The following is a 64,226-nucleotide window of genomic DNA, read 5'->3' as shown; positions in this document are numbered from 1 at the left end:
AAAATAAAACCAATATCAATTGAAACAATGAGCACGATCTAGAATAAGTGTTGAATGTGCTTGCTTTACTTTGTTTGTGGACAACGAATTAAAATGAGACCAAAGAAGGAAATAAGGTAGTGAAAATGACACCCCAAGTCCCACATCCACCATGTAATTGCTTAGCCTCTAATTAATGGATCATCAAACTTGAAAGTCTCGGCCAATTTGTTGCTGCTAATCAACACCAAAGCAGCAACAAACCCGCATATTATAGCAGCTAGCCCATGGTTCAACCATGCACAGAACACCAAGCAGTGAGGGCAACGAACCCACCAAGCAAACCATTACAAACATCAGTAACATTCGAGTGACCAGACTAGACATTGGCATGACTCTTGAGAACTGATGACTATGGCCTTGATCATCTAGTGTTATCTGGCTGTTGCTTTAATTTTATATGAGGCCCTTTTTGTATTTTGAGATGGAAGTGCTCGACCTCTACAGCCATCCTTTTTTGCTCATTAATGCATACAAATGAAAGAATTTGGAAAGAACTACATAGTAGTAGTTGCTTTCCTCATTAATTAGCATCAATACAAGATAAAAATGGAACATCAAAGACATTTATTTCATCCTCAATTCAAAAGAAGACCAGAAGAGAACATATTTTGTTGGGGGAAATGTGGATCTTTCATGCAATAAATTGCTATATTTCCATCTACTGTAGAATTATTTAAGAGAGATACATAAATATTGAGAATTAATTCAATAAAGTTCTTTGTGGGAAACTCCTTATCTACCTCAAAAAAAAAAAATAAAATTTAACAGTAATCTTTTCATGTTCAATAATGTTTTGACCATGTAAAAAAAAAAAAAAATTCGAAATTTATAAGATTTTTTTTTAAAAAAAGGAAGAATTTTTAACTTTGCACTCTTGAAATATGTATAACGTTTAGTACATCACGCTATCAAACAAATATTTCTTAGCACCTCTCCTAATTAGTAATTAATTACAATATTGGACATAAATAGTCTCTAGTACCTCTCCTAAATCCTAATCCAAAACAAATACAAAGACTTTATTAGTCTCCAAATCAAAGCGAAAAATCCGAATCTGACACAAATACAATGTCCTTAGCACTAGGGATAAGTTTTGTGTGTATATATACATGTTGGTGTTGGGTATGCAACCAAAGTCCCACATTGGCTAGAAATGGGGAGGATCAAGGGTATATAAAGATGGACAAATATTTCCATTGGTATGAGGCCTTTTGGGGTATAGCCCAAGAGCAAATCCATGAGGGCTTAGGCCCAAAGTGGACAATATCATACCAATGTGGAGATACGTGGTGTCCATAGTCCCTACAAGTGGTATCAGAGCCTTGCCCCGGAGTTAGCCATGATGGATGAATCCTCGGAATGCCGAACAAAAGGTGGTGGGCCCCCCAAGCAAATCACGTGTGATCCGTGGATCAGCTCTTGGATAGGCGGTGTGCTCCAGGTGCTTCACGGACGTGTCCTGGCTCCAACACGGTGAAGAGGAGTTGACCTAGAAAGAGCAATCTCTCAAGTCAGGTAGTGCTCTCCGGATGCTTCATGGACGTGTCCTAACCCCAACACGGTGAAGTGGAGAATGAAGAATCATGGTTGATAGAGAGTGGACGGATAAATGATCGTTTGAGGGGAGGCTCGGTGGTCCTTTGTTTGAGGGGAGGATTGTTGGGTATGCAACCAAAGTCCCACATTGGCTAGAAATGGGGAGGATCAAGGGTATATAAAGATGGACAAATATTTCCATTGGTATGAGGCCTTTTGGGGTATAGCCCAAGAGCAAATCCATGAGGGCTTAGGCCCAAAGTGGACAATATCATACCAATGTGGAGATACGTGGTGTCCATAGTCCCTACAAGACCAAGACACGTCCATGAAGCATCTGGAGTACACCATTGAAGGTCCTTCAGGTTGTGTGCCTTCAACGGAGTCTTCATTCCATGCAACCCCCATTTGTTTCTTCTCATCAACTGTCCAATCCCAAGCTTCTGTCTCATTGAATTCAACGTCCCTGCTCACAATAACTTCATTTGTTGCTGGATTAAACAACTTGTAGCCTTTAGTTATATTGCTATAGCCAATGAAAATGCATTTTACACATTTATCATCAAGCTTCTTCCTTTTCTCTGCTGGAACGTGAGCATAAGCAATACAACCGAACACCCTGAAAGTTCCAACATCTGGTTTGTAACTGCTCCAAGCCTCCTCAGGTGTCATGTTGAGAACACTCTTAGTAGGGCACCTGTTTAGAATGAAAACAGCACAGGATACAGCTTCTGCCCAAAACACTTTGGGTAATCCCTTTCCTTTCAACATGTTGCGCACCATTTCACAAATCGTTCGGTTCTTTCTTTCAGCAACCCCGTTCTGTTGGGGTGAGTAGCTTGCTGTGAATTGATGTTTAATGCCATGACTCTTACAGAAAACAGAAAACTCATTAGAAGAGTACTCTCCTCCCCTATCCGATCGAAACATCTTCAAACTTCGACCACACTGTTTTTCAACGTAGATTTTGAACTCTCTAAATATGTTAAAACACTCAGATTTTTGCTTCAAAAAATAGACCCAAGTTCTTCTACTGTAGTCATCTATGAAAGTGAGAAAATATTTGTTACCTCCATGTGAGACATTCTCCATTAGGCCGCAAATATCTGAGTGCACAAGCTCTAGTGGCTGTTGTGCTCTTCGTGACTTTCCCACTGGAAAAGAGTCCCTGTGCAACTTGCCAAATATGCACCCTTCACACATTTGATTAAAATCACCCAACAAAGGCAACCCTGTAACCATTTCCTTCTTTGCCAGCAACCTTAGTCCATTGAAATTCAAATGACCAAAACGGAAATGCCACAGCCAATTTGTATCCATAACCACAGCACTAAAGGACATGATCAAATCAGTTTGTAGAGGCAAAGGAAACATGCGATTTTTAGTCATTTTAACTTTGGCAACTAGCTCATTTTTCTGATTCACAATGGTGCAAATTCCATTATCAATGATGATTTTCAATCCCTTTTCCGAGAGTTGCCCAATACTTAATAGATTCCAGTGTAAACTAGGGACAAAAAACACATCAGAGATAGTTGCATGAGAGCCATCTTTTAATCGAATGAGAATGTTACCTTTCCCCATAATTGAAACTTTGGCTTTGTTTCCAAAATTCACTTCTCCATGTGCTGATTCATCCAGGTATGAAAATAGCTCCTTCTTGCCACACATATGATTACTGCACCCAGTATCCAAATACCACTGGTCACTGTGCTCATCTTCAGAAATGCTGCAGGCTAACAACAAAGTTTCCTTTTCTTGTATGTCAGCATCAACATAGTTGGCACGTTCATAAGTGGCTTTAACCAGCTTGACTCTGCACTGTGAACGATAATGTCCAAATTGTTTGCAACGAAAACATTGAATTTTGGACTTATCATACCTTCCATTACCAGAGTTACTTTTCTGAAAGGAGGTAGCTTGTTTGTGGTTCACAGCCTTGCTATCTTTGTCTGATGTTGATCCTCTACCATCGCTGAAATTTGCTTTGTTGGATAGAGTCACCCTGCTTTGAAAAGCTTGTTCAATAGGCTCTGCTAATCTTTGATTCATTCGATACTCATGAGCACATAACGACCCCATCAGACCTTCAATTGTCATGATCGAAAGATCCCTTCCTTCTTCAATTGCAGCAACGACATAGTCAAACCGACTTGTCAAGGATCTCATGATTTTTTCAATAACAAGCAAATCTTCCTTTTTCTCGCCATTCACTCGCAATTGATTGACGACAGTTTGAACCCGAGAAAAAAAATCAGATATAGATTCAGAATCTTTCATTTTAAGAGATTCAAATTCACCACGTAAGGTTTGCAACCTTACATTCTTTACTTTCTCATCACCTTTGTAGGATCTCTGAAGCATCTCCCACGCCTCTTTAGCCGTAGTTGCATTTGAAATCTTTTCAAAAACAACTTCATCTACGGCTTGAAAGAGAAAAAATAAAGCCTTCTTGTCCTTCTTCCTATTGTTACTCAAGTTATCCTTCTGGACTTGAGTGAGTGTTGCTGCTGCATCTTGATCTACTGGTTCTGCATATCCAAGCTCAACAATCTCGGATAACTCCTGAAAGCCAAACAATGCCTTCATCTGGATGCACCATTGATCAAAGTGTTTTCCACCAAACCTGGGAAGCTGAGGTTGTATGTCGTTCATGATTGGATGCTTACAAATACAAGTAAGAACTTAGACCAAACAAGAACACTGGACAGTAACAAGCTCTGATTTCCCCTTGAGTCCTGATGATGCAACTCGTTGCTCAACACGAAATCGTGTGATTCCAGCACGGTTACAGGACTATATTGTAACCAATGATAATGATGTGTCTGATGAGGATTTGGTAAACTTTGCTTTATTTGCAGATTGTGATCCTCTAACCTATGCAGAAGCAGTGCAAGATGATCGGTGGGTTCGTGCCATGGATGAAGAAATTCATTCAATTGAGAATAATCATACTTGGGAGCTTACTTCTCTTCCACAAGGCAAGAAAACAATTGGAGTTAAATGGGTATACAAAACCAAGTTGCAGCCAGATGGTCAGGTGGACAGATTGAAGGCAAGGTTAGTGGTGAAAGGATACAAGCAAAAGCCGGGTATTGATTACTATGAAGTTTTTGCACCAGTGGCAAGACTTGACACCATTCGTTTGGTGATTGCTTTAGCTGCCCAAAAGAAATGGCAGATACATCAAATGGATGTGAAATCTGCGTTTCTAAATGGTTCACTCGAAGAAGAAGTCTTTGTTGATCAACCAGTTGGTTACGTGAAGGAAGGCCATGAGAATAAGGTTCTAAGGTTAAAGAAGGCATTATATGGGTTGAAGCAGGCACCTAGGGCATGGTATACTCGTATTGACTCATATTTTCAAGAAAATGGGTTTCTTAAGTGTCCATACGAACCTACGCTATATATCAAATCTGATTCACATGATCATATGCTCATTGTATGTTTATATGTGGATGATTTGATATTTACAGGAAATGACTCAAGCATGGTTGCTGCATTCAAGAAGGCTATGAGTAGCAATTTTGAAATGACTGATATGGGACTTATGTCTTATTATCTTGGGCTTGAAGTTATGCAGACAGGTGCTGGGATTTTTGTTTCACAGAAGAAATATGCAGCAGATATCTTAAAGAGATTTAAGATGGAGTCATGCAACTCTATTAGTACTCCAGTTGAAACACGGCTGCAGTTAACAAAATCATGTGATGGAAATCCAGTCAACACAACTTATTTTCGAAGTTTAGTAGGAAGTCTACGTTATTTGACTTCTACTAGACCCGACATCTCTTTTGGCGTGGGCATGATTAGCAGGTTTATGGAGACACCTAGCCAAGTTCATTTGCAAGTGGCGAAACGAATTTTGCGATATATAAAAGGTACCCAAAATCATGGTATTTTTTATGCATCTGCTGCTGATTGTAATCTTGTTGGGTATTCAAACAGCGATTGGGCAGGAGATGTTGAAGGGAGAAAGAGCACTTTTGGTTATATATTTCACTTTGGTTCGGGTGCCATTTCATGGTCATCGAAGAAGCAACAAGTTGTGGCATTGTCAACTACTGAAGCAGAGTACATGGCTGCTGCCTCCTCTGCATGTCAAGCTGTTTGGTTGCGTCGGTTGTGTGATGAATTAAACCAGAAGCAAGGAAGTCCAACAAAGATTTTTTGTGACAACAAGTCAGCTATTTCACTTACGAAGAATCCAGTTTTTCATGGGAGAAGCAAGCACATCGACATAAAATTCCATTATATTCGTGAACTTGTCAGCAGCAAGGAGATAGAGGTGGAGTTTTGTAAATCCGAAGAACAAATTGCTGATATTCTCACGAAGCCATTAAAAGCAGACATCTTTCACAGGTTGAAGGAGAAGATGGGGATGTGCACCTCTGATAGTTTGAGTTTAAGGGAGGCAATGTTGGAGTTTTAAACTCAAACGGCTAGTTTTTTCTTTTGTCCTGCAATTCAAGTATTTACTTTACTTTTCTAATTTTGAATAAGTCTTTGGGTTTGAATAAGTCTGTAACTTGTCGTGCAGATTTTCTTGCTGATTTTTAGTTAGTTTGTTGAGTATGGTAATGCCATGCAAATAGGAGTGTTAGTTTGAGAGTCCTCTGTTTCTGTTTCTATTTTTCACCTATATATAGGTGTTGTTTCTACGAACATTAAATCAATTCATTCAATAAGAATTATCTTTCTTTTCCACATTGTTTTCTTGTTTTTTCCTGTTTCTACAAGTGGTATCAGAGCCTTGCCCCAAAGTTAGCCATGATGGATGAATCCTCAGAATGCCGAACAAAAGATGGTGGGCCCCCAAGCAAATCACGATGTAATCCGTGGATCAGCTCTATTGGATAGGCGATGCTTCACGGACGTGTCCTGGCTCCAACACGGTGAAGAGGAGTTGACCTAGAAAGAGCAAACTCTCAAGTCAGGTAGTGCTCTCCGGATGCTTCATGGACGTGTCCTGACCCCAACACAGTGAAGTGGAGAATGAGAATCATGGTTGATAGAGAGTGGACGGATGAATGATCGTTTGAGGGGAGGTTCGGTGGTCCTTTGTTCGAGGGGAGGATTGTTGGGTATACGACCAAAGTCCCACATTGGCTAGAAATAGGGAGGATCAAGGGTATATAAAGATGGACAAATATCTCCATTGGTATGAGGCCTTTTGGGGTATAGCCCAAGAGCAAATCCATGAGGGCTTAGGCCCAAAGTGAACAATATCATACCAATGTGGAGATAGGTGGTGTCCGTAGTCCCAACAGTTGGCATATCTTGTTCGACATAGAAAGCTAAATCTTTTGATTTTAAGATTTTCTTGCTAGTTGCTTTATAAAAAGATTACTGCTAGTTCATCATAATTTGCAGAAAATGTCTTCTTTGTTTTCGGATGATAATATTTTTGATCTATTAAGGGATGAAAGAGGCGATATTGATGTGGCAAAATTGGTCTCTAAAGCTGAAGCCCTGGCCAAGAAAAAGAAGAAGGAACAACAAAGGCTAGAGAAACTAATTGCTCGTAATGACACTAAAATTTCGGATGGTGATCTTACAACTAGGAAAAATTTGGTGGTGGTGTATGGCCATGAAACTGATGAACAAGAGGAGAAAAGGAAGGTGGATTATTTTTATGATAACAAGGAGATTGATGGGAAGATTGTAGCCCAAGAAAAGGCTGAACCCAGAAAAGAAAAAGAAAAGAATGGTGAGTTTGTGAAGGACTTAGAGGACAAAAGGAGAGACCTCAACAACAAGAAGAAAATGAAGAATCACAAGATCGATTTGAAAGAAAAAGAAGAGGCTGGGATCTCTGCGGAGAACAAAAGGAGTGACGCTGGCAACAAGAGGCTTGTCGAGGAGAAGAAGCTCAAGAAGGGTAATAAAAAGGAAAAGGAGGAAGATGAAGGGTCAACAGGAGTAGTGGAAGGCTTATTCCTGGTCTTGCGTAAGGCTGTGACTGTGGGAGTTTTCATGGCTTTAGGTGCAGTGATGGATAGGGTTTTGGTTTATTGCTTTATCTATCTTAGAGTTTAATTTTGGAATTATATTTTCACAAATCTAGTATCTGTTGTTAAATTTTAATATCTTGCACGAATTAATTTTTTATTTCCTTCTACATATCTTGAACAAGCAGGAAGAGATTATTTATTTTATTTTTTTATAATAGTTTAAGCAAAAACAGTCACAGGAAACTCTCCTTTGGCAAGCCTATATTGGGATCAATATTCTCTGATACCCTCTCAGCTTGAAGCTACAGGCACCATTAGTACTGTCTGCCAAGGAAGAGAGGTGCCCTGCAACTGGTTTGCTAGAGAATTGATGTTTAAGGACAATATTAGGGTTTTGCTGATTGCCTCAACAAGCTTCATAAACACTCAGATGGGTTGCTGAAGATGGAATAAACTCTTGAAGTAATGGCGTATGCTATGAATAGTGCTGTGGTTATCCGTTTCCCATGGCTACCCCCGCGCTCCCCAGTAAAGGAGCTGCTTCTTCATGCTATTAAGACATTCTGTTATTTTCTTTGCTTTTTATCTTGGTTACAACCTATAAACCTATTGATTAATAAAATTAAGTTCCTTAGCAATGCTAAGTAGGGAAATATTTACATTTAGTTCTTGCCTTCCAAGCATCATGGCGAGTGGAGAAATGTTGAACCATCAGTAACCTTAAGGCCATCCACATCAAGAGCCTTGTAATCATGATCATCAATCTTCCCAACTTGACAGTATGGCCATGACAGTGTCTGTTCCAAGGAAAATGTTGTACCAAAATATCTTGGTCTCTGGTTCAGAGGGAGCCTCGCATATTTATGTAACGAAATTTCAAGAGTTCTCTGGAAATAGCAACATTTATGACGGTTATCATGCCTTGAACACACATTTTTAGGCCTTCGGGTTCCTTGAAGTAGATAAATGTGACAGAAGGGTTGTCGTTAGGATTCGTGGTCCTGAGCTTGAGTTCACCGGTTGAGAGTGGACCGATTACCTTCTCTAGAATAGTTCCACTCTGTTTGGATGGATTGGCAAGGGAAAGTGAAGTAGCAACAGCTCTAGACATTGCTTCTGGTGTCACTGCAGAGGGCTGTCCTGTTTTGTGTGACCAAAACCCTGATGAGAGTACGCAGAACTAAGAGTGTAAAAGCATAATTGATTTGGCTGTCACCGTGCAATCTTTGACCATGTATGTACCTGCAAATCATTGATGAATTTAGCTTTCCACTAGAGATTAGGTTATTACCAGTTTTTAAATTTATTTTCTTATGGGCCAAACTTTATAAGCTATAAACCTGATGTAAGTTAACTCATAGCCTTCAAGAGATCTCTGAGTCGTAACTGGAATAGAGCTTGTACCACTGGATGTTCAATTTAGTTGCCAGAACTAGCAATGTCCACAACTTGGATGAGTGAGAGACCTCAACTGAGATAGGGGAGGGAATGGATAGTACATTCATTGGATTATCAGTCATCCCTCCGCCAACCATGAGCTGGTCTACCACCACTAGGATGCCACGGTCCTGAAGATGAGAGCCAGGTCCATTTCCACTCAGCATCTGTAGTGGGCTTCCTAGTGCCCCAGCTGATAAGATGTAATTTGCAACAAATTCGCCTCAACTGTTTTTTGATAATAGACATTTTGGACATCATGCTTGTGCACTTTGTATGGTCTTTTTCTCTGTTTTGGATTTGCATGTTGATGATGGAACCTGGATACAGAAGAAGAAGAAATAACTAATGACAACTTTAGAAACATGCATGCTGTGAATTCAAGAAATTTTACAACTTGTTGGATCATGTTATGAGCTATACAATTGATATGAATTATTTCAAAAAATTATGGAATTATAGTCAAAAGGTCTTGGTGATAAATTGGAAGATATGTCAAGATCTCTGTAGTATACAACAGGAAGAGCAGAGATATTTCCTCCAGCAAGTCTACTTTTGTGTCCTTTAAGAAATCAGTAATCTAATTTGCCTAGTAGAATGCAAAAAGATTTAGTGCCTTATAAGATGGAAACGTAGAATGGTTTTAATCAATTTGAGGTGGATTTGTTTCTCATTAGTTTAAAGACTGTGAGATGGCCATCTTGCTGAATACGTTTTGTAGCTGACTTGACTGCTTTAATGGCTTAATCTATCGTGACTGAAGCTTTGTCAGCTTGAAATTTGATAGATGACTACTAAAAGCCATGAAAAAGAAAAGCTGTCCTCATCAAGAAAAAAAAAAAAAAAAGAGGCTGTAGCTTCAAGATTACGAGTAAGAAAGCTTAGAAAGAACAACACATCCAGTATTAGCAAGCCATCCTCGAAATCAACCCACATTTTGGAGCAGGGCAAAGATCAAAATTTTCTGTGGCAAACTCAGCTTAACAGTTAGAATAGGGGAAATGATGTGGTTCCGAGTCAAATGATCTTTTGATGTTTTGCTTGATTTTGCTAACTTCAATTAGTAGTGATTTCTTGTACTTGCATCGATTTTAGTTTCGAAATATTTTCATAATCTATTTTTTTAGAAATATTTATTTCCTTCTACATGTGTTTTGCTGTGATTTTTACTCATTGATCGGATGCTCAAACCAATAGTATTTTCAGACCATTTTAAGTCCTGATGTATGCTTCACTTTAATCTTCTGAGTTTTCATTTTATACTATAATAACTCCAACTCGTACAAAACCTAAGCAACTCAAACCTATGGATCTGTCTTCGTTGATTTTGTCTGTTTTCGTCGATACATTGCTTATAGGAGTTACAAAAAAAGCTTTTGAAACCAACTGAAAGGAAATGAGGAGAAGAAATTTGTCACCTTTTGCATAGGTAGGCAGCAGAGTAATGGTCTGCTACGATGGCATTTTCTTGAGGACGTTAGTTTAAGCTAAAACAGTCACAGGGCAACTCTCCTTTGGCAAGCCACTGAGATCAAATTCTGCAATGTTTGCAACAATCACCATTGCTTGCCAAGTAAGAGGTGCCCTACAACTGGTCTGCTTATCAAATTATGATACCTCTATCTATCTTGCTGCTTCTGGTTTTTGCAGATTCCCCGACCATGCCTTATAAACACTTTGATGGGTCACCAAGTTTGGCATAAACCATTGAAGTAATGGGATATGCCATGGATAATGCTGTGGATATCCTTCTCAAGAGGTTAGGGAGGGTATATCTGGCAGACATCTTTCTCCACATCCGTGTCTTGAAAAAGCTATTTGTGAGAAAATATGAGAGATTCTTTCTCTTTTTGTCCTTAGATTGGAAGCTAGAAAAGGCAAAGAAAAAGGAAGGGCGGTTGAGAGGAGAATCAGGAGGTGCTCCTTCATGCTATGAAGATGAACAAGTCATGAGAACCTTATGCTAAGGCCATAATATTCTCTTTCTTTTCATTTGCTTTATTGCGCTGTCCTTTCCGTGTGTGGAAGTTCAAATAAGTTAGTGTTTGCTTTACTTTCTTAGCTCTTGTAAGCAAAGTCATTCCCCTCTGAATTTCAATTGGCATTCAGCTTCAGACAAGGTTGATTTCCTCTGCATTTTACCATTTATACAATCCTACAATTCAATTTGTCTACGTTACTTGGTTAGTCATAAACCTATAATCGTTGTCCAGACTTTTTTTCAATCTTGTATCCAACAAGATATTGGTCCAGAAGAAAAGCTAATTCTGTTTCAAGAAAATTTCTCCACATTTTACTTGTTGGATCAAGAAACAGTTGTTGCCTTTATGTTTCAAGAAAAGTGTACTGATTATATTGCTTGAAAGCATATGTACAGGAGCAGTTGTCTAAATAATTTGCACATTAAAAGAAAATCGTACATTAATTTTCCTAAAATTTCAAGTGATAAATCCCAGTCGTATGTATTTTCAGTATCTATACATATTGACACTGAAAATTACCAGACGCATAGCACACATATGACTGGTGATGATTTTCAAAAGCGTAGGAAGAACTCATTGTCTACTTCCTCCCTTGCGTAAGTCTCTCATACAGAATCCTCCTCCCCATATATCTGCATCACAAAATTAAATAAATACAACTGTGAATAGCATTTTCCATTGGCAATGCTAATTAAGAACAAAGTTGCTGCAATTGAATGTTAGTATGTTACCTTCCTATCATCATAACAGTAGCTTGAGGATTCGTCCCGGGTGAATCAATGAAAGTGGAACCATCAATAACCCTTAGTTTATCCACGCCGAGGACTTTGTAATCACTGTCGACAACCTTGCGGACTTGGCAGCCTCCATGGTAATGCCATATGGTCATGACAGTATCTGTGCAAAATTGTTCCAAGGAAATTGCTGTACTAAAATGTCTTGGTCTCAGGTTGACAGGCAAATTCACCATCAAGTCGATGAGAGCTTGCACCGGCATATCTTTGTGTCGGAATTTTGAAAATGCTCTTGAATTTACTACTTCTATAATGGTTCTCATGCCTTGAACGCACCTGTTCAAGTCCTCTGGTTCTTTGAAGTAGTTAAACTTGACAGAAGGGTTATCATGCGGGTTTGTAGTCCTGAGCTTGAGCTCACCTGTGGAGACTGGACCGATTATCTTCTCAAGAATTACTCCACCCTGTAGAGTTTCAGTCACAAGGGAATTTAAGGTTTCAATAGCTCTATACATGGCTTCTGCTGTCATTGCAGAGGGCTGACCTGTCTGCACATGGGACCAAGTGAAGCTGTTAGCAGAAGAAAAAACACAGAAGCATTGTTAAGCAAAGCTTTGTTAATTACCTCATTTAAATGCAACTCATATTTCCTAATAAACCGGTGAACCCAAGAGTTAGCAAAGCTCAAACCACTAGCTGTTTCAATATAGCTGTCAAACCTGGTGATACCCACAACTTGGATGAGTGAGACTTCAACTGGGAGAGGGGAAGGGATGAACAGAAGATTCATTGGATTATCAGCCATCCCTTGACCAACCATGGGCTGATCCACCACTACTGAGATGCCATGAGCTTGAAGATGGTTAGCAGGTCCAATACCACTTAGCATCAATAGTTGGGGACTTCCTAGTGCACCTGCAGATATGATTATCTCATTCTTGGAGCTCCTCCCCAAGTATGCCCAGTGCTTGAGGCCTGATGAATCTTCAAAAACCACGCCATATGCTCTAGGTCTTGACCATGGCTTTCCTGTATTAGCAATGTTCAATTACATTACAATGGAATTTAATACTATGAAATTAGATTAGCAATGTAACATGCCATCGAATTTTATGGTTTTGTTTCACCTGTTTCTGTAAATAAGATCTTGTGAACGGTAGCATGCAAATAAACTGAAATATTCCTTGGCTCAGCGTACTCTAACAGATCAGCAGCAGTGTGTCTATGACCATTCTTGTCAAAAATCGACCCTCCAACTTTAGTCCCATGAACATGATCATATGTAAATCCATTGTAAGGCAACACTCCAACTTCTATCAACCCATCTCTAACAGCTGATTGCCATTGCAACATTGGTGGCTCGAAGGCTACCTTGTTCTCAACCCATGCATAAGACTCATCAACGAATTCTGGATTCCAACCAGCTTTCCTCACATAATCAACACTCGCGTGAGTGTAAAATCCTGCATTCAAGGCGCTTCCACCACCTAAGACACGCGCGCGAGCATTATAGACTCCATCATCGGAGATGAATTGCTGGGAAGGCGAATTTGGAGAGGTATCGGAGAGCGAGTCTGCAAAGTTGGCTCTGTTCATTATTTTAGGATTTCCATATGGAGAGCCACCTCTTTCGAGGACTAGAACCCTCGCACCTTGTGAGAGCGTTGCAGCTAGTGGACAGCCTGAGGTTCCTCCACCTACGACTATGTAATCGTAGTATAAAACATGGGGTGCTGAGGTTGCTTCATGAACAAATGTGTAATATGGGGCTGCAAAACATTCGTCACATTACATCTTGACATGATTAGAAGGCCATCTAGAAACCAAGAACTGAACTAGAACGCAATAAAAATGTGACAACTAATTCTTACCTTTCTCCGAATGACAGAAGCTGCGAAACATGGAAAATCCTGCGAGAGCAATCACAATAAGTTCCCAGGAGGACCGCAAATCCATATACATTCTGTCAACTCTTAACTATCAAGTCCTTGAAAAGCTGTGAGCTATAAGAAATCTTATTAGTTTACACCACCAAAGCAAGACCTACTCTACGTTCCTTTAAATAACCTTAGAATTTACTCCTATGATGTAAATGGCTTAACGTTCTTTCGGTGCAAAGATTTCCACTTTAAAGACATAAACTTCTAGTTCAACAACATAAATTTGATCTCACTTATTCATCTAAAGAATGAGTGTCCTTGTACTTCGTTGCAATGCTTGACGTGTGAAAAATTAAGGCAGCTAGCTTCTAGTCCTTCTCCTTAAGGCAACCACAGAAGAGAGAAAAGCTTTAAAAGTTAGACATTATCAATGCTAAGAACCTTGAAGATCACATTTTTGAAGTAAAAACAATGAAGGCATTAAAAATCTACAAATCACTGGATTAATATGGTATATATGGTTTGGTGGCAATTTGGTATCTCTATTGACTCAAATTCATGTGAGCAATAACTTCGTCTGCCTACCACACGCTACTTACTATACCTTGATCTATTGAATTAATGTGATGGTGAGAATTACAAATGCTGAATCTGAATCCAAGATGCAATGAGAATTTTGGAATAATGGAGATATTGTCTTAGGATCTTAGAGTCTAATTCATTCAAATGTCATCTCATTAGTTAGGAATTTTGTCACAAATGTAGAAAGCTAAGAAAATTATAAAACCAAGATGGAAAATGAAGAATGGTTTTAGGTTAAACTATTAATTTGCCCTTATAGATTCATCCATTTTCCACTTAATTTCTACCCCATAGTATGAAACTCCAATTAGAAAAAATTCACTTTTGCCATTTATTATCCAAACTAAAAACATAAGGCTAACTTTTTTTTTTCATAATTTTATTTTGTTTTTCTACTTTGCATGAATGAACTTCATTACCAATTCTCCCTAATTAATTGTAGATATAATTAATTATTAGAATGCCATGGAGCTAATGAAGAACTAATGAAATGAGAAGAAAAGTTGTTTTTAAAAGATGTCTACAAATGAAAAGAAAATAAAACAACATTATTTAGGATTACAAGCTATCTTCAAGATCTATGGACATTTTGGAGGCTATTTAGTTAGGGGGAATTGGTAGCTGAAATTCATGCAATACAATGATTATAATTTTGGAGTAGATGTGTGGATCATAGCTGTAAGACATGATTTAGTTTATGACTCCGTAGTAGTTTTTAATAATAGATTGAGTGAATTAATTTAAATAAATTAATCTAAAATATTATTATTTTAACTTTTTTTAAAAAGTTGAAACAATATTATTTTTAAATCAAATTTAATTTTACTCGAATTTTAATAAAGTTATAAATTCATCAAGTTAACTTCTAATAAATTCAACATGAAACTCAACTTAAACTAGTAAGTCATCAAGTTGAATAATTAAGTTGAAACCGAGTTTTATAATAATAATATAGATATAACATAACATGTTATTGTTTATAATATTGAATTACTAATTAGTATAGATATTTAAATAATTACTAATAGTAATCTTTCATGAATAATTGACCAAAATAATTACCTATCAAATAAAAGATTATATTGGGAAAGATTCGATTAATTTTGGAATAGCACTCAATCCTAAATCCTATGTTTAGTAAGATTCTCTTTCATTATAATGTAAATTTGTGTTTCATTTAAGTTTTAGATTTCAACTCAACTAAATATTTTTATAATCATGGATAAGGATCATTTGGTGACTATCAATTACTTCAAATTAATATTTGGTATTTACAATTAATACTTTCTCAGATATTTTTTATACATTAACAATAAATCTTTTCTACTCGGGAAATAAATAAATATTCATACTTATAACTTAAACTTTTATGTTTAAAAGAAATGTTTTCGCAAAATATTTGGATTTGAATCCTAACTTTTTTTTTTTTTTTTTTTGTAAAAGATATATAAATAGGCTCTTTTATTTATTTTTTAACCAGCTTTAGGTAGATGGACTAGCCAAGCCCCCTTGGTGGATCTCTGTGCAACCCGCCCCGCCCGCATCTTGGTTACGTGTTTCTCTAGCGGCTTGGGTCACAGGCTCAAGCCTTGATGGCGGACTCTGCTTAAAAAGTAAGAGACACATATGCAGCTGACAGCTAAGCCCATTGTTTGGCTACAAACCTTGTCCAAGCTTAGGCCTAAGTTGATTTAGTTTAAGTTGTGTTTGTTGTTGTTATTATAAAAAAAAAATACTACTTAATTTTCTTTCTTATTCCTAAGCTCTTAAAAATATAGTTTATATCATAGTTTTTAGACTTGGCCCGGTCCAAGACCCGGATTCCACATTTTGACTAGGTCACCGGGTCTCTCGGATCAATTTTTTTTTTTTAAATAATCAAAACAATGTTGTTTTAGTAAAAAAAAAAAAAAAAAAAAGTCAACGGGTTATAGCAGGGTTTTTCCGGGTCAACCCACCGGATCAGCCTGGTCATACTGAGTTTTTTCTTTTCTTATTTTTTCTTCAAACCGGTCTAATTCTAACTCTGGATCGGACCGAGTTTCAAAACTATGATTTATATGGTCTTATAATAGAAGAGATGGAGACAAGAGTAATATATGAGACATTGTCTTTCTATTTTTTTTTTTTTAAGTATAAAAATGTATTTTAAAATTGTGTGAAAATATATTTATTTTATCAGATTTATTTTATATTTATTTATCTCTTCAATTAAACAATTTTTTATTTTTATTATTCTTATCTCTTTTGTTTAAAGAGAATAACAAAACGCTAGCTAATAATGAGGCAAGAGCTAACAGTTGTTTAAAATGATGTAGAAGATAATTGATTGAGAGGGATTGAGATAAAGAGAGATTTAGAGTGTTTTTGGAAGTGTGGTTGTGGTTGTTTTTTAAAGTATTTTTCACTCAGAAAAATATATCAATAATATTTTTTTATTTTTTTAAAATTATTTTTGAAATCAATATATCAAAATGATTTGAAAACATCAAAAACATATTAATTTAAAACAAAAATAAAATTTTTAAATTTTTAAAAATACTTTTAAAACGCAATGCCAAATATAATTTTAGAGAATGAGAAAAATGAAAAGAGCTTAGAGGCGGGTGGGGTTTGACTAGGGTGAGAAGAAAGAAAACTTTCATATTTATATCCCTAGCTTTTTTAACTCGGTTTAGTTCAGTTTGAATCGATATGGTTTAAATTGGTTTCATCCATTAAATACCAAATTGAATTGAATTTTTTTTTCTAATTGGTTTATTTAGTTTTTTTTTATGGCTTATAGTTTTTTCAATTATTTTTTTCTAGTTTTTTCAATTTAATCCAATTTTAGTATTTTTTGCTTACTCCTCGTGATAACATATCTGGGCAAATCATCTGGATTTGATAAAACATCTTACCAAATCATCCTCATCCTCAGTTATGATACTGAATTATTGATCAAAATAGACAGTTCAATAATTGATGACATGCTAATCTTTGATAATATAATTATTTGATGGACCAATGACTATAACACTTACCCTATCAAACAAAAGATTGTATTGAACCAACAGGTGCGTGGCTCAAGTGGTGAAGGGGGCAGCTCTCCTTCCTTTGAACCCAGGTTCGAATCCCAGTGGGAGTGGGGCTGGAGAGTTTGCTCTCTTCCTATTTCTCTTGGGTCTTCCCTGTGCGGTATCCCTGTCACCCCCGCGGCGCCTTACCTGCTCACTAGGGCTTGCAGGATGTTCAGTGGGCCGTGGGATTAGTCGTGGTGCGCGTAAGCTGGCCCGGACACCCACGTTATCAAAAAAAAAAAAAAGATTGTATTGAGGGAAACTCTCGATTAATTTCCGATTAGCACTCAATCCTAAATCCTAATGTTAGGTATAATTCTCTTTCATTACATAGAATATTTGTATTGCATATTGGTTTCACGTCTCAACAATTAATAGGATTAAGAAATTCTCAACTCATATTTGACTATTGTTTTTATATCCAACTCAATATAGGTTTAAAAATTCCTGCAAAAAATCGACTTAATTAAACTCGAGCAACCCAGTCAACTATATTAAATGTTGATTTTAATTTTTTTAAAAATAATAATTAAACAACCCTGTTTTGATTTATCCGAGTCAACTCAATCGTGCAACCTATAACCTAGGTTTTGAGTTGAGTTTAATAAATTTGTAAATTGAATTAATTTTGAAATTTGTGATCATTATATTTTCATTCAAGACTAAGTTTTTATTACTCGAATAATAAACTAATATTCACACTTTAAACCTTAAAATGATATAATTATAAGAAACATTGTCCCAAAATATTTGGATTCAATTTAGATAATGTAAGAAAGGTTATATTTACTTACCATCTAGACTAAGAGGGTGTTTTAAAAATGTAGTAGTAGTTATTTTTTAAAGTATTTTTTTACTAGTAAATGCATTAAAATAATAATTTTTTTATTTTTTAAAAATTATTTTTGATATCAGTACATTAAAAAGATTTGAAAACATAAAAAAATATTAATTTAAAATAAAAAAAATTAATTTTTTTTTTAAAACATAAAAACAAAATATCACAAACGTTTATGGAAGCAGATCTACCACACCAATTGCTAATAATTATTATGGCACGATTTGTTTTTAGGCGGCATAGATGACAAAGGCATGCACAATAATAATGGTATGGAATGCATCATGATGATCCCTGTGATTGGTGGGGTGTGCTGTGAGATTCAAAGAGGTCATAATCAACTTGAGCCCTAATCGATCAGCAGCATCTTTTCCTCCTTTTATAATATTGTTGTTTGATGCCACCACGTATTCTGATACTAACCCTAATTGGATAAGATATGAGATATATTGCCACCCCCACCATTAAAATGTGATTCATAGATTTTTCATTTTAATTAGTGAGATGAAGATCGATTTAGTGGATCAATCATCACATTTTGTGGCTTAGGATTAATCAGCATTTTTTTTATATTATTTATAGTCAAGTTCTAGCTAGCATATATTTTCGTATCATTTTGAGAAGAAATTTTATACTGATTGAGAAGTAATTAATTTATTTTAAGAAAATAAATAGATACAATCTTTTTTATCATTTTCTTCGTACTAAAAACAAATTAAATCAGTTAAAAAAAAAAGTAAGAAGGGGCTCAATTGAAAATAATAATGATAATAATAAAGAAATTCAGTGAACCACTATTAACTTTTTCAAGTTTTGTTTAGTGTATTAGGGTATTATTATTTGTGTCCTTCATGTTGCTTTATTTATTCAAAAAATATGCATGGGATTTGTTTTTCATGCTCTTTTTATATTTTTTTTTTTGTTTTTTGTTTATAGCTTTAAACCTTACTTTCAATGAGAAAAAAAAAATACTGAATCTAAATTCAGACAATATTATGATGGGTTGGAAAATATTGTAATAAGATTATTTTTTTAACTAGCTAGTTCTCTGTTAGAATTTTTTTTTCTTCCAAAATTTCTAGTTATAAAAAACAACTAACATCATTTTATTCTTATTATTTATAGTTAAGAATTAACCTACCAAGTTAAGAAATATTATTGAAATTTAAATTTACTATAACGAAACTTATTAAAGAATTTCATTGAATTTTAAATTAACTACAACTAATCTTTTTCGTCCATAATTTCTCTATGAGAAATATTTTTCCAAAATTTTTCATTATTAAAAAAACAGATTTTATTTTATTCTTATTTTTATAATTATTAATTAACCTATTAAGTTAAAGAATCCTATTAAAATTTAAAAATAATTTGTGTTTGCAAGCTTCATAGAAATAATTTGATGAGCAATAGAGAGGAAAATAATGTTTGCAATTGAAGCCTTCATGGTAGCAAGAGTTACGATAGCAATAGTAGGGGAAGGTTGCACAGCAATAGCAGGAGAAGAGTCCAAAGTAGAGGGAGAAGAAAAAACAATAAGGATTCAAGTCAGTAGTAGGAGAAGCCTTCAAAACAAAGGAAGGTGGAGAAGTTCGCACATTAGGCTAAGACAAAGAGTTCAAGGAAATAGATTTTTAAAGTGTAATGACTCTAATATCAAATTGAAAATAATAAAAGACTTAACTTATTAATTAGTTAATTTTTTTATTTATATATAAAGGATAATGTAAAATATTCTTGTGTTGTAATCTTTATTTTAATTATTATACATTTCCCTATATATATATATATATATATATATATATATATATATATATATTATTAAAGGCTATATATATTTAGGAAATGTTTATAACATATTCGGGAGTATAGTTGCGGTTGCTTTTTAAAGTGTTTTTCACTTAAAAAAATATATCAAAATATATTTTTTTTAAAAAAATTATTTTTGATATCAACGCATAAAAATAATTTAAAAACACTAAAATATATATATTAATTTAAAGCAAAGAAAAAAAATAAAAAAAAATTTAATTTTTTCTACAAAAATAAACAAGAACTTAAGTATATCGATGTGATCTCTTAAGCCAATTCCAACTTTTAAAAATATCCCATTATTTGCTCAAAACAAAGTGTTTAAAAAACGCAAGAAGCTATAGAATTTGATAGCGCGCACACAGACAATGAATAGATTAGGACAATCCCAAATAAATTTGCTATAGCTGTGAATCATTTTATACAGAGAGTGTAGAGGATCATGAGTAGTAGATGTATATCTCTCACATATACAGAAGGGTATAATAAAATGAAATGGAACTACAAAAAGACCTTTCTCTAATCTCAAAAGGACATCAAGGACCCAATTGAAGCTTTGAACTTACTGACATCTCTATGGTATATGTGTGTGTGTGTATATATATATATATATATATAATTCTTTTCCTATTACAAAGTAAATAGAATTAAATAGAAATTAAAGCATGTGTGTAAGAAGTTTTTTTTATAAAAAAAACAAGCATGCTAATTAATTTGGTATCTGTGTTCCTATCAAGAAGCCATTTCTCATCTGCAAGAACTACCTCTGCATCATCTTCCTTGACTTTGAACTGGTGATCTTGATAACAAGTCCAGGATAAACATCATCTGGGTCATGGATATGCGGGTTCTGCTCCACTATAAACGGGTCGTCGCACTTTTCACTGATGGTGTTGAGGGTCTCTCCTTCTCCGACAACATATATGTCATCGCAAGGTCTGTCAAAAAACTGGCTCCCCTTGACAGGCTCTTCCGCCATAGAACTCTCCCTAATAGACCCCAATAATATTAGGCCTAATAGGACCATAGCACAGTAGCATGATGCTGCATCTGCTACTGCTAATGAAATTCTCATGGTTTTCTTTGAAGAAGAGAAGTCCATGTTGATATAAAATGAAAGGGATAGATGGCCTTTGAATCTTTCGATGAAATGGGGAAGGAGATGGTGTGTCTAAGTGGTTATGTAGTGCTTCGGTTATGTATGTATTTATATATCTGGTGAGGGGCTTTAATGGTATATTTTGTTGGTCCCCCTAATATTAATTTTATCTTAGTTTCGTCCTTCTATTTTCATTTCTCATCTTGCAACTTCTTAATTATTTTGTGATCACTTGACCCTTTATCTAAAATAGATACTATCATACTAACTAGGTTGCTTCCTGCTATGCTACGGGTTGGACCAAAATTATTTTGAACATAAAAAAAAAATTATATATTCAAGCCGTAAAAATTTTTTTGACATTATAATTAAACTTGGTTCGGCGGATCATACTTGAACTTGTCAGAATCTCCTCCACATGAGAAAAATTAAAAGATCAAAAGAGAAAGACGAAGCGCGTGGTTCCAAAAAAAAAATTAAACTATTGTAAAAATATGATTTGATTTTGTTAAAAAATTTCAAGATTAATTTTTTTTATTTTAATCATTAAGACGATAGCATACTGGATATATCGAACATCATTAAAATGACATCATTTGTTTAATCATATTTTTTAAAAATATATATAAATTTAGTATGAAAAATAAATGATATTTAAGATAAAATATTTTGTTTTATATATATATACATTGAAGTAAAAACAAATATGACCAAAGACCATCATAGTGGTCTTTAATAACATTTGGTTAAAAATATCATTTTTTATTAAAAAAATAATTAATATTTTCGAAGTAGTTTGTGCATTTATCGAGACTTTGTTTTTTTTTAATGATTTTAAGTTTGCGTTTTTCATATATGGTGTATTTAATGAATACATTCTACTAAATCTTATTCTGAATATTTGCGCTCAGAAATTCCAAGAAAATAAATAATAAAAAAAAAAACCCTTTTACGACCGAGTCTCTACTCCTTGGAGTTGACGAAAAGATCATATTAATATTAGAAAAATGTAGCGTGGAAGAAGGATATCAAGACAACACATAATGAAAGTATAAAAGTAGGACAAATTTAAGAATAGAGGGACCAAATTGTGTAAATAATGTGATTAGTAGCTTGTTGTAAACGACATAAAGCAGGAAAAGGAGAGATATTAATTTGACCGTTTAGTTTGGAGGAAGTTGGGCTCAGCAGAAGACACGGTCTTTTGGACGTGTTTAAAAAGTTACACATAATTCATCTCCATATTCATTAAAATACTGAAAAGGAGTATGGGATAAACAAATTTATTTTACTCTGATTTAGGTTTAAATGCTGTGGTTGTTAATATTAATAATTATTGAAAATTTATTTAATTATTAATTTTAAAATATATAAAAATTAATTATGATGCGTGAAAGCTACTCCGAAACACTCCATGTGAATTTAAAAAAAAAAACACTGAAAAAGACTTCATTAATTAAATTCAACAAACATCAGATTTTGATTAATCAAACAGCTTATTTTATGGGTTAGGTTACACATAAGTCATCTTCGAAGTCATTAAGTTACTGAAAAAGACTGATTATAAGATTTTGATTAATTAAACACTTTTTGAAGATTAGGTTTTAGATTATATGCCGGGAAGAGAAGAAATCAACCTGGTTTGGGTTACGTGATGTAGAATTTCTTACATGTCATTATGAGTTATTTTTCATTAGTTAAGTAAGGTTGTATCTGGTCAATACTGTCTAATGATAGAAATAACAGATATATATATATATATATATATAGTTGAAAGGATAAAAATAGAAACATAAAATAAATTTATTTTCAGAATAATTTTAAAGTGAATTTATATATTTTTAATTAAAAAATATAAGGAGACATATCTTCTATGTTCTCACTATTTTCATTATTTTTTTTCTAAACAGTAACTAAACACTGCTCATTAGCATTAATCATATGTTTGAAAAATCAAAAGGTCCACCAAGAGGCATGACCATTGGTTGCATTTTGGTTACAAATTTCAACGATTAAGAACATAGAAAAGTCAGCAAAGTTATTATCTGAACACAACTTAATTTCCCTTCCTTCTTCTAACTAACGTCTGATGGACGGGTCTCCGAGATGTACAAAAATCAAAATTCTTTGACGTAATTATGATGTCATTATTCCTTGCCCAAGTTGTTCAATTATCAAGTTCTTGACATGTAATGATGATGGATGTGAAAAACATAAGTAATTATTAAATTTCATTCTTCAATAACTTAAGCTATACTTAATTATTTTTTGGATTACAGTTGAAGGAAGATTGGTAATCCAACTTGGAAGGGCTCTATAACTGTGTATATATTCATAATAAAAATAATTTGATTATGGGTATATAATTATATGCATGATCAAGCCAGATTAGGAACTTTACATGGTGATCAACTCAAGAAAGGGGTGGACAAACGGAGGGGAGGGGAGGGGGTTCTGGCGGGGCTAGGGAGGCTAGCTAGGGGGTGAAAATGGGTGGGGGGAGGTTCTGGTGGGGCTAAGGAGGCTGGCTAGGCGGTGAAAATGGGAAGGTGGCATATGGAATATTGAAGAAACAGGGGCCTCCCACTACCCACCTTTCGAAATACTGTAGCCATCAAAGAGGGTACAAATAACCAGCAAACGCCACCCTAAACTCAAGGATACCGGCAAGGAGATTTATTGAGGCCACTGCTACTGCTATTGGAGTTCGATGAATGGGGACCAAATATGGACACTTTTTCGTGAGGCATTGGACAGGAGCATAGTGCCCTTTTTGCATGCTCGACTTGACCTCTAGATTAATCAGCTGACCAAGTCATTATATGAATTTCCTTGCAACTTCTGACTTAGTTCTAGAGGTCCCAAAGCAACCATCATTTTCAACCCCCAACTATACGGCGGTGTTATAAAACTCAGTCCAACCTCGCTTGTCAACTTGGTGGTCCATGATTTTAGAGACTGTTTGGAACGCGTGTAAATCACGTTTTCAAAAAATTTATTTATTTTTAACTAAAATTTAATATGATTTATATGTTTTATATTATTTTGATGTGCTTATGTTAAAAATCCTTTTTAAAAAAAAAAAAAATATCATTGACATGTATTTCGGCATAAAAAGTTATTTAAAAAACAACCGCTTACTACACTGTCAAACACACTCTTAGTCCAGTTGGGTTTCATTTCAAACCAGGTAAGAGTAGATTGTATTAAACTTGATCAACTTGACGGGTTAATTCATTATATGAATTTATTAGTTCAAAATCTAAGTAAAATCCAATTTGACTTTTTAAAAAAATTATTATAACACATTTCTTACCCCATTTCTAACATATTAATTTAAAAACCATAAATCAATTTAATTACATAAAAAATATTTAATTTTTTTTGGATTTTTTGTATTTTGAAAAAATATTAAAAAATAGAGCTCAAAATATATTAGGATAGTTGCTCTCTCTTTACAATACTTAGTATTTGTATTTTGAAAAAATATTAAAAAATAGAGCTCAAAATATATTAGGATAGTTGCTCTCTTTTTACAATACTTAGTATAAAGACATTGAAAAACTCATTTTCCATTGGCTTTGTATTATTTTGTAAAGAAAAGAAAGATAATAAAAGGGGTGTTTCAATGGATCTTAAAATCTAAATGGTTCAAATTGTTAGATAACGAACCTTGATATAGAATCTAGAAGCGGCTCCAAATTATTAGTTGATAAACCTCAACATGAAAATTTAAAAGTGGATCCAAATTGTTAAGTGATCATCCTCTACATAAAAAATTAAAAATGGATAAAAATTGTTAGGTGATCAATCTCAACAAGAAAATTAAAAAATTGGTCTAGATTGTTAGTGACCAACCTCGAGATGAAACTTAAAAATAATGGATAAGTCCCGACATGAAATTAAAAATATGGATGTGCTTTTACTTGAATTAAAAAGCTATTTAAAAAAAATGGCATTGGCTTGATGGGCTTTACTGTAAATAAAAATATCATTTAAAAGAAAATAATCATCAAATTAATGGTTTTACTCTTAATTAAAATATCATTTGAAATAAAATTGTCACTAGATTGATGGACTTCTTAAAAATAAAACCATCATCTAAAAGGAAATTGTATCAGACTAATGGGATTTACAAGAAAATTATCATTGGATTGGTGGACTTTTTAAAAGAAAAATATCATCGGATTTGTGGGATTTAAAATAAAATTGTAATTGAATTCGTGAAATTTTTTAAAAAATAAGTGACCAAATGAAATTTAAATAAATTTGAATTATTTGGTGTCTACAATCAATATAAAATTCAAATGAGTGTTCTTAATGAATAAGTGAACTGCATGTGTCACTAGACCCTTGTTGTATATCACACAACAAACAACGATATTAGGCTCACTTATTTGCTTGAATTCAATTTCTAAGTAAAACGGTCCAGTTCTAAGACCCTTTATGCTTAACGTTGCATCTGTAGGCCATTTTATGTTTGATATCCATATGTTCATATTTGCTCACTTTTCTTTATCAATCACGTCTTATGATGGACTAATTCAAATCATCATCAAGCTATTATCATTGTCATGGATTCTTCCTAATAAAATATCCTCTAAATGATCTAGTTGTGTTAATCTTTTCTAGTAATCATCATGATGCGTCATCATCCTCATTTTTGTTAGGAGCTTTGAGAATTCAATTGAATATGAAAATTTTGTTATAAAACATTTTATTTCATGAAGTTTGTACCTTTCTTGTTTTTGAAACATGCCGTAAATTTTAATAATTGTTCTTTTATAGGTCCAGTTACTGAAATAAATTCATTGAGATATAAATTTAAAAGTTTTTTAACAATTAGGTATTTTCAGTGGCGGAGCTAGAACTTTTTAAATAAAGGGGCAAATTATTAATAAATTTTTGTTATTATATAGTATACATTAATGTATTATATATAAAAATTAATTTGAAATATATATATATATATATTAATTCTAGTCAAGTAAAATTAATTTAAAAATACTTTTAAAATAAAAAAAACTTACATTATAATTGTTACTCTTTCATAATAATTTTTTATTTAATCTTATTAAAAATATCTTTCTCAATATTATTATAAGCTCTAACATTTTCAATAACTAATTATAAAGAAATAAAATAAAAATTAGATAATGAAATAAATAAAAAAGATGAAAAAAACTTTTCTAAAGCATAAAACATAAGAGGTTATTTATTTAATTAATTAATAGCTTAAGGCCTGAAAAGAAATTTTATAGAAGGAAAAGAGTTGGGATTAATAATGAAAAAAAAATAAAGAACTTAGTTCAATTAGCAGCTAATAAAAAAATATTAACCCAGTAAAATTATTATATTAATATTTTAACATAACATACTGATTACAAATAACTACACTCAGCAGATAAAAATGTAAAATAGCAGCTACGAGGAAAACGAGCTGCACATCAAACCTGTACTAAAGCCTGCAAAGTCAAATTTCAATATGCTGCAAAAGTTGTACCAGAGAAGCTGAGAAATCTCCCCGAGTAATTATTATAGGCAAGATTATTAGAGGAGAATAAGAATTATTTAACTGGATGGAAAATACTAATTACATTTATGCATTGGGGGAGGGGGGGGGCAATTGCCCCCTCTTGCCCCTACGTGGCTCCGCCACTGGGTATTTTAATCAGTGGGTATACATTTATGTTGTTTATGTGATTTGGATTTGTGTTTGAAATATCTTATTTGACAATGCAATCTCGATTTGAAATTTTGATGCATGTATAATTGTGTTTGCCAAGATATATAAGCTAGCTATGTCATTTATTTTGACAAATTAACTCACAATAAATGTTTTGTTCAAGGCTCCTATCATTAAACGCTAATTATCAAATATTTGAATTTCTGAATAGATATTAATTCATGTTGTAAGTGAATTTAGAATCGATCAACATGATTCCATGTAGACCCTTTGAGAGCGAGAGATGGCTTTCAAGTTCATTTCAATCCATTTAATCTTTGTAGGTTCAATACCTATCAATAATTAACCATTTATGCAGGTGTAATGCTTGATCATTGTCTAAGTAAGAATCATGTTGTCCTCGAGCTTAAATCCAAAACTACTCTTTTAATTTAAAAATTTTTATAAAAAAAATTTCATTTTAGGCAATTCTGAACAAAAAAACTTTTTTTTCTTTTTCAACAAACAACTAAGTATATTATCTTAGATAGAAAATGTAAGGTGATTGCTATAACTATTGCAGACTAATTCTCGTTTAAAGTCAATACAGAAGGATTGTTAAAAATTATTTGAATGGAGTTTCTAATGATATTTGTATCAATAGGGCTTGTCGTTTTCTAGTTGTTTCTTATGATCATGGAGGTGAATTTAGGAGGTGTTAGGTATTCTGTGTTTCTTAAAAAATATTTAATTTTTTTAGTTTAAATTTTTGTTTTAGATATTTTAAAGTGTTGATGTCAAAAATAAATTTTAAAAATAAAAAAATTATATTATTTTAATACTTTTCCAAATAAAAATAAAACGTAATTAATATCAAAGTATATGGGCCCGTTCGGGAATATGATTGAGATTGCTTTTCAAAATATTTTTCATTTTAAAATATATCAAAAATAATATTTTTTTTATTTTTTAAAAATTAATTTTGATATCAGTATGTCAAAATGATATGAAAATACTAAAAAAATATTAATTTAAAAAAAATAATTTTTTTTTAAAATACGAAAACAAACAAGAAGATAAACTCGAGATGTGCACCGCAATAATAAACGAGACAATGGATTCGGAGATAGATTTTCTAATGTGAGAAGGGGGCATCTTTTTTATCATCAGAATAAGAGTTCAAGTAGTCCTCAAGATTAATTAAGTGCCTGTCGTTTTGGATGTTGTCTAACCACTACTTTTTTTTCTTTTCTTTTTTTTTTGTTTCTTTTATCCATTCGTTGTAAAGGAGAGGGCGAAGCTTAAGATGAAGGCAACGTGGGAATCTATTTCAGAAGACCTTTCTCCAAGAAGTCAATGTACTGCTAGTCCTCTGTTTAACCACTAATTAACTATATTTTATTTATAAAATCTCAGCAATTAACGGTCCAAATTAATGTTAATTACTTTAGGTTTTTCTTCTAGCATCTATTGCTAACTTTGATAGCGTAACCCATTTCTTCCTCTCCTTTTTCTAATTTAAACCTTAACCATTTCAAGAGGGTATGAAGTGGTTAAAAAGATATGTTTTTTTATAAAAAAAAATTAGATTTAAATCTTGAATTTGGTATCTAAATGAATTCATTTGAATGTATCAACATTGAGGGTGTGTCATGTTTAGTGACTTAGTCTTTGTTGATGTACAAACTTATCCCCTTAAAAAACAATTAAATAATAGTGTTTGGAATTGTAGAAATCATTGTTTTTTGTTTGGAAATGTATTAGAATAATATTTATTTTATTTTATTTTTTTAAAAAAATTATTTTTGATATCAATACATCAAAATAATCTGAAAACATAAAAAATATAATTTAAAATAAAAAATAAATAAATAAAATTTTAATTTTATTCAAAAGTATATTTGAAACACAAAAACAATAAAACTCAAAATAAAGCGTTTTAGTTTGATTCAATTATGCAATCAACTTCTATTTTTTAAGAAAATAAAATGCAAGATTAATGATACCAATCTGAAAACACCATGTTCAGTTATATTCATTCATTAAAAATGTGATTTAAAATAATGTTATTGTTTCAACGAAAATCTTGGACTGAATCTGTTTCAACGAATTTGTCGAGGATTGTATATGGGGAGGATAAGTGTTAAAGGAAAAATTAATTAAATAAGAGATAAAAAATAATAATAATAATTGTTTACCAAACCAGTGGACCGCCCTTATTTATGAAGGTTTGGCAAAATCATGTAATTGCACAAGCATGATTATCAACTTAAGCTGTGAGAGTTACTTGCTACCTAAACCCAAAATCCCTTAATTAAATTGGAGTTTATTAGAATTAATTATAAGTTGGGATTAAAAAGAATGAATGCTAGTCAGCTAGTGTATCACATCAGATAAATGACATAGTATAAGCTTGTAATTAATTTATATTCATAGTTAGCAAACCAATGAAGTAGGTATGAAGGAGCAGCCATTGGTGAGTGATGGTAACACTTCTCTTATTATATATCTCTTGCCACAGTCAGCATCCATCATTATTCAATTTAATTTTGGTTAAAAAAAATAATGGAATTTAATTATATTTCTTGTCTTACAATCAAGATGTTTTTCAAAATTAACTTCCACATTCGGAGACTAAATCCATCCTTTCAATCTAATGATGATTAATTATATCATTATCCCGTAATTTATTGGAATCGGATGATAGCTAGCATTGAAATAAAACAAGCATCACTAATTAATTGATGGATACATTCTAAGCATCATTTATTTAAGAAGATGCTTGTTTTTTTTTAGTTCCAACCCGTTTCTAAATATGTTTTCTTTAAAAAAAAAACATTAAATTGATATTTTTAAAAATATATTTAGATAATTTTGATATATTAATGTTAAAATAAAATAAAAAAAATTTAAGAAATTATTATTTTAATATATTTTCTATCAAGAAGTGCTTATTATTTATGATGCAGAATTTTTTTAAAATTATTTTTTATTTGAAAATATATTAAATTATTTTTTTATTTTTCTTTTAAATATATCATATTTTTAAAACGCATTAAAAAAAAAAAAAAAAAAAGAAGAAGAAGACGCACTCCTAAACACTCACACGTCAAAAGTCCACATTTTCAGTGCTACGACTATTGGAAGAGACAGCAGCAAGGCTTTATTCCAAGTAGACTCTACTGAAGTGACTAGAAAACAAATCAGAAACGATGCTTGCACACCATCACACAGGAGCACTCAAGAACTCTTTAATGGTGAATCTTTAATATAAAATTAGATTGGGAGATTGAAGGATGAGAGAACAAAACTTGTAAGAGTCAAATGAAGCTAGGTGGGCAAAAAGTAGTTGAACGACCTGTCAGAACCTTATCCGTCAATGGAGGAAACATTTTCTTTCCAGATGCTTGTCGAGGAAATGGTGGGAGTATGCACTGAACAATTTGATTACGAAAAACAAAACCCTAGGAACAGGACAGATGAACTGGCTGGTTTAAAGGGTTGAGCTTCGGCCACCTCTTACATATGCAGGAACAGTGCTGTCTGAATTTGGTCAGATTGCTTCCAGACTTGAAGGTTCTTCAGATTCCTCTAACTTGGCCAGCCACTGGTGATAGCCATTTGATGATATGTGATGGTCAAGATAATACTCTGGTCTAGATGTAGAATCATAGAATAATTAAATATTTAAAATATCCCAAGATTTTAATCAGAGCAATGTTTCACCTTTTCTACTTCAGAATTAACGAGACGGTCCTTGTTTATTTTATGAGAGGATAAAAAATTGAACTCCTGACTATGTTACATGGTTTTGAATAACATCACTGTAAACTATGCAATGGGTTCATATTTATTTGAGGTTGTGGATGAAGTCAGCTGGCATGGTTATGTCCGGAGACAGTCCTCTCGCCTGGAAAGCTATATTTTGGATTTTCATCAATGAATATGAACTCTTAAGTTATTTATTTTTTTTTTTTTGGTAACCCGGGGTGTCCGGGCCAGCTTACGCGCACCACGACTATTCCCCGGGCCCACTGAACATCCTGCAAGCCCAGTAGGCAGGTAAGGCACCGCGGGGGTGACAGGCTGGTACTCTTGAGGATCGAACCCAGGACCTTCGCAAAGACAAGCTTTGTTGTTGACCAATGGGCTAGACCCTCAAATGTTCTTAAGTTATTGTTTGGATTGGAGGAGACAAGGTAGGAAAAGAAAACAGAGATAAAATTGTATTTTATAATGATGTAAAAATCAAAGTAATTGTTTGTATGTCTTGTTTGCTTACAGTGGATGAAACATAATGAAATTTGAAAAAATTAATTTTACCTATATATATATATATATATATATATATATATATATTAAGTATTGAAATTAATAATATTATAATAACTCTAATTACAAAACCAAGATTAGCTTTGATAGCTTAACTTGGAACAAGGTTAACTTGGGGTTTAGACTAGTCCGAATTTTAAAAAAAATAAAGGAATGATTGACTTGATATGATCCAATTAAAAACTCAAGTCAATCCAAGATAAAATACGGGTAAAAAATCCATTGACTATTTTGAAAAAAGTTTTTGATTAAAAAAAGGTTACTTTGATTATTTAAAAAACAATCGGGTCAATTGGGTTGACCCTCTTGACTATCGACATGAACTTTGTCTTTGGTAGACTCCTGAGTCGAGTTTTATAACTATCATAATAATCATTCTTATTTATACTTTGACTTGGGTCAACCCTTGTCTACCCTCCTGGCTCGTGATTTTTGGCTTGTCCTAGTTAACCCTCGAATCGGGTTTTAAAACTATAATAATATCATTTTTATTCTTACGAGTTATTCTTACCATAACTCAGGACAACCCAACCTGTGACCTAGGCTTCAACTAGTGGCCCAGACTTTGCCTAGGATCAACCCCCTGAGTTGAGTTTTAAAATTATAATAATTATTATTTTTATCTTTATATATCTTAATTGGACAAATTTAAAATTGAAAGTTTTTTTAAATGATATTTTAAGAATAAAAATAATAAATATTATCTCTACATACATGTTCCCTCTATATTTCTTGTTTTGAAAGTATAAAAATTCATTCTAAAATTATTCTAGAGATATATTCATTTTAGATCTTTGTTTTTGTCTCTTCAACCAAAGATATTTTATTTTTATTATCTCCATATTTTTTTTGTCTAATAATAGTAATCAAACACTACCTAAAAATATGTTTAATATTATCTTAGCTTTTAGGATATTATGGTTTGAAAAAAAAATTAAAAAAAGAAACAAATTATAACTTTTTCTCAAACTCAAGTTTTTAACACAATTCAAGATGAAAAATATGTTTAAGCAATGAAAAGCAAGCAACTTTTAAAATTATAATGAGCCTAAAACATCTCGAACCACACCATACCACATTGTCAAACCGAGTCTTGAAGAAAGAATGCAATACGAGACAATGAACACGATTAATGCAAGACTTCAAGGCATCAAAGGAGAAATTAATGAGTTTGAGCTTTCATAAGTCAATCTTGGATGCATGTGCAGAGGTTTTTTCTATTCTAAAAGTCGAGAAATTATTCAAGTTTCTTGACATTTGTCCTCCACTGATCTTCAGTTTTTGCTTGGAACATTTTCCTGCATGTCTGTCTTCCGGGTGTTTTTGTTTGATTTTTAATGTACTTTTTTATTAAAATTTGAAATTGTTTTGTTTTAAATTAATATTTTTTAGATTTTTTTGTGTTAAAAATAAATTTTAAAAAATAAAAATAAAAATATTATTTTAATATATTTTCAGATAAAAAATCCTTTAAAAAAATCTCTTCAACACTCTCAAGCACCTCTGCAAAAGTTTTCAAAGCTTTTGCACTCACTTTAAATCTGTAGAGATTGCAATTATACCTGTCTTCTACCTCTATTTATCCGAATGGAGCTGGATATAAAGTTCCTTCTTCCTTCACGAGGTGGAGGTGAAAGAAGATAAAAATACCTGACTTTTTCGAATACGAAGGAGGATAACTCCTTCTTTAAGATCATGGATCTCCGTACCCAATTATATATATAGACACACACTAAAGGCGGAGAGGAGCATCCTCTATCTCCATGGACCTCTATTGTCATCTCCTCTATAGTGCATGCCTTTAGCAACTCATCATCATCAAAAGTACACCTGTTGCTGTTATTTTTGCTCTGAAGTATCCTCAGAGACTCTGCTATGCATCCATTGAATTGCTCATTTAAAAATACAGACCCGGTTATCTTCTCTTCAGATTGTGATTCAACAGGAGCTTGCTTTTCGAAATTCTGTGAATGCTGTTGAAGCTTTTCCATCATCAAATGGAGCAATTCTTGCAGATAGTGCTAGCTCCAAGCAGGAGTTATCACCCCCTGCAGACTTTAAGGAAGTGTCCTTCCCTAAAGTGCACATTCATGGCAGACTCGATTACAGTCTCTGATTCACTGCTGTCATCTAAGAGTGACTAATCTACAATTTTATGTGGCAACCCCCATGTTCTTCCTTTCCACACATGACCTTGTGGCTCATCAGGAATAATAAGTAAAGAAAACCTAAAGAGGAAAAAGAGAGCAAATTTTCCAGTGCCTTATTTATTAGCTTACACATACTTAGATTAGCTTTCTGCAAATGGATAAAAAATCCAATAGAGAAAGCTTAGAATATGTTCTTCTTTACTGGCTATACAAATGGATACCTTAGCTATAATCCTTACAGGTTAAACATGACCTTAATGGCATTGCCACCACCAGCACTAGTCTCAAAGGCTTGTTCTACCTCCTCTTGTGAGAACCTAAATCTGTGAGTTATCAAAGGCTTAACATCAATCTTGCCGGTTTTCAAGAATTCAATACAGAGCGGCCATGTGTTCCTGTACCGGAATATGCCAATGACATCCACCTCCCTACAACAAAAACACCCTCCTATCATCAGGACATACAAATTTAATGTCTTGTTCCTTGGCAATAAGAGATTGCTTACCTTGCAGCTGATGGGGTAAGAGGGACAGTCATCTCGGTCAGGGCCAAGCCAATAAGGCAAACTTTACCACCTGATTGAGTGGCATTCAGGGCTGTAGTCATGGTTTTGTTGTATCCAACACAATCAAAGCTCACATCAATTCCTGAACCCATAGCATTTTGTATCTTTATTACCTCTTCATCTACATCCTGTAAAATCACTTGCGCATTAGACCATAACACAATTTCTCAAATTCCTGACTGTTCAGCATTTGTAACCTGAATGTTTGTTGATACATGAATGATCTCATCTGCACCAAGATTCTTTGCAATGGATAAGCGGCGATCATCAACGTCAACAATCACCACTCTAGGGGCGCCAAATGCACGAGAAACAAGCAAAGTGATGAGGCCTATTGGTCCTGCTCCCATGATCAATACATTTGTCTCAGGACCAATTTGTGCACGGCGACAGGCATGGACACCGACACTGAGGGGCTCACACATAGCTCCTTCCTCCAGGCTCACATTGTCTGGTAGTTTGAAACAAAGATTCGCAGGATGCACTACCTGGTATCATAAAACAAAATTCATGTTTCTTATCACCAGTAGTGCCTCAAGACAACAATGGCATGTGTTGCATAAAACTCCTTCCACAACAATTTGATCACCTTGTTAGCTAGAGAGCCATTGGTTGGTGGAGAACCAAAGAACTTCATCTCTGGACATAAATTGTAGCGACCTTCTTTGCAAAGATTGCATCTTCGGCAACTGATTCCAGGTTCCAATGCTACTCGATCACCAACAGCTAGAGACTTCACTTCACTCCCAACTTCTTCTATGATCCCGGCACATTCATGTCCTATAACCATTGGCTTCTTGACAACAAAGCTTGCACATCTCATTGTCTTGTGATCATGAAAACAGTATTCACGTATAACATTTAGGACATGATCAGTAGCTAACAAGAGCCAATACAGCAGGATTACATTGTTAAAAAGGCAAGAACTAAGGACAGGCCTAATATCAGTCCCCCAACTATATATAGTTTACCAATTGAGTCTCTCAACTACCAATTTATCTATTACTGTTAAATCAATTAGAAAATGATCTGGCAGATCATAGCCACTGGTTTTGGAAACAGGATCTACTCTGCACTATTTTGTGTTTAAAGATATTGCTAGATTCCATGATTAAAAAAAAAAAAAAAGGAGGGACTCAATTGATAACATTAGTAGTCAGGGATTCTATCAAGAAATTATATATTGTTGGGGTACTGATATGAGGTTTAAGACTGGATTTTCACCTTGAAGTGATGAACATCACTTCCACAAATACCAAGTGCTTTGATCCTTACTTTAACATCAAGAGAACCTATAAAATTTCATCATTAGATATATTAAACATTCAGTTTCTTTAACAGTTTCTAATAGAAGATTGAAATTAAGTTAAATGAGAAGCAATTATAATGTTTTTGACTCAGAATTTTATGATCTAAAAGGAGACTAGACCTTACCAAGAGGAGGAAGATGGTAAGGCTGAATCTTTAGGGTTTTGATCCCAAGAAGCCAAGCAGCCTTGTTCTCTACTTCTTCTTCTTCTTGTTTGCATGCCATAACATCAGCACCACCACCACCACCACCATGTGCCATCTCTCACTTTCTTTCTGTTCTTCACTGTTTTTTATCGAATGGGATTCTTAATTGTATCCTCTTCCTTGAGAAGAAGATCGAAAATGGCATCCTTTTGTATAGAAGAGAATCTTGTCTAATCCAAAAACCTCCACTTTCATTTTGTACTGTAAGCTAGTGTCGCTTCCTACCAGCCCTGTATTGTTCATTGTCTTTTACTGAAAAGTCCATTCTTTATTTGACTGCGAAATGCTAATGACCTACCAATCCTTCTCTGCTCCATTGGCTTTGGCTTCTACTGAAAGTGATCGATCTTTAGCTTTTGTTTGTAACCTGTAACTTCATGTCCTATACTGTGGCAATGGCACCAAAGTCTCAATTAGTGGCAAATGAAAGAAAGCAAACTTGATGTTGAAAATGCATTAGGTTCCTTGCATAGTTAAATAGAATATATATATATATATATATATATAAAATCAGGATAAAATCAATAGCCGAGAGTAATGGAATGGATATGGACAATGAGATATGGATGCCAAAGGTGATAGGAAAATAAATAAGCAGAATATGACCGACAGAATCACTTAAGGTGCTTGTTGTCCAACCCTTATCTCTCCTAGTCATCATATCTTTTCTTTTCTTTTTTTCCTTTCCTTATATTTACATCTTTCATGGCCTTGTGAATACAGAATCCTAGTGCTTGTTGATCTCACACTCTAAAGCTTTTGACTTGTAACAGTCTGTTTGTGTCGGCGTTCAAAGAGGATATAGCAAACATGGGCAAAGGAGGGATGTCACATGGGGAAACCAAAGATGGAGAAGAGGAGAACATGGCCGCTTGGCTTCTTGGTGTCAATACTCTCAAGATTCAGCCTTTCAAGCTCCCTTGTCTTGGTACTTATCCAATCTCTCTCTTTCTGCATCATCTTCCAGTCCCAATTATTAACCAATATTCTTGTTCATGATGTTGTCTGAATATGATATTGTTTGTTGACAAATCTATATATATAAATCTCTATTGAGTGCCCTTTGCTCAATTTGATTTACTGTGTGATTGGTCTGTTTGTTTTCTGTCATTTTTAGGACCCCATGATGTTAGAGTAAGAATGAAAGCTGTTGGTATTTGTGGAAGTGATGTTCACTATCTTAAGGTATGGCTCAACTTCTCATCAATTGCCTATGCTATCCATGCCATTGATTATTGTGATTTGTGTTCTGTATATTATCTACTCATTGGCTAATTCAGTCGACTCTTGATGGGTAGCTGGGATTATGTAAAAAATGAGCCAAAAATCAGTATTTGAGGCATTCATGCATATAGTCGAATTCGTAAAGTCTAGGTTCTGTATTCAAGTAATAATCACGGTGCACATTAATAAGTTAGTTCGTTGTTTCCGTGCAAGCAGATGGGGAATTAGTGAGTTTAGATCGAGGTGAAAATGAAGTAAAATGAAAATTGTTTATACCAACTACTGGGGTTTCTCTCTTTTGATGTTGGTGTCTGACGAGTATATTTTTCGGTCATTCTTTTCAGACCATGAAGTGTGCACATTTTGTAGTGAAAGAGCCAATGGTCATTGGGCATGAGTGTGCTGGGATCATAGAGGAGGTTGGAAGTGAGATTAAGAGTCTTGTGCCTGGAGACCGTGTGGCATTGGAACCCGGGATTAGTTGCTGGCGATGCAACCTTTGCAAAGAAGGTCGATACAATCTATGCCCTGATATGAAGTTCTTTGCAACTCCACCGGTTCACGGGTCTCTTGCCAATCAGGTAACAAATATGCTGCATTTTACACTTTAAGTCTGTGTGATCCTATGATAAGAACTACGGTGGTGTAATCATGCATAATTTTTATGGCCTTGCTTGCACAAGGGATCTTTTTATGCTTAAAGCATCGATGTACTTGGCCGGTTTTAATTTTCTAGTTAGAGTAGTTCTATGAACATATAATGGAAATATATACCATCATGTTATCAGCTGGACATCCATGTCTGGAGGTTGATGTAACATTCATGTAGTTTAATTTGTACCATTTTGAACATTGAATAATTCACAAGTCTCGTATCACCGAGCCTCATGGAAAGTTTTTGCAACCTGTCATTTCCATAGTAATGCTTCAATGATAGGTTTGAACGACTCCTGTTGCAAATGGTTGAGTCTCTGGAATTGCATATTTTTGACATTGTTTGAAGAAATGAATGAGGTGTAGATGGATTTACCGAGGAAATTGGGATAGCATTGACGATTCTTTCATTCTTGTCAACAGGTGGTGCATCCTGCAGACCTATGTTTTAAACTGCCAGATAATGTCAGCTTGGAGGAAGGGGCAATGTGTGAGCCTTTAAGTGTTGGAGTTCATGCTTGCCGTCGAGCTAATATTGGTCCAGAAACAAATGTGTTGGTCATGGGAGCTGGACCCATAGGACTTGTTACACTGCTAGCAGCTCGTGCTTTTGGAGCACCCAGAATTGTCATTGTGGATGTGGACGAGTACCGTTTATCTGTCGCCAAGGATCTTGGTGCTGATGAAATTGTTAAAGTTTCAACAAATCTTCAGGTTTCTTATACATAAATTTCAATTTTTTCTCATTACACAGTAGAATCTTAACCCATTCACATATCATTATGAATTATGACAAGTTTGTCTCTTGTTAGCATAGAAAGAACTATAGAATAACCCAACAGCCTAAAATCTTCATGAATCGGTTCAGATGGTAAATGGATTGGTAATTCGATAACAGATGTATCCAGCCTGGGGTTGTTTCTGCTTTAAAGACAACCTGAAACGACCCAAATCAAAGTTGTACCCTTTTCATTTCCATTTTAGTCTCGAACTACCAAAAACATTCTCTTCTGATCAAACTTTTACAGGATGTAGATCAAGAAGTGGTATTGATACATCAAGCTATGGGGACCGGAGTGGATGTCACCTTTGATTGTGCAGGCTTTAACAAAACCATGTCAACAGCCCTGAGTGCCACTAGGCCAGGAGGAAAAGTTTGCCTTGTAGGGATGGGTCACAATGAGATGACTGTCCCTCTAACTCCAGCCGCTGCAAGGTAATTGATAGTATTTCCTTTTCTTCTAGTCTTTCGGTTAAGGTTATGGTCATGGAGTGGAATTGTTATAAGATGGATAAATGAAAGCTCTTGGTGCAAAAAAGGAAAGCAAGATAAGAATATCTCACTAAGAATTTACAAATGAACTCTGAGTGTCAATACTATAGGGGTGCCTCATATATCAGTGTTTACATTTATTTAGAATTTCATGTGCTTTGGCTCTTTGCTATTTCAGGGAGGTTGATGTCATCGGTGTCTTCCGCTACAAGAACACATGGCCACTATGCATTGAGTTTTTGAGTAGTGGTAAAATCGACGTAAAACCCCTGATAACTCACAGGTTTGGATTCTCCCAGAAGGAGGTTGAGGAAGCTTTTGAGACCAGTGCTAGCGGCAGTACTGCCATCAAGGTCATGTTTAACCTGTAAAATCAGCTGAGAACTTATCCTTTGAGAATACTAAAAAAATATATAAAGAAGGAAGAGAGCGATGGGAAAACATGCAAAAAGAATCTTGTAAGGGGCTTATATAATAAGTAAACTTGTTCTTCTAAATAATGATGTGATGCCATCAGTACAGTTGTTCTTATTTCTTGTAATGTCTGTATGGTACTTCTATAAGTTTTACATGCAGCTGTAAATTATGAGAATTTCTCTGACAAGAGAAGAGAGACGATTGAAATTGTCGATGATGTTTTTCCATTATCATCTAGGGCGACTACTCTCTCCATTTCCAATCTTTTCGCTAGCTGTTTCATCTGATTTGTTTCTGGAGGAATGTCCTGTATAGCAGCAAATTTCTCCTTTTCCTTCCTTACCTTTTAGCTGTGGTGTAACTGCTACGGAAACAAGAACCATGGCATGAGTTGCACAGCTGTGGCAGTGCACGGCGAAGTACTCCAGGCTGTTGTGTTCGAGTACTACTACAAAAGGTACAAAACTAAATATATATGAAGAAAAATCTTAGCCGTGCCCATCAGGGTAAGCATCCTTGTCACCTTTCAGCAGTTGGTGTTTGGTGATCATCATAAGATCAAGATATTTTACTTAAAGATAGCTTCTTGGTTGATGTTTCAGAGCAAAACAGAAGCTTCCAATATTAATAGTAAGAAATCAAAAAGCAGATCAGAATTACAAGTTGGGATTCTGAATGATCGTTTTTGGCTTGATTTGAGGAATACAGAATGGGTACAGCAATGCCAAGACCAGTAACAGCAGTCGTGAATCATTGAAGCAACTATGAAGCAGCATCTGTACATATTGAAATATTGATGAAGTTGCTTCACTTTTAACAACAATGCATGCTCTCTAGAACTTATAAAAGAAAACTGCGGCAGGAAAACTTCATTGCGTTCTAAATTCTGATGTGTTATTTTAATAACGTGCAAATGACCGGTCTTAGAGTCAAGAAATTTCTCCTGTCACCGATTGTTTGAGTCTGATCAGCATTTATTTAGTCAATAATTATTTCTTTTCGCAGATCAGTCCTGGATCGCCACAAAACCCCAGATAGCTCACTGGTTTGGATTCTCCCACAAGGATGTCGAAGACCCCTTGAAACCAGTGTCCACAGTGGTTTAATCTGTCCAGATTTGTTACAGGCTGAGAAAACTGTTTGAACACTACGGAAACAGAGAACATGTAATTCATTGAAAGTTCATCAATGAGTGCTCCTGCCCTTAATTTTCCACTTCAATTTACAATCCACCCCGCTACAAAGAAGCAAGAAAAATTACACAAGGGACTCGCATGCTCCTGTCAGCTTTCATCACATCTCATACATAGGAATCACCTTTTGAATAATATTATGCTTGCTAATTAGCTCCACCAAATACCAACCTTTGACCATAACTGCCCAACCAAACCTCACACTATGAAAAATAACACCAAAAGTTAAAATAAACCACCAGGTAAAGATATACAAACATGTACAGTATATGTGAGTGGGTGCAGAGAGGGCTGCAACTGAAAATTTGATCATCAGTAACTCCTTTTCTACATTCCTGAAGACATCGTAGAGAAAGTGCACAAGGTAAGGAACTCTTTCCAAATTATTTTGGAACTCAATTGACATACAATGATCGAAACGCAGCAAATGCTATGAACTTCAGTATGACTTGGATATCAGCAACGTGTTTCTTCTTCTATAACTATGGCACTCTATAACAGAAGGAACCCAAAACTAGCAATCTCTTCTTATTTTTTTCCTCCCGCAAACTTACATCACATGAGAACCCAGTAAAAGAAAAGGTTAAAATTAAATTATAGAGAAGGAAAAATGCATGATGACACATAAAAATAGAAGTGGCCATCAAGTTGTGGTAGTTGGTACAGCGACAGAATTCCACACTCTCACTTGACCAGTGCCATCGCCAGTGAAAAATAGGCCCCCAGGACCAGTTTGAATGGCACGGATCTCTTGTTTGGCAAACATTTTGCCCTTTTCCGAGAACCTGAACATGGTAAAAAGCATTAAAATTAAGAACCGCAAGTCTGAACAAAAGCAATATGCAAAGGAACAAAATAGAAGTCGACACACAAAACTAGGATTAACAAAAAGAAAAGGTAATTGCCAAAAACTCACGATGGTAAATCATAGAGGTGGACTGAATTGTCATTACTGGAGCATAGCAAGACTGGCTTGCCTTCCAGATCATGCATCCCACAAAGGGTAAGCAGGCCCTGCAGAAGGTAGGTAGTTAAGTCAATGAACTATCCTCTTTTCCAACAATATGATTTGAAAAGAACTGAATCACTTTTAGAAGGATAAAAAGATCTTTTCATGGCTTCACCATCTTATCATGAACATAAAGGTTTTGATGTTTCTGTAATCAGCATCCATCCCTCATAACCCAAGAGTAATGTGCTTATATAATTCATAAATACTATCTATGTGACAATTTATAAGTACTCTAATAAATCTAGGCCATTATTGAACCTTCCTTGTGAGACCTCACGAAGCTGCACTATACAAACAAACAACCAATGGTTCTGGCACAGAACTTTATTGAGATCTAAGCGATACAGAGTCTTACAGACAACAAAAGAAGCAAGATTGATGACCTCTTATGGACAATGGTATTTCTGTAATTTTCAGATTTGCTGGAAAATGTGATAAAAAGGTTAATTTCTATTTAGTATTCTACCGGTCCTAAAGTAAGGGTTTTCTATTCTAAATAGATTTCTTCTATAGATTAATAAGCCCTTGTTGGACTACGAGTACTAGTATCTCTATATAAATGTTATGTAGTATTTGATATTTTAAAGACGGTTGATGAATAAATTCCAACAATTTGCTGTCAATTGTGTGACTCAATCTCCCTTGTGTGACTCAATCTCCCTTAAGTATGACTCCTAAGAACCGAAACTTAGGTTTTTCTATCCTCTAGGTGTGGCTCCAAGAATCCTATCCCACCCACATACTTTCTCAAATTCCAGCAGAAATCCACAAAAACACAGCCCTAAAATAGCCTCTAAAAGTCAGATTCAGAGCAGTGCCCCTACATTGTTCATACTTTCCCCTACGCTGTCCTGCATCACTAAGTAGACCAAAATGGAATGACCATTTAAATCCACAAAAACATGAAACCACATACTGAAATTCAATGAAAAATAAACAAGTGGAACTGCATAACCTACATGTTCTTCGTTGTGAGTGAATGTTACTTCTAAGTTTCCACTTTCTGTAGCAGCCCACACCTGAAACAAAAAAAAAATGTGAGAACAACTAAATAACCTTATCCCAGTAAAAGGAGAAAGGAGAAGCATAATATTAATATAAGCAAACCTTTATTGTTTGGTCCAAGGAGCATGATAGAAGAAACTGTTCCCAGCATAGTAGTGACATGACCACTGAAGTATGATCTGTCAGCGTCTGTATACATTGCAAAGTTTCAAGGCTCCAGACCTAAGAAAAAGTGCATGATGAAGTAATTGTTAAAAGAAAAGGCAGAAGAAAAGTACATGGAAGAATCAAACCTACTATACTAAGTTCTAACAACCACTGGAGGTCCTGCATTAAAACAAATGATAAAATTCCACATGGCACTAAACCAACTTACTTTTATAGAATGGTCCATAGAGCCAGAGTAGAGTCTATTAGCTCCGACAACTAATGAAACAACGGCCATTTTGTGATCCTTTAATGATACAGCTGGTTCAAAGTTGTAGGTAGCAGCATTGAATTTCCATACCAATATTGACCCATCCTACACCAAAGAAAATTCAGTGGTCAAAGTTATTTCTCAATTCAAAGATGAACAATCCAGCATGCACAAACACCCACCCATACAATGTTAGTCTAGGCATAACTATGTGAGAATATGTATAATGCAAACAGAATCCCTAATAGGATGAACAAGATACTTTCCAACATTAAAAATAATTGTGGACAGTATGTGGTGAGCACATGAGAACCAATAGAACTTTAAGGATAATCCATGCCCAAGAAAGAAAAAGATTACCTGCGTACCAGCAAATAACAAATCATTGCCCACAACCAGAGCATACACTTGTCCAATAGGCCCATTAAGACTTAGGTCAGCGTTAGTTTGTGTATTCCATGCCTGCAAAAGAATTGTGTTAGAGCCATTCCCATGGAGGTAATTTTGTTCTGAACATTGTTATAAATTCGGTTTAGAGTCATAAAAAATGGAAGTCAAGAACAATAAGAGAGGCTTGCCTAACCTTGACAACATTTGGAAGGCCAACAAAAATCCAAGGACCTTCACTAATCATGCAACCAACCTCACCACCAAGATTAACCACTCCCGTACACTGCCAAAACAACAGATGCAAACAACATTCATTTAGCAAGTTTGTCACTAAACATTTAGACGAGCCAAAAAAAAATTATATACTATAAAAAAGAAAATGGTGGAACTTGAAGCAACTCCCCGCTGGTATCTAGCTTTTGAATATCTCAATATAATCATAGTCTTAGCTTTAACAGAAATTGGATAATTGATCCAATACAAACATTAGAAACATCAATTTGAAACACCAGTGCTCCAATCAAAAGCACATCATTAAAATTCAATTACAATCATAACCTTCATGTCTACTAAAAAAATTAACCATATTCAAACTGAAAAACAAGTAAAACTCCAACCTGTCCAGACTGGCAATCCCAAACTCTAACAGTCTCATCTTTACTCCCTGTATACAGCTTATCAGACCCAGATGGTAATGCAATCCCACTAATCACCTGCTCACATCAAAAAGCACAAAATCAATCACCAAATCCAAAACCCACAAAAACTGATTACACAAAAAAAAAAACTCAAACCTTTTGATGCCCTTCAAGTTGAGTCACCAAAGAAAACCGATCACCTAAACTCCAAGAATGCAAATACCTACACTTATCACCAAAACTACAATTCCCTTGTACCCAAAAATTACACACTTTCTCCACATTTACCCTTTTCACCCCTCTAACATCACCTTTATTTCCAAATCGCCCCCAACTATTACTATAATTACTATTACCACCCCTCCTCCCTGAAAACGAGGACGAATCATTTCCCGCAAACCCTCTCTTGGCTCCTCCTCCTCCTCCCCCGTTCACAGACGCATGCGGCGGCGGTGCTGGAAGTTCACGGTGGAGATACGGACATGGGAATCTATTGCACTTTCCAGCTCTCCAGTGATAACAGACCTTCTGATTCTGCTGATACTGATGGTTATGCTGATTTGACGTGTCGTTCACTGATTTTCCGCCTCCTAATCTGTGAAAAACTCGCTTGTTTGTGTTGGTGGTGTTGCCTCCGTTATAGTCCAAATCCATTGATTCAAGATTGGATTTTTCGAATCGCAATCTTCGAATTGAACCTGATCATGAAAAAACCTAACTCAATTGTTCGAATTCGTAGGGAATTTAGGGTTTAATTAGAAACCCTAATTCTGGGGTTCTTGTGAGAGATTTTGATTTGGGGATTCTTTTTTTATTATTATTTTGAAGATGGGAGGAAGCGTGAAGTTCACGATGATGTGGAATTGAATTCTTTTAATGAGGGTATTTATCGTGACGGATCTGTTCCCTGTTGTGTTGGGATATTGACACGTGGTTGATGACGTATGGTGTGGTGTCATAGAGTGGTAGGAATGAGACTGATAGAATACGTTGCAACACATGACAGAAAATCCGATTTGAAAAAGATTTAATTTTGATTTTGGAATACCCATTTTAGAATATCCCAATCTTTGAAGAAAAATTATGGTATTACGTAACACAACAGAGATAAATATAAAAGGGAGAGAAATAAAAATATAAATAGAAAAAAATATTTTTTTATAACAGCTTTTACAATTTTAAAATAAATTTATATATTTTCAAAATAAAAAATAATATTATGTATTGATCTAACTAAATTTGGATAGATATGTAATTGATTCATAATTCTTAATTAAACTCAATTCAAGCTTGATTGAGTTAAAATTAAAAAAAAATTAAAATAATAAAATAATATTATTTTAAATAATAATTATAAACCCAAGTTAACAATATGATTAAATAACTCAGACTATTTTTTAAATAAAATCTCAATCCAAGTACTAGAACTATGATTAAAGATGGATATGAAGATTCATTTGTTGAATGTGGAGGAAACCATGTAACTGTACATAACATGGTAAATACTAGTTCATTCGCCCGCTATGTTTTAGGCTATATTAAAAAAAAAAATCAAACATAAAAAATATATTATGAGCGTAGAGGAATTTTTAGTAATATAATTAAACTTGGATATGAGGGTAAATCTTGAAATTTTTTTGTTCATCTCTTTGCATGGTGTCAATTTCTAATTAAACCGTACTAGAATTAACTCAATATGAATCAATTGATTTTAAGAATTTAAAGATAATTTGAATAACTAATAAAAATATGGTTTAGCTTATAAAAAAAATTAAGATGAAAGCTTTTTTTTTAAAGTATTGAGACGATAATATATTAGATGATTCCAATCACCTGGTAACTTGGTTCATACACTCAAATGGATTTAATAATTTTGTTTTTTTTTTTAAACAACTTTCACTTAAGTATATGATAAAAAATAGATGCTCACATTTTTGATCATCAACCATAAAATAAAAGTTTGTTCGAGATCGTGATTATAAAAACCCTGGTTATAATCTAAGCTAGCCAAAAATAAAAAGAAGATATCTTTATTTTTAATCCAGGGATAAAAAAAAATAGATAAATATACAAAAGGGATGAAATTGAATAAAAACAAATAGCAAGGCATTAATTAATTGAGAAGAAAAGGATAGGGACAAATTGAAGAAAAAAAAACTAAACCAAATGGGATCAATGTTGAAAATTATAAAATTAGGCTGTATAAATGCCCAATTTTCTTCTCTTGGCAACCAATTTTGAAGCTAAGAGAGGGGGGTTAATATTTCTTTCAAATTCCTTCTAAATTCACTCCAAAATGAGATAAATTAAGTGTACTTAGGGAAGTTGAGATATGTTTAGGGATCAAAAAGGATGATTAAGAGATTATAGAGTTATTTTGAAGAGAAGAAAAAATCAAAAGCTAGGGTTTAGGGAGAAGGAGAAGAGAACTTGGGGCTTTCTTGCTTTCCTTCCTTGAAACATTCTCCCATTGAACTAATGGACATATTCTATGTAATTTAATGTTTTGATGAAGAATGCAATTATTTATATGATGTAAAATTCAGGATTTGTGTTGTGGATTATGTAATGATGAAATTTATGGATTGTTGATGATTTTAAACATGTGCTAAGATTAGGTAATTGATTAATTATGATTTTTTTTTTTTTTAAAGGAAGAAACAAACCCTCTCCTTTTAGTGCTCGCTTTCAGCCAAGAGGAAGAAATGGGAAAGAAATTGGAGAAATTTCAACTTATTAAAATTATGCTAAATAGCATGTGTATAAAATGTAAATGGAGAGAAAGAATAAGAAGTATTAAAAAGAAGAAGAAAAAGAAGAAGATCCTTCCATACCCTCTCCATTGGTTTCAACCAAGACTACTAAAAAAAAAAAAAAAAAGAGGCGGGTTGAGCTTTGGCCTTGGCAATAAGGGAAACATGTTTATTTAGGTTTAATTGACATGTTCTAAGAATAATAATAATAATAATAATAATAATAGCAATATAAATAATCAAGAAAAGAAATTGTATCCCTTCCGAACAAGGAATTCGATTAAGCATGTTATGGAATATTAAGTAGGTCGGATTAAGACAACACATGAATTGAATTGTATTAAGTTGTGTTAATTTTAAATTGAAAATTTTATATGGAAAATAAGATTGATTCTTATGGTAAGCGAACAATTAGTGATTCATTAATCTTGGTGATACAAGTTGGGCTACGAAGTTAAACCATCAACAAATGATTTCATCACGCGCACAAGATTGTTAGATAAGTGTTCAATAGCTTGAAGTAATTTATTAGTTTATTTTAATAATTTTATAAAGAATTTCTTTTAGTTTTAATTTTAGCGTAAAATTATGAAATAAAAAGAAAAAAAATAATGTCATGTTCAATGGGCATGTCGAAAGATTATTTCATAGTTAATGGAAATAATACCTTTTTAAATGGGCGTGTTGAAAGATTATTTTCTAGTTAAAAAAATAATACCCTGTTAAATGAGCAAGTCAAATGTTATTTACTGATTAATGGACAAGCTTATAATGTTATTTCTTGATTAATGAAAATGATACTTAGTTAAGGAGTGGCATAGATGTTAACATATTAATGATAAGTTGCTCCATTAAATGATGCAGTGAATGTATTATTCAGCATGAATTAAATGGTCCTAATTTTGTTTGTTAACTATAAAGTGTAAATTTTAATCTTACTTAATGTATATATGTCATACAAATATGTTGTTAGGTATCCCGCATCCTCGAACTACAAAATAGATGCATAGATAGAAGTTTTTTGTTAAATTAATTATGTATTTGAAGGAATTAATATTTTGATGCTATGTAACCTTTTTTGTGTTTAAGAACTTAAATGTTTAAATTATCTTTTGTAAACAATGCAATTAGGGATATTATCCTAAGTTAACATATAGTTTTGTTGTATGCCAAATTAAACATATCTATTTTCTTAAGAAATTGATGCTTGTGGAGAACTAATTAATTTTAAAATGTTGTTCTATGGAATATTATAATGCCTGCTCTACAAAAAAGAAAAAGAAAAAAGAGAAGTCCATATCATGGTTGAGTTGTGAAGTTCAATATGATGGGACTATCATTTTTATTGTTATTTGTAGCTTGAGAAATTCTTTGAGTTGATAAAATGATATTAAAAATATAAAGAAGATTTTGTTAAAATTTTAATATAAAAAAATTACACCGAATAAAATCAACACATGTGTGTATGTGTTTTTATTTTTTGGATTGTTACAGGGATAATCTTATATAAAGCAGGAAAAAACCACTCATTAAGTTTATTTCTCAATCAATCCAACATCGAATGATAAAATTAATTTTTTTTAATTATTATCAATATTAATTAAAAGACTAAATTTCCTTTAAAATCATGATTAAACCATTGAAGTCAGGCTTTAAGAGTGAATTCTTTTTTTATATAAGAAAAATAAACCAAGCTAAGTGTTGTTTTTGCTTTTAAATATATTATAGTGATTTAAATTTGCAAAAAAAAAAGTAAAAAAAATATTATTAACCTCGATCAATTAAAAAATAGTTAATCCAAAAAAATTGAATGAGGGCAAGTATAAAAGGTATCGTAGGAAAAAACAATAAATTTATTATTTCAATCCATAGTAATTGATCCGAATGTATTTTCTAAACTTAAGTTAATATTTTAAATTTACAACTCGTGAAATTAGAGACATGAGTTCAATTAAAAAGTATAATTCTCAACTAATTTAATATTAAAGAATAAAATTTAAAAGGAATCTCCAAATTAAAAAGCTTACCAAAGCCAAAAAAATAAAATTGCGATAAAAAAATGAGAATCAAATATGAAAGAAGAAAAAATAAAGAGAGCGAAATCAGATTCAAAAACTATTTCAAATAAAAATAAATCAAAAAAATAAGGATCGAATGTGACAGCTAAAAAATCAAAAGAGGATGAAATTGAAAACAAAATCAAATTTGAGAAACTAATCAAAATAAAATTAATAGGAATAATAAAAAAAGAAGGGACAAAACCAAAAGAAAAAATAATTTAGAGGGTTGATCTGCAAATTTAAAGGGTTAGTTGTGAATTTCAAGGAGGAAAAAATAAAAGAACGGCGACGACGTGGATCTATCAAGCATGGATCTGTTAACTACACGCGTCATTAATAGAGGAAAATGAGACCAAGACAAATTAAATGATGTGACAGAATAATGGTTTTGACCATTAACATTAGTTTAATGCTCCATTTAAAGACAATGGAATGACTAACATAGACGTGTGCAATGTATGTGTCAATAATTTTTTAATTTATGAAAATACCACATTTTTCTTATAGCTGGAAAAATATTATGAAAACACCATTATGAAAGGAAGAATAGAGTCATAAACCCTTTTAGTCAAGTTTTTTAAAATTTGATTTCAAAGGCAAGAAAGTCATTATATGTAGCAAAAATATAAAATACCAAAAAACACCCTAGACACAATTAAGTGTTTTTTTAATTATAAGGAGAATAAAGTGATTTTTCTGTACAAAATAATAATGAAAAGACCTAGATGTCTTTAAATAATTCTAAAAAAACAAATAAATTAAGGAAAAAGACAATTTTACCCTTTAAAAAGCAGTTTATTGTGATTTTTTTAAAGAAAAAAGTCATCAATTTACTATTTCCATAATAAAAAAGACATGAATAATACCTTTTCCATATTATTTATCTTTTGAGCCGCATTTTATTAATGATAGTGCGTTGTTGATGTTCAAAATCTTCACCATCCCTGGCCTTTTTTCCTTGATTTCTTATTTCAAGCCGAAACCATTTTTTGTTAATATGTTTGTTTAGGTAAAACTCCCAAGGTTAATTTATTTGGTGTAAATTAGGGTTATAATCCATTTGTTTATGCAGTCAACCGTGGCACAAACATACACACAATTAATGGTGGTAGACATCTATGCACCCTCTCTTTTATCTTTTGAAAGTCTCTCCATTAACTTTTATCGATCCTTCCATCAATTGTCCTTACCAATATAGTTAAATAACTTGTGATATTATAGAAAACAAATGTTTTATTTTTTACAGATACACCTATTTAGATTCACTCAACTGGTATCTGTCATTTAATTTAAATTGCTTGATTAATTTTGATCAAATTTAAAAGTTAGAAGTTAGTGTAGTTGTGATTGCTTTTTAAAATACTTTTCATGTTGAAATATATTAATATAATATTTTTTAAAAAAAATTATTTTTGAAATCAACGCAAGTTTATAAACAAATTGAAAAAAATTAAATTTACAACTTGTAAAATATAAAAAATTAAATTAGATATAATTATGGATCCAAATTCCAGCCAAGTATATGCATGTACACTCCTAAACATTCACATATGATATTAAGACAAAATTAGTAGAAGGACCTTTAAAATACAAAAGAAAGAATACAGGGACGTAAAGAAAGAATGCAGGGACGTCCCACACCATTAACCCATATGAATTACATATTTACGAGGAAAAAATGTGAGTATCTGCGTTCTGAAAAGTAAATAATAAATCAAGCTTATAAGCATAATTAACAACTACTGTAACTCAAAGTAAGCTTTACAGAACCAAAATGTCTCCAAAAGACGAGTGACTCAAATGGTTTTGTCGGCATAATTAACTAGCAAGCTTGAAAGCATCAATGAAGAGGCCATAAGTGAATCCCATCTTGAAATTGTTGAGAAGAGCAATGGGGAAGGTTACCTTCGGCCGGCTGTAGTAAAACCTGGTCACATACTCCGTTAATAAAACACATACCACAGCAGCGATCACATCATTTACTCCTAATGCTCCAAATGACAGAGAAATTGTTTGTGCCACATAAAAGCCACCTAACAAGGAAATTCCCCCAAAGAGAGCCCTCCTTGATGGCCTGCGAAAATAGTTCCTCGAGAGCTCAGGAATGGTTCTGATGATATCAATTAGCCTTCGAGGCCCTTCATTCTCTTGCACAGCTCGGATCCTGAGGAGGCCGGTTGAGGATCTGAAAACAGAAGTTCCATATTTTATACCGGAAACTCTTCTCCGAGGAGCAAACCCCAATTTGATGGGGAATGTAGTGATCAAACTCACAGACTGTGCCATTATATAGTATGTTGTTGAATTGTCAATCAGAATACATATCCTGGAAAGTAAAAAGCAGAAACAGTTTGCCAGTGAGGCCTTGAAATGTATGAGATCTTTCCAGCAAAGGAAAACAAACAAACACATGCAAAAATAGAGAGGTGCAGTCATTCCTTACCCTCTTTGTTGAGGGAAAAAGTGGGAACATAAAAACTTTCGAGGGGAAAAAAATGTCTTGTTGGATCAAAACTAGGGAAAAATAGAAAACAGGATTCGGGTCCTTCTGATGTCATATCCACTAACTGGACTAAGTAAGAATTGACTTACTATCAAGATTGAATTGAAAGTCTTAAGTAGGTGATGATTCTAATCTTAAAGTCGTCCACGCTGCAGAATACAAAAGCTTGAAGATGGGTTTGAAGGAGGTGGTTTCAAGTATGTGATGTGATCATGAATGATTATTTTGCTTTAAGTTATGGATTTTCAAGAGATTCCTCATTCTCTGTGAATCTCTTTGAAAATATGGGGCTTTGTTCATGCTGAGAATGCCACCAGAGAACAAAAACGTCTTGGTGGATTTACTTTTCAAAACCAATTATGTCCAAACGTTAGATAGTCTTATAATCAATATTGATGGCATTTGTCTTGTAGAAGAGTGGTTCTGTCACTAAGAACTAGACACTGTGCTCATAAAATCCTAAAGCATTGCCATCAAATCCTGCTCCAATTTGATAGAAAAATTCTAAGCACCCATATCCCAATAAAATTCTAAACCACAGATCTAATTTTAGTTTAAATGGAATTTGGCGCATAAACACAAAAGAAATCACTAAAAAAAAAAACACAAACAATAAGCAATTAAAGCATCTATAAGACAATCACTAAACTAATCCCAATCATTCTATTCAATAGCTAAGACTTAAAGGAAAAATTGCTGAATCAAAATTTCTTTTCTCCTTCCACCGTTTTCTCAAAAACCAAACACAAAAGAAGAGTTTAAAGACAGCATAACAAAAAAGAATCCAAACTAAAAAAGGGAAAGAACCCATGTAGTAGAATCATTGCACAAGCTTAAAAACCAGAACTTGAGGAATAAGAGGTACCAAACTTGAGAAAAGAATCAAACTTTACGATAAAGAGAGAGAATACAGAAATGGGTTTACCTAAAAATCCAAGACCAGAGGCTTTACAAGCTCCATTACTGCGTTTCTCTGTTCACCAGTGGTATCAAATTGGCTGACGAGTGTGGGAGAGACATGAGTAGCCAATATGGTAAATCTCATATCAATCCCGTAAATCTAAGATAATTATGACTTTAGTCCTCGTACAAACGATTTTCTGAATTAGATCCTAACATATGATGCATGTCAATGGCTTTTGAGCTCCTAAGTAATAGGGATAATAGTTTCACCTGATTTGGTAAGCACCCGATGTCATATCATTTATCTAGTTTACTGCAACTAGCCTTCGCACAGTTTTTTTTTTTTTTTTGTTAAAAATCTAAGTTCTCAATTCAATTTACAAGTTATTAGATCAATTTAAATTAATTTTAAAATAATATTATTTTAAACAAAAATTTAAATTTTTTGTTTTGAAATTAATCCAATAAGATCCCGTTTAGATTTCAACAAGTTACCTAGATCATAAATTAACATGTCATATTAATATTTTAAAATAATTTAAAATAAAACCTAAGCCAGATTAATGAATTATTAAATTAATTCACTAAATTAGAGTGGATTTAATAAATATACTGAAAATTTCTATCTTTATCCAGATAAATGGAGTTAGATCTTTGTAGAGACCATATCGATGAATCAACAAGGGCAAAAACAATTTTATTTTTTAAAGTAACACATGCTAAAAAGATTCACAAAGTTGAACTTTTGCAAAAATAATTGGGGAAATATTATATCATGAGTTATGCTGTTGATATCAGTGCAATATTAATCTTATTATGCTATTGGAAATAGCATCACCTATATATATCTATATATATATAATTGGTTTTATCAAAAAAATTCCAAAATCTTTAGTTATCGAGAGAGCTGATTTACTAATGTTATTTTATTTCTAATTTTTATTTTTATAATTATTAATTAACCTACTAAGTTAAGGAATCTTATTAAAAATTAAATTGACTACATTTAACTTAGGGAATGCTATTGAATTTTAAATGAACTACAAGTAATCATTTTCATTAATTATTAGTTAAGAATAATATCATAATTCTTAGTGAAACTTAATTTGACTAACGCGGAAATCCTATTGAATTTTAAATTAACTACAACTAATTATTTCTAATGATAATTATCATAGTTCTTAATTAACTTGCAAGAAGATTTAATTAAATTGAATATAATTAATTATTTTCATTAATAATTATCATAATTATCAATTAATCTAGTAAATTAAAAATTTTATTGAGATTTAAATTGATTCGTGTGAAGAAATTAATTTCGAACTTATCAAATCCTTAAGAATTCATGCCATTGCCCATTGAGAATCTTTAGGAATCCTATTTTATAAAATCTCCGTGTAGTCAAAAGAAAGTATGAATTGAGTTGCTCGAGATGAATAGGTTATTTAAGCTCAATACAATCAAGAATTAAGTATGATTCTAAAATTAAGTGTTACTGTAGATTTTTTATTATGCAAGGTTCTACTTGTTATCTTCTCATATATTATTGTGATAAGTTGTGTAAAAATTTTATGTTTTTTTAGTTTTGAATTGAATGACTAATTAATTTTAATTTTTATAAAAATATAAAATTTTAAAAAGAGTAATTAAAATGAAAAGACATCAAACATAAGTGCTATAAGTTTCGCAAAAAATAAAGTTTAATCCTTAAATTTTAAAAATCATGCAAATTTGATATTTTTAGTATCTCAATATTTTTCTAATTTAATTTTGGTATGAAAATTTATTTATATTCTTTTTTAGTCCATAGTTGAAAGAGATTGCCGGATTCCGACTGTAGAAAGAGAAAAGTATTGTTGACACCGATTTAGACCACCAAAACATATTATTTTATGTCAAGTAGTTCCATTTGAGGATAAGAGTTCATATTAAGTGTTTTTTCCTTTAAAATTCATGAAAAACAGATTTGAGCTTGAGTTGATTTTGATTTTTGGGGTTTTAAAGCCATAAATAAGTTTATCACGGCTCTAAGATGTTTTATAGGTGTGTTGAGTCAAAAAATGAGGTTGAAAAAAGGTTTTTGATTTTAAAAAACTTAAATCTTGAATTTTTCAGTCACCATAATGGGTGAAATCTAGGAATGCATTGTTGATTTTTATTTTTTTAAAAAATTTAAAGCGGACAACATGTTGCAAAAAATAATAATTAAAGGCCTAATCGCGCGAGCTTGCCAAGGCCCAACAACGCTTAGCGTTTTTCTTTTTATATATATATTTATAATATATATATGATTATTTTTTATAGTTTTTTTTCTCTAAAATTTTTAATTTATATTTAAATTAGTACCAATTCTCTCTTTTATTTTGTCCAGAGATTCCTCTTTTAAATGAGAATTATTTTTTTAGTTATGCTTTTAAATTTGAAAGAGTTTTTTTTATTTATTTATATATTTTTTAAATTTTTTGTATTGATGAAATTTATTTTTTAAAATAAAATTTATTTTTAGAAAATATTTCTAATATGTATAGCCATTGCATGATTTTTTTTCTATTTTATTTTATTTTATTAATTTAATTTGTATTTTTATTTTATTATCGTTTACTTAAATAAAAAAATTGAGTAAATATTTTATATTTTAAAATTAAATATTTATATATATAATTTTTTTATAAAAAATAAAAATATTTAACCTCCAATAAAACCCAGCTGCTTTCTAACTAAACCGCGTAATTTATTGAATTGTTTCGTTTTGAAAAAAAAATGTAATCTTACCTAACAACCTACTAACTATGTTTTTTTTTTTTGTGCTAAGAAAAAAGGGGCATAGTTGACGAAAGTTATTCAGTGGACAAAATAATAGATTTAAACTAAGTTCAATAGGTTAATCCAGGACTGGAATCAAACTAAATTAAAAAAAAAAAAAATCCAATGTGATATAATAGGTTAACCCAGCAACATAATAAAATTTATTAAAAACTTGGTTGTAACATATTAATTTTTATTTTTTATTAAAATAATATCATTTTAATTTTTTATTAAAAATATTAATCCAAAAAATCTGGTTGACTTACCCAAAATACAGTGACCTCCTCAAAATTCAGATTCCGGATCTTGGATGGGCCGGGTGGTTGCTATGATTTGGATTGGCTTACGTTTCCAAAACAAAATGTCGTACAGCAATTGATGGCCAGCTGTCATGGTTTAACAAAGTCTTCAAGTCCGAGGAATCCATTAGAGAAAATATAAGAGCCATGTTTTCGTGATTCAAAAAACAGTTTTTAAAAAGTTTATTTTTTTGTATATTTTTAAATTATTTCATTACAGTGATATAAAATATAAATTTTAAAAAAATTAAAAAAAAATTAATATATTTTTTTACAAAATTTTTAAAAATAAATTACTACTATAATAACAAATTACTCTTAAGAATTTGTTTAATTTTATAGTAATAGTTACCTTTTAATTTTTTTTAAAAAAACAATATATTGAAAAAATATATTTTTATATTTTTTAAAATTCATTTTTTATACCATAAAATCAAAATAACTTTTTTAAAAAAATTAATTTAAATAAAAATAAAAATATTAAATTTTATAAAAATAACTTTTTTTAAAAAATAAAGGTTATCTAAATAAAAGCAAACAGCAGATAGAGATAGAGAGACAGAGAGAAAGGGGCGCTCTATCTTGTCTTCAAGAGCTCAAAACCCCCCCTGCTCCAACTGTCTCAATCTCTCTTTAACCACGAAGCCCCCCTCTCTTTATATGTCTTAACACGAGTATGTGTAGTTGGTTATGGGATTTTTTTAGGATCTGATTTTGAGGTGTCTTGCTTTCAGGTATAAAACAATGGGTTGGTTTTAAATTTTGATCCTGTTTGTGTGTTTTTGGGGGTATAGCTGATGGGTTACTCTAGGGTTTTAGCATACTGCACTAAAGATTGGGACTTTTTTAGTGTTTGAATGGAATGTGTGATAAATGAGAGGGTTTGCTTGAGTGGGTATTTTTTTTCCTTAATGTATTGTGGAAAAAGTTGATATCTTGGGGTCTGAATTTTGTTATTTTTTAGGTTGTTCCAGATCTAGTTGATCAAGGTGAGATTGGAAGAAGTTACTAGGTGAGATGTCAAGGTTTTGCCTTTATTAAGGATTTCGTTTTGGATTTCTAGTAATATTAAGACCATATACACAGCACCGTATCAGTCACGGTAAGGGTCACTATCACCTTTCAAGAGGCGGTCATAAGAGGGTTCTGTTAGGATTTTGACCTATATTCTGGTTTTTGTAACTTGAGAGAAAAACATCAAGGCTTTTGACTTAAACAGCTCTTGCGAAAAAAAAGGGGTTTGGTGGTTTTGAAGTTAATTGAATTGTATGCTGGGATTCTGACTGGTATTTTGGGGGCTGGTGGGGGAGATAGAACTTGGTATGGCTGTTGGCAGGAGCAACAGCAGCCATGAACCCTTGAAGCAACCCTGCAATTGTTATAGAGTTTCAAGCTTGATTGAAAGCATTTTGGACACAGACCAGACCTCTAATCTGAAAGATAGGTATGTTCTTGGAGAACAATTAGGTTGGGGTCAGTTCGGTGTTATCAGAGTGTGCACTGATAAGTTGACCGGAGAGGTACTGGCTTGCAAATCGATTTCTAAGGATAGGCTGGTGACATCTGATGATGCAAGGAGTGTCAAGCTGGAGATTGAAATAATGACCAGGTTATCTGGGCATGATAATGTTGTGGATCTCAAGGCAGTTTATGAGGATGAAAATTATGTTCACTTGGTAATGGAACTTTGTGCTGGAGGGGAGCTTTTTCAACAGTTAGAAAAACATGGCCGTTTCTCTGAGGCTGATGCTAGGGTTCTCTTCAAGCATCTTATGCAAGTGGTTCAATATTGTCATGAAAATGGAGTGGTTCACAGGGATTTGAAGCCAGAGAATATCCTTTTAGCTTCAAAATCGTCATCATCACCGATTAAATTGGCAGATTTTGGCCTTGCAACCTATGTCAAGCCTGGTATATTTTCTCATTTCATATCTTTTTTCTTTTGTTCATCATTTAATTTGTCATATTGGCTATTTTCTCCTGGAAAGCTTGAATTTTCGAACAGAATAATAAATATTTGGATCTGCTCAAACAGGTCAGAGTTTGCGTGGGACTGTCGGGAGCCCATTTTATATAGCTCCTGAGGTATTGGCAGGAGGCTATAACCAGGCTGCTGATGTTTGGAGTGCAGGGGTGATTCTATATATTCTTCTTAGTGGGATGCCACCATTTTGGGGTAAGACCAAGTCAAGGATATTTGATGCTGTGAGGGCAGCTGATTTGAGGTTTCCTTCAAATCCTTGGGATCACATAACTCAATCTGCGAAGGAGTTGGTCAGGGGTATGCTTTGCACAGATCCCGCACAAAGGTTTACTGCTCAGCAGGTTTTAGGTGGGTTCAGTTTCAAATTTTACTTCGTGGATATGTGTTCCTTAGTTTCTTTTATAGTTTCATCTAATCAACCTGTTCTATGATCTGATTAGGTGTTGGGATTGTAGATGGTTCCTGTATATGGTTATAAATTATTTGTTCGTTTCTAGAACTACATGAATTTCTTGAAAACTATCACTTCCAGTTAGAAGAATCTTAAGTCTTATTCATTTTACATACCACTTAGTTATGTATAGAAATCTTGATCACAAGAGAATGGAATTTGGCTGAGATTCCAAAAACCAAGGCAGGCTCCACTCCCTAATTCTTTTAAGCTGACAGGTCATTTACAACCGAGTGTCTTCTGTATTCTACAGATCATTTTTTAGATGGTCCTATCACTTGTTGAATGCGTGTCCTTTCTCGTTTTCTCCTCTGATGGATAATTTTTGCTGTTTATGAACTATGTCATTCCACTGTTTATATTTTAAGTTGTTTTAGAAAAATTACAAGTCATCATATCAATGTGGACGGGTTTTGCTTTAGCTGGCATAATATGAATCACAACATACAAGCTGTCCAGTTGACTGGTATTGGTAGGGGCCATACGGTCAAAAAACGCCCCCTTTCACTTTCTCATTAGTTGATCAGCATGGTTGCGTCTGATCTTGCCTGCTACAAAAGAGTGCTCTCCTTTCTTTTTATTTATGTGATGCTTTCTTCAAGTATTTAGTCTTTAAGTCTTTCTTTCTGTAGATAATTCCTGGATGAAGTATGATGGACCATCTCCTGAAGAACCTAGTCAACGTGAAAAGCAAAGTTGTCAAGAATGGGGTTTAGGTGGTGGCTCATTCTCCACATTGATGGCCAGGGATCAGGATGTCAGCTTTGGCACTGGATCACCTATCTTTCAAGATGTTCAGTCTTCTACTTTTAAATGCAGATCGTCATTCTCTTCTTTCCTAGCGGTGCCATCAACACCTATATTCGCACCTGGAGGATTTTCTTTTCACAATGGTGATGATTCAAATGCCTTGGAATTCATGCCCCCTGTATCCTCAATGCCGAGCTTTGCGTTCTCCAGTGCTGGTCCTGTAATTGAGCTAGGGAGTTCCACATTAGAATTATCTAGTAACATTTCTCGGATAGATTCAGTTTGTGGAGGTAATCAACTTTCAGGGATAAGCTTGGGGGAGATGCTTCTGTTGCCTGAGCCTTCTCTATGCTGTGGATGTGAAGCCAGAGAAATGGAAAACAGATCAGTTGAAGTTAAGAGATCAGGAGCAGAAATTGGGCCCAGGGCATTGGGAATACATGGTAAGAGGAACCGGACTATTGGTCTCGGTGAGTGTAAGCAACTCGATCTCATGGTGACTGAATCAGTCATCCGCTGGGCATCCTGCACCCATCTTCCAACTGCTCCATCCCTAAGGTCCTCTCTTGTCTGTTGAAAGAGAGGAATCGGAAATGAATGGGATTGGAGATGCAGAAAGTGTTGTGCTCACATGATAGTCTAATAGCTAATGTGTGTGTATAATAATAATTATCATATTGTCCCTGTGTGCTTAGACACGTTTTTAGCCTAGATTTCGTGAACGATGAGTGATGCCTTTCTGATGAGTTAGTCTTCAGTTTGTTCACTACATAGTGGGTAAAATGTTCTGATTGATGGTCCCTGTCCGTGTGTATAAAAGTTGGATTTTCATACCATGAGGTTTTCCAGGTTTCATATTATATTTTCTGAGTGTCTTTTGAATGTAAGCATCTGGAAATCAAATAATAATGATGTCTTGATCTGGATACCGACTGCAGCTACTTCCTGATCTTCATTTCCTCAGCTTCTGATTTTGATTCTTCATGGTCTGTCATCAGCTGTAACTCCCCTTCAATTTACAAAGTGCTGTGTTATCGTATCAATCAAAAAGAATAAATTAGAAACACAATGCATCCACATTTTCTCTGTAATCATTCAACAGCGGGTGGCCAGATTCTTAGCTTTGCTTGAACTCCAAATTTTGTGGAAATGGCCAGTGGTGGGGTTCAACAGTGAACAGAATAGAGACTTATATTCTATAATTGTCAGGTTTCCATTTCCTTTTGCTCTGTCATGGTGGCAACAAAACATCACAACCCTCAAGTAGCCTGACAAGGACCACTTCCAAATCGGAGAGTAGGCAATAAATGCCTCTTGATGCCACCTATCCTGGGCTGTGAACCAAAGAGATGGCATTATTACATGTCCGATGGAGTGAAGAAGCAGGTCATCCAGCACAATCATGTAATCAATGTTCTGCAATCCCCATTTTAAGAGACAAAAAAACAATATTTCGAGTTTGATGTCTGCCCTCAGGATTCTCACTGTTCAGGACCCAATTTGTAAGAGCACAGGAGATAGGAAAGAGGGTACTTTTGCAAGTGACAAAGAGGGTAGGAAATTGACCTTTCAAGAGTTGATAGCTAACAAAGCTTCCAATTATGACTTCATGTTCAACCAATAGCTAAATGCCAAAAACCCATGTGGTCACCCACCAGCATGCAAATTTTAGAAATGTTGATTGGCTGCATTCCCCTCCTGTCATTATTCTAAGGTGACATCACTCATATGTAAAATACATGTCACCCTTGTAAGGAAACTAAAGCTATTAAATGGGACAGGTCCATGACCCGATGGAGAAATCGGGTTATAAATTAAGAGTTAACTTATTAAATTGATCAAATCAATTTTTATTTTATATATTTTTTAAACTATCCAAGTTAGGGGTTAAGTTGACGGGTTATTTAGTTAACCTACTAGAATGAGTTTTAATAACAATACAAGAAACTTGAGGAAAAAAATTATTTTGGGTTAACTATATTTTACCCCTATACATCATTAATGTTTCACTTTTACCCATATATTTTAAAAAATTCCCCAATGTTACCATTATAGTTTTCAAAAAGCTCCTTTTTATGTAGTATTTATTATTAGTTTATTTGAATTCGTGTTGTGCTTTGTCTTAGGTCGAATTTTTTTTTTCAACAAAAAAAAAATTGAACATGAAAGCTTTTTCAACATGTTTTTTTTACCTAAAAAATATTAAGTGAAAATAAAAAAAATTATACACACATCTAATTAAACAAATCAAGAATCATCTAAATATATGAAAAACAAGTCATTAACGATAACTAAATATATATTTGAAAGTTAAGAGGCAAATATAATCAAGATATTTGATATCACAGCACAAGTCATATATCCGACTGTGTTCAATAACTTTGTTTATAATATCATTTTTGATCAAATGATAGTAGAAATAGACACACATATAAATTTGATTGAATAAAAATAAAAAATAATATCTTGGAAGGTTGCATTTATTAGAAATAATATCCAAAAATAATTTTTTTAATTTTTTAAAAATAAATTTCAATTATATAAAAAATAATGATGAATTAGAATAATCTCTTCAAAAATTAAACACATAAAAAATAATTAAAAAAAAACAATCATTATTTTAAAAAAGGCTAAATACAAAAAAATAAGAAACCAAAGAGAATGCAATTAAATATAAATTATAAAATTATTTAAAAAACACATATAAAAAAGTATGATTTGTTTTTTTTTAAAAGGAAAAAATTATATATAAAAAAACAAAATAAGAAAAGAGGTTAATTGTTGCTAGGTTCTATTTTTTTAAAAATGGCGACTAGGATGGACAACATGTCGTCTGACCCGATATTAGTTGAAAATTTTTTTTAGACAACACGTCATTTGATTTTCCTTAAATTCGATCATTATAGTGACTGAAAAAAACATGGTATATATTGTTATGATCTAAAACCTATTTTCAACCCATTTTTTTAATCCAAAAACACTTAGAAAAAAAGCCTAAACATCTTGTCAAACCTATAAATAACCTTAAAAAAAATCACACAAAAATCCAAAATCAACCCAATTCATGAGCTTAGATATGGTTTTTAAAGCAATTTCAAGCTGAAATAAAATCTAAACAGAACTTTTCTCACCAAATGAAACTTGTTAAAACCAAGGTCAATCATTTTAATGGGCGAAATCAGTGTCAAAGCCATTTTTTCTTCTTACCACCAAAATTCAGTGATCTCTCTTTTCTCTATCGAATCAAGGAATAAAAAACATAAGAAAAATAGACTTTTATATCAAAATTAAATTGCAAAAATATTGAGGGGCCAAATAGGTATAATATATAAAGTTTGAGGACTAAAGTTAACTTTTTGTGAGAAATTTGGAACCATCACCCATTTATGGTGCCTTTACTATCTTGGTCCTTCATCTTTTAATTTTATCCTTAGTCAACCAATTTGATTCAATTATCTTTTAATTTAACTTAGAAAATATGAAATCAAGCAAAAAAAACATTTGAAGAATAAATTAAAAAAATTTGAATAGCAAGTCCATCATAAAATATGAGAAAATAAACTATGCATGTTTGTACAATGAATAACCCACATCTTTTAGTATTTTCTATTATTATTATTATTATTATTATTATTATTATTATTATATTATTCTTGCATTTATGCTATTTTTTCCTTTAAGATGCACTTTTATGTTATAAACATCTAAAAAAAACACTTAAAACCTAAAGAAACACAGAGTTAAGATTAAAGAATGGGCTACTTTTGGTTTAGTAATATGATCATATGGTTGAAACTGTATTTTATATTAATTATAATTTTAAAAATATTTGATTAATTAAAATATACCATAAATTTTATACAAGTTACACTGAAAACTATCTTTTAAAAACTTGATTACAAAAAAATTATATTTTGTAGTTTTTCTTAAATTTATATTCAAACCGCAACTGCAAATGATATTATAAACCCAAACACACAGTAATGGTTAGAGGCAACCTTTTGGAAACTAGAAGGGTAATATTGAGAAATTTTAAAGTATAGGGATAGATGTGAAACATGAATGGATCTTCAAGGCTAGAAAGAATGCTTAGCCGAACATTTTGATTTCCACATATGAAAAAAAATGGAACTTTTTTTTAGAGCCACAAGGTTCATTTTCTTCTTGCCCTAGTAGGCCAAAGCCAGAAGATAAGGCCCGAACTTCGGAACACAAACAACCACATATTTTGGTATTTCATGAAACCATGGAAACTCTTGTGTGCTTTTGGTTACTCCACATGTAATCCTCACCATTGCTCAGGTGCCACAGCATAATTCCTAGTCTCTACCTCCTCCTTCTCAGTTCATACATCTCTAAAGCAAACTTTCCAGCAAATGGATTGTAAGATAAACACCACAAGCCCTCCAGGTCTATTCAAGTTCTCCACAAGGAAACCAAGTCACAGAATCAAAGCCATAGCCTTCTCTTCTTACAGTCCAGACCAACCGGAATCCGTTTCCTCCACCACCCTGCCAAAACCTGATGTGTACACTGTCAACTTCAAAACTCTAGGAGGTTGCAAGCTTGGGATCTCAAGATATCCAGACTTTGAATATAATGCTCAAGGCGGGACAGGAACTGGGACATGTACCAAGGCCAAAGACAGTAGTGAATTGAATACAGTTTCAGTATCATTTGACATGAAAACTCTTTATATCCCACCATTGACAAGTGGGACCACTAAGTTCTTGGGATTGCCATTGCCACCATTCTTGAAGATTGACATAGTCCCTGAACTCTTTGAAGGGACTATTGACCAGGATTCTGGCAAGGTACACCCCAAGAATATCATCAAGCTGTTAGTCCATTAATTTGATAGCGAAAGACTACCATTTACCATTAACAATTGCTTTTCCATGTTTTGCAGGTTGATCTTGAATTCATGGCCAAGTTCTGGTTTTCCGTTGGGGCTATTTATAGAGCTCCTCCGCTGCTTGTAAAGACAAGACTAACATCAGAGGAATCAACAGGAACAATACGAAGTGGTCAGGGTGAAAGATTGGATAAAGAAGGGAAATGCAGACTGGTAGGTGTCGCTACTGTTGATCCTATCAATGATGTCTTCATGAACACCTTCCTTGGTCTTCCCACAGAGTGCCTGGCCAAACTCAGTGCTGCAATTTCCTTTTCTAGTTCTCCTTGATAATGTCAGGAATTCAATCCTTAATACTGTAACATGAGCTGTTCATCTTTTTATACAGAAAAATATAGAATATGATAAACCAGAGGCTCAACTGTATGCTCCATTAATAGCATAGCAAAAATATCAGTATCCTCAACACTAGGCATTATCATGGCATTCGAAGTGTGATGTATTGACATAGAATTGGATTAATGCAAACAGAAGCACGAAATGGGCTTAGGAAGTAGGAACTTGTGATAAGAACAGACATTGCGATGATTGCATCATTTAGAGCTGTGCAAAACATGCTATGTCTTTAGGAATTTTAATTGTTTACAAGAGATTAGTTTAGTATGATATATAATTGTGGATTTTCACGAGCTGCAATGCTCGGCTAAGACGTGTAGGCTTAACATGGGTTTTATGTTTGGGTTCAGTGGTTGTTGAGCTTGATACGTGACTACAAGTTTGCCTAAAAATACAAGTCTTTTAGTAACAACTGAAGTTGGTAAGCATATGAGAGAATTGAGAAAAAATATAAGAATTGTTAGAGAGTGAAATAGTTGAATATAATAACTTGTAACTTTTCTTATTTATCTAGTTATTTAAGATATTTATATATCTTAATTATATTAACTTATATCGGGAATTACATGAAAATTGATTAGTGGAAATATTAATGCTCACCATTAGATATAATGTTTGACTATTATGAAATGATTGATAATATCAACTATATCTTTTCTAAAAATAACTATTAGTCGAGAAATCGAGAAAAAAAATCATATTTTACATGAAATGTGGTGCATTATACTGTGACCATTGATTAAAAATATGGTATCAGCCCTGCACAATAGCTTGTAATTATAAAGAATCTATTAATAATAAATGCATAGAAAAGTATGTACAAGTGGATGGTATACGAAATTGCATTCTGACTACTAGTAACTTGAAAAGAATACATTGAGGTGTATGTCTTTAGTTGAGAATTTCTCAGGAAAAAGGAGGTGCAATCTGTTTGTGCTTCTCTTCTCTCTCTCTTATTATTTCTTTTCAAATGTGCACCATCAAGTATATAAAAAAAGTGACTAAAATCAATTGAAGCTTTTGCTTGTTTTCAACTTTCAAGCCAGAAAATCTCCTTTCGC

At 33.2% G+C, this 64,226-nt stretch overlaps 8 protein-coding genes across 10 annotated transcripts; 3 read left to right on the top strand and 5 right to left on the bottom strand.

The window, feature by feature from the left end:
- Nucleotides 1–8,215: 8,215 nt before the first annotated feature.
- LOC118060573 (protein HOTHEAD) lies at nt 8,216–13,647 on the bottom strand. The gene is made up of 8 exons (XM_035073808.2): nt 13,557–13,647; nt 12,813–13,454; nt 12,311–12,714; nt 11,683–12,233; nt 11,536–11,583; nt 9,065–9,162; nt 8,572–8,693; nt 8,216–8,419 (listed from the first exon to the last, which is right to left on the bottom strand). The coding sequence occupies exons 1-8, from the start codon at nt 13,645–13,647 to the stop codon at nt 8,216–8,218; spliced, it is 2,160 nt and encodes a 719-aa protein (XP_034929699.2).
- A 6,969-nt stretch (nt 13,648–20,616) lies between these two features.
- Nucleotides 20,617–20,958, bottom strand: LOC118060551 (uncharacterized). Its single transcript, XM_035073782.2, has one exon. It carries the CDS (start codon nt 20,956–20,958, stop codon nt 20,617–20,619), a length of 342 nt encoding a protein of 113 aa, XP_034929673.1.
- Nucleotides 20,959–33,194: 12,236 nt separating this feature from the next.
- On the bottom strand, nt 33,195–35,518 carry LOC118060554 (L-idonate 5-dehydrogenase). The gene is made up of 6 exons (XM_035073784.2): nt 35,102–35,518; nt 34,892–34,959; nt 34,257–34,493; nt 33,865–34,155; nt 33,608–33,795; nt 33,195–33,530 (listed from the first exon to the last, which is right to left on the bottom strand). Exons 1-6 carry the CDS (start codon nt 35,235–35,237, stop codon nt 33,338–33,340), a joined length of 1,113 nt encoding a protein of 370 aa, XP_034929675.1. The 5' UTR covers nt 35,238–35,518; the 3' UTR covers nt 33,195–33,337.
- Nucleotides 35,519–35,820: 302 nt separating this feature from the next.
- On the top strand, nt 35,821–38,983 carry LOC118060555 (sorbitol dehydrogenase). The gene is made up of 6 exons (XM_035073785.2): nt 35,821–36,110; nt 36,300–36,367; nt 36,751–36,987; nt 37,484–37,774; nt 38,089–38,276; nt 38,512–38,983. The coding sequence occupies exons 1-6, from the start codon at nt 35,993–35,995 to the stop codon at nt 38,702–38,704; spliced, it is 1,095 nt and encodes a 364-aa protein (XP_034929676.1). The 5' UTR covers nt 35,821–35,992; the 3' UTR covers nt 38,705–38,983.
- Nucleotides 38,984–40,115: 1,132 nt separating this feature from the next.
- LOC118060552 (zinc finger CCCH domain-containing protein 48) lies at nt 40,116–44,275 on the bottom strand. The gene is made up of 9 exons (XM_035073783.2): nt 43,563–44,275; nt 43,386–43,481; nt 42,962–43,051; nt 42,739–42,840; nt 42,337–42,483; nt 42,063–42,182; nt 41,915–41,974; nt 40,860–40,957; nt 40,116–40,728 (listed from the first exon to the last, which is right to left on the bottom strand). Exons 1-9 carry the CDS (start codon nt 44,058–44,060, stop codon nt 40,587–40,589), a joined length of 1,353 nt encoding a protein of 450 aa, XP_034929674.1. The 5' UTR covers nt 44,061–44,275; the 3' UTR covers nt 40,116–40,586.
- Nucleotides 44,276–49,831: 5,556 nt separating this feature from the next.
- On the bottom strand, nt 49,832–51,797 carry LOC118060706 (uncharacterized). Its single transcript, XM_035073968.2, has 2 exons — nt 51,648–51,797; nt 49,832–50,545 (listed from the first exon to the last, which is right to left on the bottom strand). Exon 2 carries the CDS (start codon nt 50,503–50,505, stop codon nt 50,038–50,040), a length of 468 nt encoding a protein of 155 aa, XP_034929859.1. The 5' UTR covers nt 50,506–50,545; nt 51,648–51,797; the 3' UTR covers nt 49,832–50,037.
- Nucleotides 51,798–55,268: 3,471 nt separating this feature from the next.
- LOC118060710 (calcium-dependent protein kinase 26) lies at nt 55,269–58,836 on the top strand. Of its 3 annotated transcripts, none has more exons than XM_035073977.2 (4): nt 55,269–55,463; nt 55,704–56,640; nt 56,765–57,061; nt 57,797–58,836. In XM_035073977.2, the coding sequence occupies exons 2-4, from the start codon at nt 56,052–56,054 to the stop codon at nt 58,489–58,491; spliced, it is 1,581 nt and encodes a 526-aa protein (XP_034929868.1). In that variant the 5' UTR covers nt 55,269–55,463; nt 55,704–56,051; the 3' UTR covers nt 58,492–58,836. The 3 variants fall into 3 exon arrangements, with proteins under 3 accessions (XP_034929868.1, XP_034929866.1, XP_034929865.1); XM_035073975.2 differs by having other exon boundaries at nt 55,694–56,640; XM_035073974.2 differs by having other exon boundaries at nt 55,269–56,640.
- A 3,253-nt stretch (nt 58,837–62,089) lies between these two features.
- LOC118060711 (uncharacterized) lies at nt 62,090–63,190 on the top strand. The gene is made up of 2 exons (XM_035073978.2): nt 62,090–62,728; nt 62,824–63,190. Exons 1-2 carry the CDS (start codon nt 62,291–62,293, stop codon nt 63,097–63,099), a joined length of 714 nt encoding a protein of 237 aa, XP_034929869.1. The 5' UTR covers nt 62,090–62,290; the 3' UTR covers nt 63,100–63,190.
- The last annotated feature ends 1,036 nt before the right edge of the window (nt 63,191–64,226 follow it).

The sequence above is a fragment of the Populus alba genome, chromosome 12 (genome assembly GCF_005239225.2).
Source record: "Populus alba chromosome 12, ASM523922v2, whole genome shotgun sequence".
In the NCBI taxonomy this organism is placed as follows: domain Eukaryota; kingdom Viridiplantae; phylum Streptophyta; class Magnoliopsida; order Malpighiales; family Salicaceae; genus Populus; species Populus alba.
Note: the sequence above shows the minus strand (reverse complement) of the source record. Positions and strands in the feature narration are given on the sequence as shown.

Excerpts from the sequence above, each read along its gene's own strand:
- LOC118060710 (XM_035073977.2), top strand. The coding sequence starts at position 56,052 with ATGGCTGTTGGCAGGAGCAACAGCAGCCATGAACCCTTGAAGCAACCC. Across the intron at positions 56,641-56,764 it reads TGCAACCTATGTCAAGCCTG|GTCAGAGTTTGCGTGGGACT; the intron begins GTATATTTTCTC and ends CTGCTCAAACAG. Across the intron at positions 57,062-57,796 it reads TACTGCTCAGCAGGTTTTAG|ATAATTCCTGGATGAAGTAT; the intron begins GTGGGTTCAGTT and ends TTCTTTCTGTAG.
- LOC118060555 (XM_035073785.2), top strand. The coding sequence starts at position 35,993 with ATGGGCAAAGGAGGGATGTCACATGGGGAAACCAAAGATGGAGAAGAG. Across the intron at positions 36,111-36,299 it reads TTTCAAGCTCCCTTGTCTTG|GACCCCATGATGTTAGAGTA; the intron begins GTACTTATCCAA and ends TGTCATTTTTAG. Across the intron at positions 36,988-37,483 it reads ACGGGTCTCTTGCCAATCAG|GTGGTGCATCCTGCAGACCT; the intron begins GTAACAAATATG and ends TCTTGTCAACAG.
- LOC118060552 (XM_035073783.2), bottom strand. The coding sequence starts at position 44,060 with ATGGATTTGGACTATAACGGAGGCAACACCACCAACACAAACAAGCGA. Across the intron at positions 42,841-42,961 it reads GCCTTCCAAATGTTGTCAAG|GCATGGAATACACAAACTAA; the intron begins GTTAGGCAAGCC and ends ATTCTTTTGCAG. Across the intron at positions 40,958-41,914 it reads TCACTCACAACGAAGAACAT|GGCCTGCTTACCCTTTGTGG; the intron begins GTAGGTTATGCA and ends TACCTTCTGCAG.
- LOC118060551 (XM_035073782.2), bottom strand. The coding sequence starts at position 20,958 with ATGGACTTCTCTTCTTCAAAGAAAACCATGAGAATTTCATTAGCAGTA.
- LOC118060554 (XM_035073784.2), bottom strand. The coding sequence starts at position 35,237 with ATGGCACATGGTGGTGGTGGTGGTGGTGCTGATGTTATGGCATGCAAA. Across the intron at positions 34,494-34,891 it reads GTGATGTTCATCACTTCAAG|ACAATGAGATGTGCAAGCTT; the intron begins GTGAAAATCCAG and ends CATGATCACAAG. Across the intron at positions 33,531-33,607 it reads CTTACCCCATCAGCTGCAAG|GGAGGTGGATGTCATTGGCA; the intron begins GTAAGCAATCTC and ends TTTTTGTTGTAG.
- LOC118060573 (XM_035073808.2), bottom strand. The coding sequence starts at position 13,647 with ATGTATATGGATTTGCGGTCCTCCTGGGAACTTATTGTGATTGCTCTC. Across the intron at positions 12,715-12,812 it reads GATCTTATTTACAGAAACAG|GAAAGCCATGGTCAAGACCT; the intron begins GTGAAACAAAAC and ends TTGCTAATACAG. Across the intron at positions 8,420-8,571 it reads GTGGAACTATTCTAGAGAAG|AGAACTCTTGAAATTTCGTT; the intron begins GTAATCGGTCCA and ends TGCTATTTCCAG.
- LOC118060706 (XM_035073968.2), bottom strand. The coding sequence starts at position 50,505 with ATGGCACAGTCTGTGAGTTTGATCACTACATTCCCCATCAAATTGGGG.
- LOC118060711 (XM_035073978.2), top strand. The coding sequence starts at position 62,291 with ATGGATTGTAAGATAAACACCACAAGCCCTCCAGGTCTATTCAAGTTC. Across the intron at positions 62,729-62,823 it reads TTGACCAGGATTCTGGCAAG|GTTGATCTTGAATTCATGGC; the intron begins GTACACCCCAAG and ends CATGTTTTGCAG.